The sequence below is a fragment of the Sus scrofa genome, chromosome 2, assembly GCF_054392235.1.
Source record: "Sus scrofa isolate SSC_HxYL_T2T_F1_AM1 chromosome 2, Sscrofa_HxYL_maternal_Yorkshire_Landrace_v2.0, whole genome shotgun sequence".
In the NCBI taxonomy this organism is placed as follows: Eukaryota; Metazoa; Chordata; class Mammalia; order Artiodactyla; family Suidae; genus Sus; species Sus scrofa.
The window spans coordinates 828,192-896,832 of NC_139384.1; the positions used below are offsets into that span (position 1 = coordinate 828,192).

Genomic DNA, 68,641 nt, shown 5'->3' on the forward strand with positions numbered 1-68,641 from the left:
GTTCCCACTGTGGCTCAGTGGGTTAAGAATCCATAGGCTTGGGTCTCTGAAGAGACCCCTCGCATCCAGCCCTGCCCCCACCCCTGTCCAGCTCCTCTTCCTGGTGACTCAGTACCAGCCACGACAATGGGCCACGTCCATCCCAGCCGCAGGGTCTCTGCACCTGCGCTTCCCTCTCTGGTGGAGCTGTTCCCTCATCTGTAGAAGGCTGATTCCTCCCTTTCCCTCTGCTTCACACCCCTGCGCTCCCCGCCCCACCCACTCCCCAGCTTTGGTTCCTTCAAAACCCTCACTGCTCCTTGTGTGGGCAGGTGTGATGTAAGCCACAAGAGAACCTCTGTCCTCCTCGGCCACGCCAAGTCCACAGGGCGCAGACTGTGCCTCTCTGGGCTCCTCAAAACTGGCTGGAACTGAGCTCCCATCACGGCTCAGCAGTTAACGAACCCAACTAGTATCCATGAGATGCAGGTTCGATCCCTGGCCTTGCTCAGTGGGTTAAGGATTCGGCATTGCTGTGGCTGTGGTGTAGGCCAGCGGCTGCAGCTCCGATTCGACCCCTGCCTAGCCTGGGAACTTCCACATGCCGTGGGTGTGGCCCTAAAAAGACCAAAAAAAAAAAAAAAAAGGGAATTTGCCGAAGGCAGAGATGATGGGGGGAGGGGGCAGGGAGGTGAGAGGGTTTGAGTGCAGACCGGGAAGTGGGGGAGAAGGGGCGGGGAGGGGGGGGTTGAGTGCAGACCGGGAAGTGGGGGAGAAGGGGCGGGGAGGGGGGGGTTGAGTGCAGACCGGGAAGTGGGGGGAAGGGGCAGGGAGGGGGAGTTTGAGTGCAGAGCGGGAAGAGGAGGGGGCTGTGGGTTCTGTCACCACACAGGGCAGGGGCTTCCTGGGGGAGGGTCTCCACAATCCTGCAGCCCTGGGCAGGGTCAGGGGAGTGGGCACAGGTCTGGGGACCAGGATGCCCCAGTGGAGCCCTTGCCCACTCTCCCCGGGCACAGGCCAGAGCTGCGAGGAACCGTCCAGGAGCTGAAGGCTTCCCCTCCCCACAGACGCCCTTGCTCTGAGAAGCGGGAAGCAGCAGGTGCAGAGGGCCGGGCTCTGAGCAGGCTGAGAGCCAGCCATGCCTTCGACCCCCCAGGGCCGTGTGCCAGTCCTCCTGGGCGTCCATGGTGTGCAGTGTGGAGCTGGGCAGACAGCCAGCACTCAATCAATGCCTGAGGCTTGCTGCATCCCAGTGGCTGGGCCCTGGCTCTGCCTGGCCATGATGCGCAGAGGGTGGGCGGGGAGGGGTGGACTGAGAGGACCCCAGGCAGCTCCAAGCCCTCCGGGGCACCCGACTGGGCGGAGGGACTGGCGGGGGTCAGCCCTGCTCCGGGCTCTGTGTGGAGGTCTTTTCTGTGGGTGGGGCCCCAGCTGCCTGCAGCTCTGCGTGGCCCGGCGGCCCAGTGAGGGACAGGGCGCGCCCAGGCAGGGCAGGCCGCTGGCACGTCCCTGCGCCCTCCCCGAGCCCCGGGAGGCCTGGCCCCAGCTCCTTCCCAGCAGCCCCGCACCCTGGCTTCCTGCTCCTTCTGTTCTCCGCTCTCTCAACTGTGAAGGGGTAAACTCGTTGAGCAAACAGGCTGGGCTCCCGCGTCCACATCCGGGATGTGTCTCAATCCTGCGACCCCGCGGCCCCCCGGCCAGCTCTGCCCGAGGACAGTGCTCCCCCCGCGGGGGGGGGGGGGCTGCGCCTGGCAGTGGCCACCCTCGCTCCGCCAGTGCCTTTACTGCATGCCTATTGCGTACCAGCCGTGACCAGATGGGCCCGGCTCCTGCCACCCGGAGGGGCCCTTGCGGGGTGGGGTGTGGAGGGCAGGACAGCCTTGAAGCTTGAGGACATAACGTCCCCAGGGGCCAAGGCACCCAGGCCACCCACGTAGGGGTGGGAAGGGATGGCTGGACATGGGGACGGGGGCTGGCGGGGCCCCTCTGAGGCCTGCGGGGTGCTGGCAGCCTGGAAGGTGCCCAGGGACACAGACCGGGAACGGAGCCTGCAGCGCAGGAGAGAGAAGGCCCTGGGCATCGCTCAAGCTGGAGGCCAAGGATCCCCTGCTTTCTCCCGGCAGTGGGCACTCCCCACGCACATGAGGGCCCATGGCGTTATTAAGCACTGGCTGTTTGCCTGGAGTGAGGGCAGGATGGCCAGCCCAGGCACGGGTTGAACAGGGCTGAGGCCTGGGGTTAGGTTCGGTTAGGGGCTTAGGTTAGGGGTAGGCCTGTCCCGAGAAGCCCCCTGCCCGCCCTCCCTGGAGACCCCTCCAGCACGCTCTTCTGCCGGGGGACAACTGGGCTGGCTGTAAAAGAGGCTTTGGAGAACACACGGCCCAGCCCTGGGGACCTTCGACCTTGGAAGTGACAGTGACAGTTCGGCCTGGGCGCCTTCCTGGGGTCCCGGCAGTGGGCAGGGAGTGGGGTCCGAGCCCAGGTCTGCAGACGACCCATGGGCGGTGCCTGTGCTGACGTGCCAGGAACCAAGAGGCAAAGCTGGGCAAAATGCGTCTACGGCTTTCCAGATGGGTTGTCCCTTTGCCCCAGAAACTCCACGTCCACGGACTTATCCTCAGAAAGACAAAGGCGGGGTGGGGGGGCCGGGGGGACCAGGTGCTCCAGGCTGTGACTCACGCAAACCTGGAAACCGCCCAGCAGGCAGTCACAGCCCCGGACCCGGTGTCCCTCCGGCTCCGGGTCCTGTGCTCAGACGCCCTGGGTTTGGGATGAGAAGGAAATTCGAGACGTGCATGTGGGGATGCAGCTGAGCGCGAGGCTGCAGGACGGACATTGTGGGGGCCAGTTCCTGAGGCGGGAAAGGCTACCAGGTGACGCCTAAGTCCTGCCACCACGGCTGGGGCAGTTCTGGGGCTAGGAGTGCCCCCCCAACCCCCAGGCACCCCATCAGACCTGCTGGCGGCCCAGGGGCCCATCTCTGTGGGCATAGCTCCCTGAGCAGACTGCGGACGGCCCGGGACCCCCGGAGGTTGAGGGCTCCCTCCCCGGGGTTAATAAGCCGGCCCTGGGAGAGAGGTGAGGGCCACAGACCAGACACGGGCTGGGAGCCTGGGCCCTGCCTCGACCTGGGTGCCTGTCCCTGGGGCCTCAGTTTCCCCGGGACTTGACCTTGGGGACAGAGTGGGCCCAGAGACCTGGAAGGGTCTGCCGGCACAGCTGGGGGCTCTGGAACCCCCATTGCCCTGCAGACAGGTCCTTCCCACACGTGACGCATTCCCACGCTGAGCAGGAGCCCCGGCCCCACTGGCCACGCTGAGCTATGACCTTGCAGCTCCCTCTCACCCCCAGGGGACCAAGGGAGGACAGCCATCTCCCCCAGAGCCACCTCCTCCCCGGCAGTGCCCCTCACAGCCCAGGCCAGGTTCCCGGGAGGAGCTGCCGGGGGCGGAGCGCAAGCCAGCTTGCAGGCCACCTGTCCCATCCAGTGAGCGGGGCTGCTGCGAGGCAGGAGCACGGGGATGGCTCTTCAGGGGCTTGGCCAGCCGTGCGTTCCTGGCTCCAGGAGGATGAGCCGGTCCACCCTCCCTTCCGATCCTCAGAAGCCGCTGGGGGCAGGGGCGGGGGTCCTGCACCTCTGGGGCCGGGCCACAAATCCTTCCCCCTCCGGAATCTTTGGTGCCACGGCCCCTCCCTGAGAGCAAATACACGTGGCTGTCGTGGGGGGGAAGACCGCGCCCCGCGTGGCCCAGGAGCCGGGCACGGGGCCAAGGCTCCCTGCTATATAAGCCCCAGGGCCCCCGGGGGAGCGAACGCCGGCCCCATTCCTTCCTCGCCAACGGCCCACCCTCGTGCCGGCCGCGGGATGGGCGCCCCAAGTGGGCACCGGGCAATGCTGTGGGCCCTCGTGGCCCTGCTCTTGGCGCAGAAAGCAGGTAAGGCTGAAGCCCTCACCCACCTCCAAGGCAGGGGCTCGCCTGGGTCTCTCTGCCCATAACGCAGTGCGTCCTCCCTGGGGCCCTGTGCATCCTGGACACTCGGCCCCGCATGCTCAGCCTGCACTAGTGGAGCTCAAGTCCCCTGGGGAAACCGAAGGTCTTGGTCTTGGGTGGAGGGCAGACAGGGTGAGGCCCCCTCAGTGGAGCGGGCAGGGCTGGCACAGGTGCCTGACCAGGCGAGGGCTCCATCCTCTGAGGCCGACCTGGGTAACGGCTGCCACCGCAGCCCCATGGCAGCTGGAGATGCCCCCCGGAGGCGGAGCTGGAATGAGGCAGACAGGTACATGCCTGGCAGGAGCAGGGGGCCCAGGGCACACAGGCTCCCAGAGCCTTTCTCGCCCACCTTACCTCGATGGACCAGCCTGGGGCACCAGCATCCAGGGAAGCCCCATGTCAACTCGAAAGTACTGCCCCGGGCACAGGCGATACCCAACCGGGCTGGCCTGGAGACCTGGCCACCGAGGCCACCCACCCCGGTCCCCGGGTCCAGGGCTGCTCCTGCAAGCCCCCCTCCTCCAGCTGGGGCTTGGGCAGGTGGGTGCCGGCTGGGCTCTCTCCAGCTGTGACAGGAGGCGACGGGGAGAGGGTGGCCCACAGAGCCGGGGGCTCTGCTGTCAGGAGGAGACGCACACTGGGGGGGGGTGTCCCTTGGCCAGAGCCCCTTGGGGTGGGTGAGAGTGGGCTTCCCACCGGGGGGATGGGGACACAGACTGCAGCGTGTCTGGCTGAGCGACGGGCCCAGGTTCCCCAGGTTCCCCAAGGTGCCCATGTGACACCCCCCTGGGGCCTGACCGTGGGTGGGCCACTGCCGGCACATGCAGGAGGAGCTGCAGGTCCGGGGTGAGGGTCGGGGTGGACAGAGGGGGCAGCCGAGCTGCTGGGAAGCGCAGGCGAGCAAAGCCCTCAGGAGGAGGCGTGAATGCCCGGCCAGCCCCCATGTTTTCTGTGTCGCCATCCCGGCCCCGCTGGGAACGTCGCACGGGGAGCAGAGCCTGGTGTGGCGGCCGTGCGGTTACCGAGTGCCGGCCCCCCTGGGGACACAGGACCTCTGGGCCTTCACCCTCCCCTCCCCACGAGGGGATGAAGGCATTCTGGGCCCGCGTGGCTGGGGGTCCCAGCCCGAGCCTGGCAGAGAGGGGCCCGGAGGGGGCTGAGCCCTGGCCACCAAGGCTGTGGGGCCCCTGGCCACCAGAGGCGGTGCACACGTAGGTGACCTCGGGGGCCGTGACAGCACCCCAGCCCCCAGGCATCCCGCTGCCGCAGCTGGGGGTTCTCAGGCGGAGCCGGCTCTGGTCTTGGGTTTCTGCTAAGTCACCCTGGGAGCCACCCAACCGTGCACATCCTTCTCCTCGACAAAACCAGGCTTTGTCCTCCAAGGGTGCGTGGGACGGGCCCAACACGCTCCCTGGGGTGGCCTGGGGTCTGTGAGGCCAACACCCTCTCCTGACCCATTCTGCCCGAGCCACAGCGAGAGCAGGGCCGATGGGGAGGCAAGGGTCAGCTCCTGGCCACAGCTTCCGTCTCAGCGTCCAAGTGCTGTTCACGTGGCCACTGTCCGGCAGCCCATGGACACCCTCTGCCACCGGGCGCCCCCTACAGGCCCCCTGGGGGCTGACATCTGGCTCCTCAGAGCCGGGTTCCCGGGGCCGCTGGGCCCGAGCTGTGGCTGTGGACGGTCGGAGGGGGCACGGTGGTCGGAAGTGGCAGGAGGGGCCGGCGCGCAGCCGCGCCGGGTGGGGGGTGGACCGCCTCGCACATGAACTACGTGTCACACTGAGACGCTGGATCCTGTCTGCCCACGGGAGGGAACAGCCGAGGGGCCAAGACAGCAAAGGCACCGGGCAGAGAGGTTCGCACCCGCACACCCCCCCGCGCAGAGTTCACACCCCCACGGGCGTGCTCTTGCGTTTGCCCCTCCTCCCTCACACCCGTGCACGCCCACAGTCGGGCAGCACGCAGGCCCAGTCAGGAGTGTGGCCCAGGCGGACGGGGAGGGGCTTGGAGGTGACAGTGAGGACAGGGGTCCTGGGAAGGGAGGCCTGGCTGGCCCCCGCCTGGCCACCTTCCTGGTGTGACCTGGCCCTCGCTCCGCAGCCCAGCAGCGTGTGACTTTCATCCCACCCCTCACCGTCTCCCCCGCCATCAGTCGTAAGTGGACGCGCCCGTGGCCGTCGGGGCGGGGGCGGCGGGCGTTTGCCATCCCCGGGAGGAGAGCGGGGACAGCGGGGGCAGCGAGGCAGCGGGACGGCCTCGGGCGTGGTGGGAGCCTTCCTTGCGGGTGGTTCTGCGGGAGCCGGGCCATCGGGGCCTCGGGGCCCTGCCGCCACCGCACACTCCCTGCAGCCCTGAACGCGGCGCACAGCGGCCAGGTGTGCAGCACCTGGGGCGACTTCCACTACAAGACCTTCGACGGCGACGTCTTCCGCTTCCCGGGCCTGTGCAACTACGTCTTCTCAGCGCACTGCGGCGCCGCCTACGAGGACTTCAACATCCAGCTCCGCCGCGGCCTGGCGGGCTCCAGGCCCGCCATCACCCACATCGTCCTCAAGACCCAGGGGCTGGTGCTGGAGCTCTCCAACGGCTCCCTGCAGGTGGACGGGCAGAGGTGAGCCGGCGACCCCGGGGCGGGCTCGGGGCTCGGGGCTGGCCCAGAGGGCGCGGGCTCCGTGGCAGCCCTGCAACGTCCCCCCCAGGGAGGAGCTGCCCTACAGCCGCGCGGGCCTCCTGGTGGAGCAGAGCAGCGCCTACACCAAGGTCAACGTCCGCCTGGCACTGACATTTGTGTGGAACGGAGAGGACAGTGCCCTGGTGAGGACGCCGCGCCCCCTCCCCACCAGGGGGGCCCCGCGGGGCCGTGTTGGGGGCGGGGGTGTGGGGGGCCCGCCCAGCTGGCAGAGCCTGGAGCTGCCCCTCCACTGCCCCCAGCTGGAGCTGGACCCCAAGTACGCCAACCAGACGTGCGGCCTGTGCGGGGACTTCAACGGGCTCCCAGCCGTCAACGAGTTCTACATCCACAGTGAGTGTGCCTGGCCCGGGGTGTGCAGGCGGCCAAGCGCGGGAGTTGGCCCCAGGGCTGGACAGTCCCGGGGGCTGGGGCTGCAGAGTGGGGGCCTTGCTGGGGTCCTGGGCAGGGGCCAGTGGGAGTGGAGATGGCTCAGTCCAGCGACGTCCCAGAGGGAGGCTTGGAGTCCTGAGTGTGGGCAAGAGTTCCTGCACTGCCCGAGCCCCTCTTCCCTGCAGATGCCAGGCTGACCCCTCTCCAGTTCGGGAACCTGCAGAAGCTGGATGGGCCCATGGAGCAGTGCCAGGACCCCCCGCCCTCCCCAGCCGACAACTGCACAGATGGGGTGAGGGCCTCCCCAGGGGCCCGGCCTGCCTGCTGCCCCTGCAAACCAAGACTGGGGCTCAGGAAGCCCAGCAGGCCGGGAAGTCCCCACCTCTGGATGGCCCAGAAGCTCTGGGATCCCCGAAAGCAGCAGAATCCATGAGCCTTAAACAAGGACTTGGAGCGGGTCAGGGAGGGGCCCGAAGAAGCGGGGCACTGAACTTGCTGGGGCTGGCCGAGGGCACGGGGCACCTCCGCCTCCCCCTTCTCTGAAGTGCCTCTGGTGGGGGGTCTGCACATTTCCTGGGCCTCATGCCCAGACGGGTGTGTCCTGGAGCCCAGGGTGGGCGTGGGGAGTCCAGGGTCACCAGCCACTCCTCCGGGTCACGCGGAGTCTGCATCCAGCAGTGACAAGGTCACCGTGGTTGACGGGTGGAGGGAGGGAGGCGAGGATAGGCGGATGGACAGACGGGCAGAGGGACGGAAGGGCAGACGGGCGGGCGGACGGGAGGGGGAGAGAAGACGATGGCCATGGACAACGGACGAGCAGGTGGGTGGGCGGAGGGAAGCACCCTTGGGGGCAGAGGGCAGCCCTGGCCCCGGTAAGGCCGCAGGGTCAGGCCCCTGGGTCCTGCAAGGAGGATGGAGGGTGCCCACCTCTCTCCCCAGGAGGGCGTCTGCCGTCGCACCCTGCTGGGCCCAGCCTTCGCTCAGTGCAACAGGCTGGTGGACGCCGAGGTGTACGTGGCAGCCTGCACCCAGGACCTGTGCCGCTGCCCCACCTGCCCGTGCGCCACCTTCGCCGAGTACTCCCGCCAGTGTGCCCATGCCGGGGGGCAGCCTCAGAACTGGAGGGGCCCTGACCTCTGCCGTGAGTGGCCGCTGTGCCCCAGGGCCAGCCCCGGGCCCTGCACCCACAGCGGGTCCCTGGGGAGAGTGTGAGGGAGGCATCCCTGGGCAGGTGGGGCCCCACGGAGAGCCCATGGCAAGAGGAGAGGAAAAGGCCTGGCGGCTGGGGGGCGCCCAGAGGGGAGGACGTGACCTGGGCATGGCAAGCAGGCTCACCCCAGAGCCCGGGTGGGGGTGGGAGGGCTGGGCCCTGCGCTCTGCTCACCTCCAGCCTCACCCGGAAGATGGCCAGATGGGACAAGAGGCGCCCCCTTTGGGGACCCCTGCTGGCACATGGAAGCGGGGGCAAAGGTGGCTTCCTGGGAGCCAAGCGCTGCCTCCCCCCCCCACCCGCAGCCCAGACATGTCCCCAGAACATGCAGTACCACGAGTGCGGCTCGCCCTGCGCGGACACCTGCTCCAACCCTGAGCGCTCCCAGCTCTGCGAGGACCACTGCGTCGACGGCTGCTTCTGCCCCCCAGGCAGGTCCCCGGGCCCGAAGAGACGGTCTCCCACCCGGCCTTTGCCCTCATCCCCGTGCCTGCCCTGGTCGCTGTTTCCAACCCCGGCCCCCCCAGCCTTGGCTGATCTGCTCGTGCCCCCTGCCCCCAGGCACGGTGCTGGACGACGTCACTCACATGGGCTGCCTGCCCCTGCAGCAGTGCTCGTGCACCCACGGCGGCCGCACCTACGCCCCAGGGACCAACTTCAGCACCAGCTGCAGCTCCTGGTAGGTCCCGGCCCCTGCCCACCCCTGCCCGGCCCTGCCTGGGTTGGGGTCACCGCCCCCTCACCATGCCCCTCTGCTATGCTCCCAGCACCTGCTCCGGGGGACTCTGGCAGTGCCAGGACCTTCCGTGCCTGGGCACCTGCTCCGTCCAGGGGGGGTCGCACATCTCCACCTTCGACGAGAAGCTCTATGACGTGCACGGGGACTGCAGCTATGTCCTGACCAAGGTGAGCCCTGCCTGCTGGGACCTCCTGGACCCTTGGCCGCCTCCGCCCAGGAAGGGTCCCCTGAGGGCCAGCGGAGTGAAGTCCCTGGGGTTCCACTCAGAGGGGGACGCCCCCGGGCTCATACTCGAGGGATCGAGGGGCTCCCAGGTCCTGAGACAAGCTGCACAGAGGTAATGGCAGGTGCCAGCCCCCCACCCGGCAAGGCATCCCCTGGCACAGGGCACCGTGCACAGGTGCCAGCCCCCCCACCCCTGCAGGGTGTCCCTGGGTACAGGGCACAGCACACTGGTGCCAGCCCACTCCCCCTTGCAGGGCGTCCCCAGCCACAGGGCACTGCACACAGGTGCCTGCCCTTCCCTGCCTGGCTTGGGGGTTGGCCGACCCCAGCACATGGGTGGGCTTTGCTCTGGCAGAAATGTGCAGACAGTGCCCTCACCGTGCTGGCCGAGCTGCGGAAATGTGGCCTGACCGACAATGAGAACTGCCTCAAAACCGTGACACTGAGCTTGAATGGAGGGGACACGGTGAGGGCCCGGGCTGGGAGGGGGTGGGGCAGCGGCCTGCCAGGTGGCCCCTGGCAAGTGCTCCTTTGATGATGGTTGGGTGGGGCTCCCCCGACCACGGTGCTCCCCCCTGCCCCCGACCACAGCACTTCTCCCACTGACCGCAGCCCCCTCCCCCCACTGACTGCAGCCCCTCCCACTGACCGCAGCCCCCTCCCCCCCACTGACCGCAGTCCCTCCCACTGACCGCAGCCCCCTCCCCACTGACCGCAGCCCCCTCCCCCCCACTGACCGCAGCCCCCCCCTCGCCAGGCCATCCGGATCCAGTCCGGCGGCGGGGTGTTCATGAACTCCATCTACACACAGCTGCCCGTGTCCGTGGGTACGTGGCCCCCGGGAGCTGGGCCCACCAGGTGTCAGCACAGAGCCAGCTGGGTCCCTTGCTAGTTCTGTGTGGCCTCGGGCGGCTCCAGAACGTCCCAGGGCTGGTGTCTCACCTGCAAGGGGGCACCGTCAGGGGCTACGCCTGTGGCCGCCGTGGGGACACGAGTGGAGCACACAGGTGCCCGGCCGCCTGGAGCGTCAGCGGACACGTCCAAGCTCACGTGCACGTTCCTGCCCTGCTCCAGGCCCTGGGGGGTGCTGGGGCCCACCAATGCCCTCCAGCAGGGGCCGCCCTGCGACTCAGGCCCTGGTGGTCGGGGTCATCGGCCTTTGACGGCCCCCGTCCCTCCCCCGCAGCCAACGTCACCATCTTCAGGCCCTCGTCCTTCTTCGTGCTGGTGCAGACAGGCCTCGGGCTGCAGCTGCAGGTGCAGCTCGTGCCCCTCATGCAGGTGTTCCTCAGGCTGGACCCCTCCTACCGCGGCCAGATGTGTGGTAAGGCCGCCTCGGGCTTGGAGGGCAAGGGGAAGGGGCAGAGCGAGGGGCAGTCTGGCAGGAGATGGGCCCGCCCTGCAGTGGGGACCCCGCGCCGGCCCACCTGGGGGCTGGAGAGCAGGGCACCGTGCCCTCACTCGGCCGGCTGGGTCGGGGCTGACCCTACCCCCGCCCCCACCCAGGGCTCATCTGCAGATGGTTCTGGAACCAAAATCCAGGACAGGGCTCTCAGGCTGGTGCACCTTGTGCTGGAGCCTGCAGGACTTCAGCCTGGGCCGCGCCGGGCAGCCGCTGAGGCTCCCACCCCACCCCCACCCCCACCCCCAGGCCTGTGTGGGAATTTCAACCAGAACCAGGCGGACGACTTCTGGACCATCAGCGGCCTGGTGGAGGGCACGGCCGCCGCCTTCGCCAACACCTGGAAGACCCAGGCTGCCTGCCCCAATGCCAAGAACAGCTTCGAGGACCCTTGCTCCCTCAGCGTGGAAAACGGTATCCGCAGGCCTGGGGGCCCTTGGGTCACCCCGGGGGCCAGGTGGGGGCCGGGGGTGAGCAGGGCGGGGACTCCGACAGGCCGTGAGCCCGTCTCCGGGAAGGCACCCCCGTGACACAGCCGCGAGCCCCGAGATCCAGCCCAGGGTCCCCGCCGGAGGCTGGGGCGGGTGGACGGGCCCAGAGGAGGAACGTGTGACTGCTGAGCCGCGCGGTGACGGCCAGCCCGCCGTCCCCTGCAGAGAACTATGCCCAGCATTGGTGCTCCCTGCTGACCGACCCGGCAGGGGCCTTCTCGTCCTGCCACTCCGTTGTCAACCCGGCGCCCTTCCACTCGGTAAGACCCCTGGCTAGCACCCTGCCCGGGAGCCGTCCTTCCCTGGCCCCCTTCGGGCGCCCTCTCTGCACCACTCACACCTCCTGCCCAGGGTCAGGCGCCCAGGCGGGGCTGGAAGCCGGAGCAGTTTACTCGCCCCGTCGCCACCCCCAGGCCTGGAGCCAGAGGCGTAAAACCACGGGGCTGGCGGGATCCCCTCAGAGTCCTCCTGCCTCTCCAGCTGCTGGGCCTAAAGGCGGCCTCACCCACCCCGGGCTCCTCCACGCGAGCCTGAAGCTCTTGGCATCCGGACACCAGGCGTGCTGCCTAATGATCTCCTCTTAGCGCCGACGCGTCTGCGAAGCCCCCATTCCGAGAGGGCCACGTTCACAGGCTCCAGGGGCCCTGACGTGGATGTGTCCTCTGCGGGGGGTCACACGTCAACCCACTGCAGTTGGCCAACAGGCCACTTTTCTGGAAGCCAAAGCCCAGGAGTGTGTGTCCAATGGTGGAAGACCCAGGCCCATCTCTGCGCGACCCCTACCAGCCCGCCTCCAGCCTTCAGCCCCCGCCCCACCGTCCACGCCCCCCACGCACTGCCCAGACAGGGGCAGATCTTAAATTCCAGAGGGCCCCTGTGCTGGTCCCGCCGAGACCCGTCCCTGGACACTGTCCCTAGCCTGGCCTGGCCTCCCCCACCCCTCAGGGCAGCGGGTCCACACCTCGGCCTCATACCAAGCTCAGGGCTGCCTCTGCCTCCTGGCCCAGACGGGGGCCCCAGGAAGCTTGGTCGGGGAAAGAGAGAGGGGCCCTGGTGGGAGGGGTCCCTGACGTGCCTCCCCCCCCTAGAACTGCATGTTCGACACGTGCAACTGTGAGAAGAGCGAGGACTGCATGTGTGCGGCCCTGTCCTCCTACGTGCGGGCCTGCGCCACCCGGGGCGTGCTGCTCAGCGGCTGGCGGGACGGCGTGTGCAGTGAGTGTCCGCTAGCCCAGCCCGCCGGGGGAGGGTGCGGAAACCCCGGGGGCACCCACCCCGTGTCCTCGGCGAGAGCCCTGGGCCTCCACCCATCCAGAGGGGACGATAAGCCTCGGGCCCCTCCAGCCCCAGCTTGGACGTGGCCTGGCAAGGCTGGACGGGTCGCCCCGCCCCTGACCCGAGGGTCACCGGTCCGCCCCCAGCCAAGTACATGAGCGACTGCCCCAAGACCCAGAGCTATGCCTACGTGGTGGACAGCTGCCAGCCCACCTGCCGTGCGCTGAGCCAGGCCGATGTCACCTGCAACGTGGCCTTCGTGCCTGTGGACGGCTGCACCTGCCCCCCGGGCACCTTCCTGGACGACGCCGGCACCTGCGTGACCGCCGAGGCCTGTCCCTGCTACTTCCGTAGCTCCGTGGTGGCCCCAGGGGAGGTCCTGCACGACAACGGCGTGGTGTGGTGAGGGCCCTCCCCGATGTCCCCCTCAGAGCCCCCACCCGCCTGCTCCAAGCAGAGAGCCTGGCGCCTCCTCAGAGGACTTCACAGCCCGGGGCTCCCTGGGGAGGGAGGTGGGCCCCGCGCCCCCCCATCCTTCTGAAGAGGGACCATCCTCTGGCCCAGCAAGTTGTCCTGAGGGTCTGGGGCCCACCCAGTGCACCCCGCCCTGGCCCCCCTCCCCTCCCGCCCTGCGCCCCTGCCCTGGCCTGCTCAGTGCGGTGCAGGAGACGGGCCCTCACCGCGACCCCCAGTCCCTTCCCGACGAGGCCGGGCCCGGCCAGGCGGGAGCAGCGGTGCAGCCCAGCCCAGTCGTCTCTTTCACCTCTCGTAGCTCATGTGCAGGAGGGAAGCTGAGCTGCCTGGGAGCCGAGGGGCAGAGCGCAGGTACGCCCGCCCCAGGATCCCGCGGCCCGCACCCGGCAGAGGGGGAGGTGCTGCTGGCCTGGCCCGGGGCCCCTGGCAACGTGCCCCCCCTCTGCAGGCTGTGTGGCCCCCATGGTATTCCTGGACTGCAGCAACGCCTCCGCGGGCACGCCCGGGGCCGAGTGTCTCCGGAGCTGCCACACGCTGGACGTGGACTGTGTGAGTCGGCTGGGAGGGCACAGCCTGCTGCCCAGGGATCTGCCCCTGAGCCTGGGGCACCCAGGTAGGCGGGGTCCCCGAGTCGAGGCTGACGGCCCGCCTGCCCACAGTTCAGCACTCACTGCGTGTCTGGCTGCGTCTGCCCTGCGGGGCTGGTGTCGGACGGGAGCGGGGGCTGCGTGGCGGAGGAGGACTGCCCCTGCCTGCACAACGAGGCCGCCTACAAGCCCGGGGAGACCATCAGGGTCGACTGCAACACCTGGTGGGTGGAGGGCCGCGGAGGGGGGCATGGGGGTGCCCTTGGCAGGAGGCCAGGCAGGGCCGAGGACTTGGGGAAGCTCCGGGCGGGCCGTCTGCGCTCCGGGAGGTGCCCGGCAGAGAGCAGGGCCGGTTGACATGGTCCCCAGGCGCCAAGGGCTTGGGATCCGGGAGACAGGAGTGCGACTTGGGGGCGGGGGTGTCGGGTCCCAGGGCCTGAGCTCCGCGCTTCACTTAGCTGCCCCCCAAGCCTGGGGAGGGGCAGTACCCGGGCCGGGCTTTGTGGAGGAGGGGCCGGGGCCTGGGCACTGTTGCCCAGGTTGTTGGGGGGAGCGGGGGGTTCGGGGGGTGGGGGGTGGTCTCCTGTCCAGGCCCCCGGAGCAGGGCCTCACCTCCCCTCGGCCCACAGCACCTGCAGGGGCCGCCGGTGGGAATGCAGCCACCAGCCCTGCCTGGGCACCTGTGTGGCCTACGGGGACGGCCACTTCATCACCTTTGATGGAGAGCGCTACAGCTTCGAGGGGAGCTGCGAGTACACGCTGGCCCAGGTACGTGGCCCTGCCCCTCCCGCGGCGGCTGCCGGCTCTGGGGCAGGGGCCCACATCCCTCCGCTCCCCATCCCAGGACCACTGTGGGGTCAACGGCTCTGCCAGCGGGACCTTCCGCATCGTCACTGAGAATGTCCCCTGCGGGACCACGGGCGTTACCTGCTCCAAGGCCATCAAGCTCTTCCTGGAGGTGAGGGCCCTGGGACCGTCTCCCCCTCTCTGCAGCCGAGGGCCCAACCCTGTCAGACACCCAGCAAGGGGTGGAGGGCGGGGGGCTGGCCCTCCAGCCGTGGCCTGGTGTCTCGGGGCTGTGGGAAAAAAGGGCCGCAGCCCTTGGGGACATAGAACAGAAAAAACGTCCCCTCGTGGCTCTGAGGCCAGGCTCCCTCCAGAAGCTCCAGGGGAGGGTCCTCCCGGCCTCGGCCAGCTCCTGGGGCTCCGGGCAAGCGTCCTTGGGCTCCTGGCCGCGTCGCCCAGTCTCTGCTCCGTCCTCGCTCGGCCCCATCTCTTCCCTGAGAGGGACCCTGTCACTGGCGCTCCCAAACCCAGGCTGACCTCGTCTCCAGACCCTTAATCACACCCGCAAAGACCCTTTGCCCACATAGGGTATGTTCGTGGATTCCCGGGGTGCAGAGGTGGACGCACCTCTGGGGCGGACGTGGGGCAGCCCCCCACACCTGGGGGTGTCCACTTCTAGCAGAGGGAGGTCGGAGTTCAGGTGCAGAGGGCAGAGCCGCTGGCTGGGGGCTGTTCCCCCTCACCAAGGTGGGGGAGCGCGCGAGGAAGGCAGCAGCTCTGGGGGCAGGGCGGGGGGTTGGCGGCGTGGCCTCCTGCACCTCCTGTGTGGGCTCTACACGCCCCTCGGCTTGCCTGCAGCCCCCGACCTCCCACACGGCCTTGGCTGGCTCCCAGCGGCTCACCTCAAGTTTGTGACTCATTCCCAGTGGCAGCCACATGCCACAGGCCCCTGAGCCCCACGGAGCCCCCGTTCTGGGCGAGGGCAGGGGCAGGGAGGTGCTCTAGCTGCCGCCTCCCCTGGCCCCCTGCAGAACTACGAGCTGATTCTCCACGAGGGCACCTACAAGGTGGTGCAGAGGGGGCCGGGCGGAGACCTGCCCTATAGGATCCGCTACATGGGCATCTACCTGGCCGTCGAGACCCGCAGCGGCATGGTCGTGTCCTGGGACCGGAAGACCAGCGTGCACATCCAGCTGCATCAGCGTTACAAGGTGGGGGCCGGCAGGCGGCGGGACCCCCTTGGGCCACGTCTGAGAGCTCCTAGACCCGGCCCTGCAGGGCCATCTGGCAGCTGGCGGACTGCTGAGGGCTGGGGGAGGCCGTGCACAATGTCCCATCCCCGAGGAGGGCCACGCCGACCGGTGGGCCTGCCCGTCCTGGCAGGAAAGCGCTCTTGACTCTCCAGTCTCTGCGCTCAACTATTCCATGTCCGCTGGGCTGGAGTTCCACGGGGGAGCAAGTGCCTGCCCACCTACCTGTCTGGCCATGTGCCTGCCCACCTGCCCACCTGCCTATCCATCTGCCCGCCTGCCTGCTTGCCCACCTGCCCACCTGCCATCCATCTGCCCGCCTGCCCGCTTGCCCACCTGCCCACCTGCCTATCCATCTGCCCACCAGCCTTCCTGTCCCCTGCAAGGCCCCCCATGCACCCCTTCTTCGTGAATGTTCACGAGGTGATGCCTGGGAGAACCAGGTGGCCTGCAGCACCCCTCCCAGGCCAGGCTCGGTGCTGCTCCCCTGGGCCGACCCACGCAGCCACAGCCCTCCATGCCCCTGTCTCTGCGTCCAGGGGAGGGTCTGCGGGCTGTGCGGGAACTTCGACGACAACGCCCTCAACGACTTCACCACGCGGAGCCAGTCCGTGGTGGGCGACGTGCTGGAGTTCGGCAACAGCTGGAAATTCTCCCCGTCCTGCCCGGACGCCCGGGCCCCCAAGGACCCCTGCACGGCCAACCCGTACCGCAAGTCCTGGGCCCAGAAGCAGTGCAGCATCATCAACAGCGCCACCTTCAGCGCCTGCCGTTCTCAGGTGGGCTGGGGGGGTGGCTCTGGCTGGGGCCCCGACGTGGGAGGGTGGCTGACTCCTTGCCTCCCAGTGGGACCTGGGTCTGGCCAGCAGTGGGCCTCAGAGGACCGCTGCACGCGGCGCACCAGACCTCCCACCCGGCAGGGGATTGCGTCCCCAGTGCCCTCGGCTTTTCCCGACCACACTCAGCCTCCTCCCTGGAAATGGGACTTTGAGCCACACCAGCCTTCAGTGTCACCTCCCTGTCCTCCCCCACATCCCCTGAGCCACCAGCCCTGGCACAGACGGAACTCTCAGGGGGGCCTCATGGGAGCAGAGGACAGTGACAGCCTCAGACCCGTCCCCAAAGCCTTCCTGCTGCCCAAGGAGGACAGCAGGGCCAAACGCAACTGTGTCACGATCTGGGACTCGGAGGAACGAGGAACAGTCTGCAGCTGAGGGCGGCCGGCCCGTGTGAGGCCCCGAGTTCCGCTCGGCTCGCAGCCCTGCTGGCCCCTCACCCCACCCTCCACCCTGGCTGCCCTGCCCCCGGCACAGCAGCTACCGCAGATGGTGCCACTCACGGTGGCAAACATGAGACATGGGTGCCCTGGGCCCCGTCACCTGGGAGGGTGGAGTCGGGGTGCCCCTCACCCTGAGGAGCCAGCACCGCATTTTTCAGGACAGGTCACAGCACAGTCCTGGGGAGGCTGGCTTGCAGTTAAGTGAGGTGCCAAGCAGAGGCAAGGGACAGGGGCAGGGGTGAAGTCAGAGAGGTGCCGGGGCAGGGACGAAGGACAGGCGCGCCCTGGTGGCTGGGTCTCAGAAGGCCGTGGGGGCGGAAGTGCAAACAGGGTGCTGGCGGCCCGCCCCAGGGGCTGCGGTTGGCTCCTCTCGCTGAGCAACGGCCCCCCCCGCCCCGGCCACCCCCAGGTTGACTCCACCAGGTACTACGAGGCCTGCGTGAGCGACGCGTGCGCCTGCGACACAGGGGGCGACTGCGAGTGTTTCTGCACGGCCGTGGCCGCCTACGCCCGGGCCTGCCACGAAGTGGGCGTGTGCGTGTCCTGGCGGACCCCGGACATCTGCCGTGAGTCAGGCTCTCCGTGGTGGTGGGAGGAGGCGGTGCGCCCGCTCTGGGGCCTGCCGAGCGCACACCCCGGATCACGTGACCTGCATGTGCGCGTGCCCCCCCCAGGGGAAAACCAGACAGGCGGTCCATAAAGGGACAGCTCAGCAGGGACAGGGGTTCCAAGCGCGGGGCTGAGAAATGAAACTGGAATTTGTGGGGGCCCTGAGACCCCTCGGCTCCGGGACCGGCGTGGGGACGCGGCCCAGCAAGTGCCCACAGCCCCTCTCCTCCTCGCTCAGCCCTGTTCTGCGACTACTACAACCCCCACGGGGAGTGTGAGTGGCACTACCAGCCCTGTGGGGCCCCCTGCCTGAGAACTTGCCGGAACCCCAGTGGGCATTGCCTGATGGACGTGCCAGGCCTGGAAGGTGAGGACAGGCTGTTCGAGGGAGGCCTTGCCTCGTCCCCCCAGGACAGAGCGCTGGCACTGGGGCAAGGGGGCTCCTGCCTCTCCCTGCCCACCCTCAGCACAGGGAGGCAGAGACGGGTGGCAGAGGCAGGGCCCACAGCCTGTCCTGAGAGGTGAGTGTTTCCACGTCCTGCACCCACTGCAGGCTGCTACCCCAGGTGCCCACCCAGCAAGCCCCTCTTCAACGAGGACCAGATGAAGTGCGTGACTCAGTGCGGCTGCTACGATGGGGACGGAACCTACTATGATGTTGGCACGAGGGTCCCCACCACAGAGAACTGCCAGAGATGGTGAGTTCTGCGAAGCCCCGCCTCTCTGGGCGGACGGGGCGGGGACTGGGAGGACGCTGGCGGGCGGGGCCGGGCGGGCGGGCGGGCGGGGTCTGGGCTGGGGACCTGCCCGCCCTCAGCTGCTGTCTTTCCTCCTCCTCCCAGCGACTGCACCTCCAAGGGCCTCCAGTGCACATACAGCCCCGAGGGTAAGGGGGCCTGGTTGGTACGGGGGCTGGGGCTGGGGCTGGGGCTCTGCGTGAGCCCAGGACCTTTCGGTCTCCAGCCTGCGCATGCGCCTACGAGGGCAGGACTTACGCCTACGGGGATGTCGTCTACAACACCACGGACGGGCTGGGCGCCTGCTTGATCGCCGTCTGCAGCGACAACGGGACGATCTTCCGGGGGGCCGAGGAGTGTCCCGGAACCCCGTCCACAACCCCCTTCACCTTCACCAGCACCAGCACCGCAGCACCGCCTTCCACCACTGGTAAGCCCGGCAGCCGCACCACTGGGCTGCTTCTCCGGAGCCCCGACCCTGGACTGGGTACGGGGTGGGGGGTGGGGGAAGAACTCGGGGGCAGCCGGTGCAGAGGTCCTGGGCCAGGGGTCGGCCTGGGGCTAACTCGGAGGAAGGGGGACGAGCCACCCCGCGTCTGGCCAAGGCGGCTGATGGGGTCACCTGCTTTCCCCCGCAGGCTCCGTGCCCCCCCCCTCCACAGCATGCCTACGCCAGGTCTGCCTCTGGTCCGACTGGTACGACAGTGGCCGCCCGGAGCCCGGAATGGGGGGAGGAGACTTTGAGACATTCGTGAACCTGAGGCAGAGGGGCTTCCAGGTGTGCCTGGCCCCAGTGGACGTCCAGTGCCGGGCCCAGCGGCTCCCCGACGTGCCCCTGCAGGAGCTGGGCCAGAAGGTGGAGTGTGGCCGGGCCCAGGGGCTGACCTGCCTCAACAGTGAGCAGAACCCCCCACTCTGCCACAACTACGAGCTGAGAGTCCTGTGCTGCAACTACGAGCCGTGTGGCACCAGCCAGCCACCAACGTCCACACCTGCCTGGAACACACCCAGCCCAGTACACACCCTCCCAACCACCGTGGCCACAAGTTCTCAGACACCATCTGCCCAGCCTGCAACGACTGCAACCCTGGGGACCCTGACCTGTCAACCCCGATGCGAGTGGACAGAGTGGTTCGATGAGGACTACCCCAAGTCGAACGTGGCCAGCGGGGACATCGAATCCTACGACAAGATCAGGCGAGCCGGAGGGGTCCTCTGTGCACAGCCTCAGGACATAGAGTGCCAGGCCGAGATCCTGCCTCACAAGAAGCTGGAGGAAGTGGGGCAGCGAGTGCACTGCAACGCCAGCTTCGGGCTCATCTGCAGGAACGAGGAGCAGGAGGGCCTCTTCAAGATGTGCTTCAACTACAGGATCCGCGTGCTCTGCTGTGACGACGTGCGGCACTGTCCCAGCACGGCCAGCCCCGGCCTCTCCTCCTCCACGCTGTCTGCCCACAGCCCCGCCACCCTCACCGGCTCCACGACGACGCGGCCGGGGACCTCCACCTCCGCCACGAGCCCCACCAGACCCACCGCCTCTGAGGCCCTGGCCACGAGCACCAAGCCCGCTTCGACCAGTGTCCCCCCGTCGGCCCCTCTGGTGACCTCCCAAACACACACAACCCCTGGGGTGTTATCCCCCACCGCAGTGACGGGCTCCCCCTCCGCTGGCACCACCCAGAGGGTGTCTACCCCTTCCCCTGTGACAGGCTCCTCCTCCCCAGGGACCACCCACGGGGTCACCACCCCCACCGCTGTGACAGGTGCCCCCTCCCCAGGGACCACCGAATCAGTCTCCACGACCACCGGTGTGACAGGTGCCCCGTCCACGGCGACCTCCCAGAGTGTCACGAGTCCCACCACTGCGACAGGTGCCCCCTCCACTGCGACCACCCAGAGGGTCACGACTCCCACCACTGCGACCGGTGCCCCCTCCACTGCGACCAGCCAGAGTGTCACCACCCCCACCACTGTGACAGGTGCCCCCTCCCCATGGACCACCGAGACGGTCTCCACCCACACGCCCGGGCCCACGGCCTGCCAGCCTCGCTGTGCCTGGACGGACTGGCTGGACCAGAGCTACCCGCTGCCGGGCGCCTCCGGGGGGGACTTCGAGACCTATGCCAATATCCAGGCGGCCGGCGGGGCCATCTGCCAGCGGCCCCAGGACATCGAGTGCCAGGCTAAAAACTTCCCCAACCGGACGCTGGAGGAGCTGGGTCAGCGAGTGCACTGCGACGCCAGCTTCGGCCTCATCTGCAGGAACGAGGAGCAGGACGGCCGGTTCGAGATGTGCTTCAACTACAGAATCCGCGTGCTGTGCTGCAGCTACGGCCACTGTGGGAAGCCCACCTCCCCGCTCACCGCCTCGACCACCACCTCCGCCCCCAGCCCCGGCACCACCACCTCGACCACTGCCTCTTCGGCCCCCAGCGCGGCCACCACGGCCGGGACACCCGTCGCAACAGCCGCAACACAGTCCGGGAGCACAGCGGCCACCGGCTCCCCGGCCGGCTCCGCCACGCCGGCGCCCGCCCTTTCCACGAGCACGACGGCGCGAGTGACGGCCTCCAGCCCCAGCCCCACGGGCTCGGCCCCGACGTCTGCCACGGTGGGGCTCCCGTCCTCTGCAGCCTCCACAGCGCCTGCCAGCCCAGGCACGGCCACGGCAGTCCTCCCGACTCACGGGACCAGCCAGGGCCCGACGCGCTGTCAGCCCAAGTGCCAGTGGACGGAGTGGTTCGACGTGGACTTCCCCACCTCGGGGGTCGGGGACGGAGACGTGGAAACCTATGACAACATCAGGGCGGCCGGTGGCAGCATATGCCCCGAGCCCCGGGAGATCGAGTGCCGGGCAGACGGCTACCCCGACGTGAGCATCGACCAGGTCGGGCAGGTGCTCAGCTGCAGCCTGCAGGACGGCCTCATCTGCAGGAACGAGGAGCAGGAGGGCCTCTTCAAGATGTGCTTCAACTACAGGATCCGCGTGCTCTGCTGCGACGACGTGCGGCACTGTCCCAGCACGGCCAGCCCCGGCCCCTCCTCCCCCACGCTGTCTGCCCACAGCCCCGCCACCCTCACCGGCTCCACGACGACGCGGCCGGGGACCTCCACCTCCGCCACGAGCCCCACCAGACCCACCGCCTCTGAGGCCCTGGCCACGAGCACCAAGCCCGCTTCGACCAGTGTCCCCCCGTCGGCCCCTCTGGTGACCTCCCAAACACACACAACCCCTGGGGTGTTATCCCCCACCGCAGTGACGGGCCCCCCCTCCGCTGGCACCACCCAGAGGGTGTCTACCCCTTCCCCTGTGACAGGCTCCTCCTCCCCAGGGACCACCCACGGGGTCACCACCCCCACCGCTGTGACAGGTGCCCCCTCCCCAGGGACCACCGCGTCGGTCTCCACCCCCACCGGTGTGACAGGTGCCCCCTCCACGGCGACCACCCAGAGGGTCACGACTCCCACCACTGTGACAGGTGCCCCCTCCACAGCGACCACCCAGAGGGTCACGACTCCCACCACTGTGACAGGTGCCCCCTCCCCAGGGACCACCGCGTCGGTCTCCACGCCCACCGGTGTGACAGGTGCCCCCTCCACGGCGACCACCCAGAGGGTCACGACTCCCACCACTGCGACAGGTGTCCCCTCCACGGCGACCTCCCAGAGTGTCACGAGTCCCACCACTGTGACAGGTGCCCCCTCCACTGCGACCACCCAGAGCGTCACGACTCCCACCACTGCGACAGGTGCCCCCTCCACTGCGACCAGCCAGAGTGTCACCACCCCCACCACTGTGACAGGTTCCCCCTCCCCATGGACCACCGAGACGGTCTCCACCCACACGCCCGGGCCCACGGCCTGCCAGCCTCGCTGTGCCTGGACGGACTGGCTGGACCAGAGCTACCCGCTGCCGGGCGCCTCCGGGGGGGACTTCGAGACCTATGCCAATATCCAGGCGGCCGGCGGGGCCATCTGCCAGCGGCCCCAGGACATCGAGTGCCAGGCTAAAAACTTCCCCAACCGGACGCTGGAGGAGCTGGGTCAGCGAGTGCACTGCGACGCCAGCTTCGGCCTCATCTGCAGGAACGAGGAGCAGGACGGCCGGTTCGAGATGTGCTTCAACTACAGAATCCGCGTGCTGTGCTGCAGCTACGGCCACTGTGGGAAGCCCACCTCCCCGCTCACCGCCTCGACCACCACCTCCGCCCCCAGCCCCGGCACCACCACCTCGACCACTGCCTCTTCGGCCCCCAGCGCGGCCACCACGGCCGGGACACCCGTCGCAACAGCCGCAACACAGTCCGGGAGCACAGCGGCCACCGGCTCCCCGGCCGGCTCCGCCACGCCGGCGCCCGCCCTTTCCACGAGCACGACGGCGCGAGTGACGGCCTCCAGCCCCAGCCCCACGGGCTCGGCCCCGACGTCTGCCACGGTGGGGCTCCCGTCCTCTGCAGCCTCCACAGCGCCTGCCAGCCCAGGCACGGCCACGGCAGTCCTCCCGACTCACGGGACCAGCCAGGGCCCGACGCGCTGTCAGCCCAAGTGCCAGTGGACGGAGTGGTTCGACGTGGACTTCCCCACCTCGGGGGTCGGGGACGGAGACGTGGAAACCTATGACAACATCAGGGCGGCCGGTGGCAGCATATGCCCCGAGCCCCGGGAGATCGAGTGCCGGGCAGACGGCTACCCCGACGTGAGCATCGACCAGGTCGGGCAGGTGCTCAGCTGCAGCCTGCAGGACGGCCTCGTCTGCAGGAACGAGGACCAGGAGGGCCTCTTCAAGATGTGCTTCAACTACAGGATCCGCGTGCTCTGCTGCGACGACGTGCGGCACTGTCCCAGCACGGCCAGCCCCGGCCCCTCCTCCCCCACGCTGTCTGCCCACAGCCCCGCCACCCTCACCGGCTCCACGACGACGCGGCCGGGGACCTCCACCTCCGCCACGAGCCCCACCAGACCCACCGCCTCTGAGGCCCTGGCCACGAGCACCAAGCCCGCTTCGACCAGTGTCCCCCCGTCGGCCCCTCTGGTGACCTCCCAAACACACACAACCCCTGGGGTGTTATCCCCCACCGCAGTGACGGGCCCCCCCTCCGCTGGCACCACCCAGAGGGTGTCTACCCCTTCCCCTGTGACAGGCTCCTCCTCCCCAGGGACCACCCACGGGGTCACCACCCCCACCGCTGTGACAGGTGCCCCCTCCCCAGGGACCACCGAATCAGTCTCCACGACCACCGGTGTGACAGGTGCCCCGTCCACGGCGACCACCCAGAGGGTCACGACTCCCACCACTGCGACAGTTGCCCCGTCCACTGCGACCACCCAGAGTGTCACGACTCCCACCACTGCGACAGGTGCCCCCTCCACCGCGACCAGCCAGAGTGTCACCACCCCCAGCACTGTGACAGGTGCCCCCTCCACGGCGACCCCACAAAGTGTAACGAGTCCCACCACTGCGACAGGTGCCCCCTCCACTGCGACCACCCAGAGGGTCACGACTCCCACCACTGCGACCGGTGCCCCCTCCACTGCGACCAGCCAGAGTGTCACCACCCCCACCACTGTGACAGGTGCCCCCTCCCCATGGACCACCGAGACGGTCTCCACCCACACGCCCGGGCCCACGGCCTGCCAGCCTCGCTGTGCCTGGACGGACTGGCTGGACCAGAGCTACCCGCTGCCGGGCGCCTCCGGGGGGGACTTCGAGACCTATGCCAATATCCAGGCGGCCGGCGGGGCCATCTGCCAGCGGCCCCAGGACATCGAGTGCCAGGCTAAAAACTTCCCCAACCGGACGCTGGAGGAGCTGGGTCAGCGAGTGCACTGCGACGCCAGCTTCGGCCTCATCTGCAGGAACGAGGAGCAGGACGGCCGGTTCGAGATGTGCTTCAACTACAGAATCCGCGTGCTGTGCTGCAGCTACGGCCACTGTGGGAAGCCCACCTCCCCGCTCACCGCCTCGACCACCACCTCCGCCCCCAGCCCCGGCACCACCACCTCGACCACTGCCTCTTCGGCCCCCAGCGCGGCCACCACGGCCGGGACACCCGTCGCAACAGCCGCAACACAGTCCGGGAGCACAGCGGCCACCGGCTCCCCGGCCGGCTCCGCCACGCCGGCGCCCGCCCTTTCCACGAGCACGACGGCGCGAGTGACGGCCTCCAGCCCCAGCCCCACGGGCTCGGCCCCGACGTCTGCCACGGTGGGGCTCCCGTCCTCTGCAGCCTCCACAGCGCCTGCCAGCCCAGGCACGGCCACGGCAGTCCTCCCGACTCACGGGACCAGCCAGGGCCCGACGCGCTGTCAGCCCAAGTGCCAGTGGACGGAGTGGTTCGACGTGGACTTCCCCACCTCGGGGGTCGGGGACGGAGACGTGGAAACCTATGACAACATCAGGGCGGCCGGTGGCAGCATATGCCCCGAGCCCCGGGAGATCGAGTGCCGGGCAGACGGCTACCCCGACGTGAGCATCGACCAGGTCGGGCAGGTGCTCAGCTGCAGCCTGCAGGACGGCCTCGTCTGCAGGAACGAGGACCAGGAGGGCCTCTTCAAGATGTGCTTCAACTACAGGATCCGCGTGCTCTGCTGCGACGACGTGCGGCACTGTCCCAGCACGGCCAGCCCCGGCCCCTCCTCCCCCACGCTGTCTGCCCACAGCCCCGCCACCCTCACCGGCTCCACGACGACGCGGCCGGGGACCTCCACCTCCGCCACGAGCCCCACCAGACCCACCGCCTCTGAGGCCCTGGCCACGAGCACCAAGCCCGCTTCGACCAGTGTCCCCCCGTCGGCCCCTCTGGTGACCTCCCAAACACACACAACCCCTGGGGTGTTATCCCCCACCGCAGTGACGGGCCCCCCCTCCGCTGGCACCACCCAGAGGGTGTCTACCCCTTCCCCTGTGACAGGCTCCTCCTCCCCAGGGACCACCCACGGGGTCACCACCCCCACCGCTGTGACAGGTGCCCCCTCCCCAGGGACCACCGCGTCGGTCTCCACCCCCACCGGTGTGACAGGTGCCCCCTCCACGGCGACCACCCAGAGGGTCACGACTCCCACCACTGTGACAGGTGCCCCCTCCCCAGGGACCACCGCGTCGGTCTCCACGCCCACCGGTGTGACAGGTGCCCCCTCCACGGCGACCACCCAGAGGGTCACGACTCCCACCACTATGACAGGTGCCCCCTCCCCAGAGACCACCGAGTCGGTCTCCACGCCCACCGGTGTGACAGGTGCCCCCTCCACGGCGACCACCCAGAGGGTCACGTCTCCCACCACTGTGACAGTTGCCCCCTCCCCAGGGACCACCGAATCGGTCTCCACGACCACCGGCGTGACAGGTGCCCCCTCCACGGTGAGCACCCAGAGGGTCACGACTCCCACCGCTGTGACAGGTGCCCCCTCCACGGCGACCACCCAGAGTGTCACGACTCCCACCACTGTGACAGTTGCCCCGTCCACTGCGACCACCCAGAGGGTCACGACTCCCACCACTGCGACAGGTGTCCCCTCCACTGCGACCACCCAGAGGGTCACGACTCCCAGCACTGCGACAGGTGTCCCCTCCACCGCGACCAGCCAGAGTGTCACCACCACCAGCACTGTGACAGGTGCCCCCTCCACGGCGACCCCGCAAAGTGTCACGACTCCCACCACTGCGACAGGTGCCCCCTCCACTGCGACGACCCAGAGGGTCACGACTCCCACCACTGCGACAGGTGTCCCCTCCACGGCGACCTCCCAGAGTGTCACGAGTCCCACCACTGTGTCAGGTGCCCCCTCCACTGCGACCACCCAGAGGGTCACGACTCCCACCACTGCGACCGGTGCCCCCTCCACTGCGACCAGCCAGAGTGTCACCACCCCCACCACTGTGACAGGTGCCCCCTCCCCATGGACCACCGAGACGGTCTCCACCCACACGCCCGGGCCCACGGCCTGCCAGCCTCGCTGTGCCTGGACGGACTGGCTGGACCAGAGCTACCCGCTGCCGGGCGCCTCCGGGGGGGACTTCGAGACCTATGCCAATATCCAGGCGGCCGGCGGGGCCATCTGCCAGCGGCCCCAGGACATCGAGTGCCAGGCTAAAAACTTCCCCAACCGGACGCTGGAGGAGCTGGGTCAGCGAGTGCACTGCGACGCCAGCTTCGGCCTCATCTGCAGGAACGAGGAGCAGGACGGCCGGTTCGAGATGTGCTTCAACTACAGAATCCGCGTGCTGTGCTGCAGCTACGGCCACTGTGGGAAGCCCACCTCCCCGCTCACCGCCTCGACCACCACCTCCGCCCCCAGCCCCGGCACCACCACCTCGACCACTGCCTCTTCGGCCCCCAGCGCGGCCACCACGGCCGGGACACCCGTCGCAACAGCCGCAACACAGTCCGGGAGCACAGCGGCCACCGGCTCCCCGGCCGGCTCCGCCACGCCGGCGCCCGCCCTTTCCACGAGCACGACGGCGCGAGTGACGGCCTCCAGCCCCAGCCCCACGGGCTCGGCCCCGACGTCTGCCACGGTGGGGCTCCCGTCCTCTGCAGCCTCCACAGCGCCTGCCAGCCCAGGCACGGCCACGGCAGTCCTCCCGACTCACGGGACCAGCCAGGGCCCGACGCGCTGTCAGCCCAAGTGCCAGTGGACGGAGTGGTTCGACGTGGACTTCCCCACCTCGGGGGTCGGGGACGGAGACGTGGAAACCTATGACAACATCAGGGCGGCCGGTGGCAGCATATGCCCCGAGCCCCGGGAGATCGAGTGCCGGGCAGACGGCTACCCCGACGTGAGCATCGACCAGGTCGGGCAGGTGCTCAGCTGCAGCCTGCAGGACGGCCTCGTCTGCAGGAACGAGGACCAGGAGGGCCTCTTCAAGATGTGCTTCAACTACAGGATCCGCGTGCTCTGCTGCGACGACGTGCGGCACTGTCCCAGCACGGCCAGCCCCGGCCCCTCCTCCCCCACGCTGTCTGCCCACAGCCCCGCCACCCTCACCGGCTCCACGACGACGCGGCCGGGGACCTCCACCTCCGCCACGAGCCCCACCAGACCCACCGCCTCTGAGGCCCTGGCCACGAGCACCAAGCCCGCTTCGACCAGTGTCCCCCCGTCGGCCCCTCTGGTGACCTCCCAAACACACACAACCCCTGGGGTGTTATCCCCCACCGCAGTGACGGGCCCCCCCTCCGCTGGCACCACCCAGAGGGTGTCTACCCCTTCCCCTGTGACAGGCTCCTCCTCCCCAGGGACCACCCACGGGGTCACCACCCCCACCGCTGTGACAGGTGCCCCCTCCCCAGGGACCACCGCGTCGGTCTCCACCCCCACCGGTGTGACAGGTGCCCCCTCCACGGCGACCACCCAGAGGGTCACGACTCCCACCACTGTGACAGGTGCCCCCTCCCCAGGGACCACCGCGTCGGTCTCCACGCCCACCGGTGTGACAGGTGCCCCCTCCACGGCGACCACCCAGAGGGTCACGTCTCCCACCACTGTGACAGGTGCCCCCTCCCCAGGGACCACCGAGTCGGTCTCCACCCCCACCGCTGTGACAGGTGCCCCCTCCCCAGGGACCACCGAATCAGTCTCCACGACCACCGGTGTGACAGGTGCCCCGTCCACGGCGACCACCCAGAGGGTCACGACTCCCACCACTGCGACAGTTGCCCCGTCCACTGCGACCACCCAGAGGGTCACGACTCCCACCACTGCGACAGGTGCCCCCTCCACCGCGACCAGCCAGAGTGTCACCACCCCCAGCACTGTGACAGGTGCCCCCTCCACGGCGACCCCACAAAGTGTAACGAGTCCCACCACTGCGACAGGTGCCCCCTCCACTGCGACCACCCAGAGGGTCACGACTCCCACCACTGCGACCGGTGCCCCCTCCACTGCGACCAGCCAGAGTGTCACCACCCCCACCACTGTGACAGGTGCCCCCTCCCCATGGACCACCGAGACGGTCTCCACCCACACGCCCGGGCCCACGGCCTGCCAGCCTCGCTGTGCCTGGACGGACTGGCTGGACCAGAGCTACCCGCTGCCGGGCGCCTCCGGGGGGGACTTCGAGACCTATGCCAATATCCAGGCGGCCGGCGGGGCCATCTGCCAGCGGCCCCAGGACATCGAGTGCCAGGCTAAAAACTTCCCCAACCGGACGCTGGAGGAGCTGGGTCAGCGAGTGCACTGCGACGCCAGCTTCGGCCTCATCTGCAGGAACGAGGAGCAGGACGGCCGGTTCGAGATGTGCTTCAACTACAGAATCCGCGTGCTGTGCTGCAGCTACGGCCACTGTGGGAAGCCCACCTCCCCGCTCACCGCCTCGACCACCACCTCCGCCCCCAGCCCCGGCACCACCACCTCGACCACTGCCTCTTCGGCCCCCAGCGCGGCCACCACGGCCGGGACACCCGTCGCAACAGCCGCAACACAGTCCGGGAGCACAGCGGCCACCGGCTCCCCGGCCGGCTCCGCCACGCCGGCGCCCGCCCTTTCCACGAGCACGACGGCGCGAGTGACGGCCTCCAGCCCCAGCCCCACGGGCTCGGCCCCGACGTCTGCCACGGTGGGGCTCCCGTCCTCTGCAGCCTCCACAGCGCCTGCCAGCCCAGGCACGGCCACGGCAGTCCTCCCGACTCACGGGACCAGCCAGGGCCCGACGCGCTGTCAGCCCAAGTGCCAGTGGACGGAGTGGTTCGACGTGGACTTCCCCACCTCGGGGGTCGGGGACGGAGACGTGGAAACCTATGACAACATCAGGGCGGCCGGTGGCAGCATATGCCCCGAGCCCCGGGAGATCGAGTGCCGGGCAGACGGCTACCCCGACGTGAGCATCGACCAGGTCGGGCAGGTGCTCAGCTGCAGCCTGCAGGACGGCCTCGTCTGCAGGAACGAGGACCAGGAGGGCCTCTTCAAGATGTGCTTCAACTACAGGATCCGCGTGCTCTGCTGCGACGACGTGCGGCACTGTCCCAGCACGGCCAGCCCCGGCCCCTCCTCCCCCACGCTGTCTGCCCACAGCCCCGCCACCCTCACCGGCTCCACGACGACGCGGCCGGGGACCTCCACCTCCGCCACGAGCCCCACCAGACCCACCGCCTCTGAGGCCCTGGCCACGAGCACCAAGCCCGCTTCGACCAGTGTCCCCCCGTCGGCCCCTCTGGTGACCTCCCAAACACACACAACCCCTGGGGTGTTATCCCCCACCGCAGTGACGGGCCCCCCCTCCGCTGGCACCACCCAGAGGGTGTCTACCCCTTCCCCTGTGACAGGCTCCTCCTCCCCAGGGACCACCCACGGGGTCACCACCCCCACCGCTGTGACAGGTGCCCCCTCCCCAGGGACCACCGCGTCGGTCTCCACCCCCACCGGTGTGACAGGTGCCCCCTCCACGGCGACCACCCAGAGGGTCACGACTCCCACCACTGTGACAGGTGCCCCCTCCCCAGGGACCACCGCGTCGGTCTCCACGCCCACCGGTGTGACAGGTGCCCCCTCCACGGCGACCACCCAGAGGGTCACGACTCCCACCACTATGACAGGTGCCCCCTCCCCAGAGACCACCGAGTCGGTCTCCACGCCCACCGGTGTGACAGGTGCCCCCTCCACGGCAACCACCCAGAGGGTCACGTCTCCCACCACTGTGACAGTTGCCCCCTCCCCAGGGACCACCGAATCGGTCTCCACGACCACCGGCGTGACAGGTGCCCCCTCCACGGTGAGCACCCAGAGGGTCACGACTCCCACCGCTGTGACAGGTGCCCCCTCCACGGCGACCACCCAGAGTGTCACGACTCCCACCACTGTGACAGTTGCCCCGTCCACTGCGACCACCCAGAGGGTCACGACTCCCACCACTGCGACAGGTGTCCCCTCCACTGCGACCACCCAGAGGGTCACGACTCCCAGCACTGCGACAGGTGTCCCCTCCACCGCGACCAGCCAGAGTGTCACCACCACCAGCACTGTGACAGGTGCCCCCTCCACGGCGACCCCGCAAAGTGTCACGACTCCTACCACTGCGACAGGTGCCCCCTCCACTGCGACGACCCAGAGGGTCACGACTCCCACCACTGCGACAGGTGTCCCCTCCACGGCGACCTCCCAGAGTGTCACGAGTCCCACCACTGTGTCAGGTGCCCCCTCCACTGCGACCACCCAGAGGGTCACGACTCCCACCACTGCGACCGGTGCCCCCTCCACTGCGACCAGCCAGAGTGTCACCACCCCCACCACTGTGACAGGTGCCCCCTCCCCATGGACCACCGAGACGGTCTCCACCCACACGCCCGGGCCCACGGCCTGCCAGCCTCGCTGTGCCTGGACGGACTGGCTGGACCAGAGCTACCCGCTGCCGGGCGCCTCCGGGGGGGACTTCGAGACCTATGCCAATATCCAGGCGGCCGGCGGGGCCATCTGCCAGCGGCCCCAGGACATCGAGTGCCAGGCTAAAAACTTCCCCAACCGGACGCTGGAGGAGCTGGGTCAGCGAGTGCACTGCGACGCCAGCTTCGGCCTCATCTGCAGGAACGAGGAGCAGGACGGCCGGTTCGAGATGTGCTTCAACTACAGAATCCGCGTGCTGTGCTGCAGCTACGGCCACTGTGGGAAGCCCACCTCCCCGCTCACCGCCTCGACCACCACCTCCGCCCCCAGCCCCGGCACCACCACCTCGACCACTGCCTCTTCGGCCCCCAGCGCGGCCACCACGGCCGGGACACCCGTCGCAACAGCCGCAACACAGTCCGGGAGCACAGCGGCCACCGGCTCCCCGGCCGGCTCCGCCACGCCGGCGCCCGCCCTTTCCACGAGCACGACGGCGCGAGTGACGGCCTCCAGCCCCAGCCCCACGGGCTCGGCCCCGACGTCTGCCACGGTGGGGCTCCCGTCCTCTGCAGCCTCCACAGCGCCTGCCAGCCCAGGCACGGCCACGGCAGTCCTCCCGACTCACGGGACCAGCCAGGGCCCGACGCGCTGTCAGCCCAAGTGCCAGTGGACGGAGTGGTTCGACGTGGACTTCCCCACCTCGGGGGTCGGGGACGGAGACGTGGAAACCTATGACAACATCAGGGCGGCCGGTGGCAGCATATGCCCCGAGCCCCGGGAGATCGAGTGCCGGGCAGACGGCTACCCCGACGTGAGCATCGACCAGGTCGGGCAGGTGCTCAGCTGCAGCCTGCAGGACGGCCTCATCTGCAGGAACGAGGAGCAGGAGGGCCTCTTCAAGATGTGCTTCAACTACAGGATCCGCGTGCTCTGCTGCGACGACGTGCGGCACTGTCCCAGCACGGCCAGCCCCGGCCCCTCCTCCCCCACGCTGTCTGCCCACAGCCCCGCCACCCTCACCGGCTCCACGACGACGCGGCCGGGGACCTCCACCTCCGCCACGAGCCCCACCAGACCCACCGCCTCTGAGGCCCTGGCCACGAGCACCAAGCCCGCTTCGACCAGTGTCCCCCCGTCGGCCCCTCTGGTGACCTCCCAAACACACACAACCCCTGGGGTGTTATCCCCCACCGCAGTGACGGGCTCCCCCTCCGCTGGCACCACCCAGAGGGTGTCTACCCCTTCCCCTGTGACAGGCTCCTCCTCCCCAGGGACCACCCACGGGGTCACCACCCCCACCGCTGTGACAGGTGCCCCCTCCCCAGGGACCACCGAATCAGTCTCCACGACCACCGGTGTGACAGGTGCCCCGTCCACGGCGACCTCCCAGAGTGTCACGAGTCCCACCACTGCGACAGGTGCCCCCTCCACTGCGACCACCCAGAGGGTCACGACTCCCACCACTGTGACAGGTGCCCCCTCCACGGCGACCAACCAGAGGGTCACGACTCCCAGCACTGTGACAGGTGTCCCCTCAACGGCGATCCCCCAGAGTGTCACGACTCCCAGCACTGTGACAGGTGTCCCCTCCACGGCGACCACCCAGAGGGTCACGACTCCCACTACTGCGACAGGTGCCCCCTCCACTGAGACCACCCAGAGGGTCACGACTCCCAGCACTGCGACAGGTGTCCCCTCAACGGCGATCCCCCAGAGTGTCACGACTCCCACCATTGTGACTGGTGCCCCCTCCCCAGGGACCACCGAGTCGGTCTCCACCCCCACCGGTGTGACAGGTGCCCCCTCCACTGTGACCACCCAGAGGGTCACGACTCCCACCACTGCGACAGGTGTCCCCTCCACGGCGACCTCCCAGAGTGTCACGAGTCCCACCACTGTGACAGGTGCCCCCTCCACTGCGACCACCCAGAGCGTCACGACTCCCACCACTGCGACAGGTGCCCCCTCCACTGCGACCAGCCAGAGTGTCACCACCCCCACCACTGTGACAGGTTCCCCCTCCCCATGGACCACCGAGACGGTCTCCACCCACACGCCCGGGCCCACGGCCTGCCAGCCTCGCTGTGCCTGGACGGACTGGCTGGACCAGAGCTACCCGCTGCCGGGCGCCTCCGGGGGGGACTTCGAGACCTATGCCAATATCCAGGCGGCCGGCGGGGCCATCTGCCAGCGGCCCCAGGACATCGAGTGCCAGGCTAAAAACTTCCCCAACCGGACGCTGGAGGAGCTGGGTCAGCGAGTGCACTGCGACGCCAGCTTCGGCCTCATCTGCAGGAACGAGGAGCAGGACGGCCGGTTCGAGATGTGCTTCAACTACAGAATCCGCGTGCTGTGCTGCAGCTACGGCCACTGTGGGAAGCCCACCTCCCCGCTCACCGCCTCGACCACCACCTCCGCCCCCAGCCCCGGCACCACCACCTCGACCACTGCCTCTTCGGCCCCCAGCGCGGCCACCACGGCCGGGACACCCGTCGCAACAGCCGCAACACAGTCCGGGAGCACAGCGGCCACCGGCTCCCCGGCCGGCTCCGCCACGCCGGCGCCCGCCCTTTCCACGAGCACGACGGCGCGAGTGACGGCCTCCAGCCCCAGCCCCACGGGCTCGGCCCCGACGTCTGCCACGGTGGGGCTCCCGTCCTCTGCAGCCTCCACAGCGCCTGCCAGCCCAGGCACGGCCACGGCAGTCCTCCCGACTCACGGGACCAGCCAGGGCCCGACGCGCTGTCAGCCCAAGTGCCAGTGGACGGAGTGGTTCGACGTGGACTTCCCCACCTCGGGGGTCGGGGACGGAGACGTGGAAACCTATGACAACATCAGGGCGGCCGGTGGCAGCATATGCCCCGAGCCCCGGGAGATCGAGTGCCGGGCAGAGAGCTACCCCGAAGTGAGCATCGACCAGGTCGGGCAGGTGCTCAGCTGCAGCCTGCAGGACGGCCTCATCTGCAGGAACGAGGACCAAACTGGGGACTTCCCAATGTGCTTCAACTACAATATTCGATTGCTCTGCTGCGACGACGTGCGGCACTGTCCCAGCACGGCCAGCCCCGGCCCCTCCTCCCCCACGCTGTCTGCCCACAGCCCCACCACCCTCACCGGCTCCACGACGACGCGGCCGGGGACCTCCACCTCCGCCACGAGCCCCACCAGACCCACCGCCTCTGAGGCCCTGGCCACGAGCACCAAGCCCGCTTCGACCAGTGTCCCCCCGTCGGCCCCTCTGGTGACCTCCCAAACACACACAACCCCTGGGGTGTTATCCCCCACCGCAGTGACGGGCCCCCCCTCCGCTGGCACCACCCAGAGGGTGTCTACCCCTTCCCCTGTGACAGGCTCCTCCTCCCCAGGGACCACCCACGGGGTCTCCACTCCCACCACTGTGACAGGTGCCCCCTCCCCAGGGACCACCGAGTCGGTCTCCACCCCCACCGGTGTGACAGGTGCCCCCTCCACGGCGACCACCCAGAGGGTCACGTCTCCCACCACTGTGACAGGTGCCCCCTCCCCAGGGACCACCGAATCAGTCTCCACGACCACCGGTGTGACAGGTGCCCCGTCCACGGCGACCTCCCAGAGTGTCACGAGTCCCACCACTGCGACAGGTGCCCCCTCCACTGCGACCACCCAGAGGGTCACGACTCCCACCACTGTGACAGGTGCCCCCTCCACGGCGACCAACCAGAGGGTCACGACTCCCAGCACTGTGACAGGTGTCCCCTCAACGGCGATCCCCCAGAGTGTCACGACTCCCAGCACTGTGACAGGTGTCCCCTCCACGGCGACCACCCAGAGGGTCACGACTCCCACTACTGCGACAGGTGCCCCCTCCACTGAGACCACCCAGAGGGTCACGACTCCCAGCACTGCGACAGGTGTCCCCTCAACGGCGATCCCCCAGAGTGTCACGACTCCCACCATTGTGACTGGTGCCCCCTCCCCAGGGACCACCGAGTCGGTCTCCACCCCCACCGGTGTGACAGGTGCCCCCTCCACTGTGACCACCCAGAGGGTCACGACTCCCACCACTGCGACAGGTGTCCCCTCCACGGCGACCTCCCAGAGTGTCACGAGTCCCACCACTGTGACAGGTGCCCCCTCCACTGCGACCACCCAGAGCGTCACGACTCCCACCACTGCGACAGGTGCCCCCTCCACTGCGACCAGCCAGAGTGTCACCACCCCCACCACTGTGACAGGTTCCCCCTCCCCATGGACCACCGAGACGGTCTCCACCCACACGCCCGGGCCCACGGCCTGCCAGCCTCGCTGTGCCTGGACGGACTGGCTGGACCAGAGCTACCCGCTGCCGGGCGCCTCCGGGGGGGACTTCGAGACCTATGCCAATATCCAGGCGGCCGGCGGGGCCATCTGCCAGCGGCCCCAGGACATCGAGTGCCAGGCTAAAAACTTCCCCAACCGGACGCTGGAGGAGCTGGGTCAGCGAGTGCACTGCGACGCCAGCTTCGGCCTCATCTGCAGGAACGAGGAGCAGGACGGCCGGTTCGAGATGTGCTTCAACTACAGAATCCGCGTGCTGTGCTGCAGCTACGGCCACTGTGGGAAGCCCACCTCCCCGCTCACCGCCTCGACCACCACCTCCGCCCCCAGCCCCGGCACCACCACCTCGACCACTGCCTCTTCGGCCCCCAGCGCGGCCACCACGGCCGGGACACCCGTCGCAACAGCCGCAACACAGTCCGGGAGCACAGCGGCCACCGGCTCCCCGGCCGGCTCCGCCACGCCGGCGCCCGCCCTTTCCACGAGCACGACGGCGCGAGTGACGGCCTCCAGCCCCAGCCCCACGGGCTCGGCCCCGACGTCTGCCACGGTGGGGCTCCCGTCCTCTGCAGCCTCCACAGCGCCTGCCAGCCCAGGCACGGCCACGGCAGTCCTCCCGACTCACGGGACCAGCCAGGGCCCGACGCGCTGTCAGCCCAAGTGCCAGTGGACGGAGTGGTTCGACGTGGACTTCCCCACCTCGGGGGTCGGGGACGGAGACGTGGAAACCTATGACAACATCAGGGCGGCCGGTGGCAGCATATGCCCCGAGCCCCGGGAGATCGAGTGCCGGGCAGAGAGCTACCCCGAAGTGAGCATCGACCAGGTCGGGCAGGTGCTCAGCTGCAGCCTGCAGGACGGCCTCATCTGCAGGAACGAGGACCAAACTGGGGACTTCCCAATGTGCTTCAACTACAATATTCGATTGCTCTGCTGCGACGACGTGCGGCACTGTCCCAGCACGGCCAGCCCCGGCCCCTCCTCCCCCACGCTGTCTGCCCACAGCCCCACCACCCTCACCGGCTCCACGACGACGCGGCCGGGGACCTCCACCTCCGCCACGAGCCCCACCAGACCCACCGCCTCTGAGGCCCTGGCCACGAGCACCAAGCCCGCTTCGACCAGTGTCCCCCCGTCGGCCCCTCTGGTGACCTCCCAAACACACACAACCCCTGGGGTGTTATCCCCCACCGCAGTGACGGGCCCCCCCTCCGCTGGCACCACCCAGAGGGTGTCTACCCCTTCCCCTGTGACAGGCTCCTCCTCCCCAGGGACCACCCACGGGGTCTCCACTCCCACCACTGTGACAGGTGCCCCCTCCCCAGGGACCACCGAGTCGGTCTCCACCCCCACCGGTGTGACAGGTGCCCCCTCCACGGCGACCACCCAGAGGGTCACGTCTCCCACCACTGTGACAGGTGCCCCCTCCCCAGGGACCACCGAATCGGTCTCCACGACCACCGGCGTGACAGGTGCCCCCTCCACGGCGACCACCCAGAGGGTCACGACTCCCACCGCTGCGACAGGTGCCCCCTCCACTGCGACCACCCAGAGGGTCACGACTCCCACCACTGTGACAGGTGCCCCCTCAACGGCGACCACCCAGAGGGTCACGACTCCCACCACTGTGACAGGTGCCCCCTCCACGGCGACCACCCAGAGGGTCACGACTCCCACCACTGCGACAGGTGCCCCCTCCACGGCGACCACCCAGAGGGTCACGACTCCCACCACTGTGACAGGTGCCCCCTCCACTGCGACCACCCAGAGGGTCACGACTCCCACCACTGTGACAGGTGCCCCCTCCACTGCGACCACCCAGAGGGTCACGACTCCCACCGCTGCGACAGGTGCCCCCTCCACGGCGACCACCCAGAGGGTCACGACTCCCACCACTGTGATGGGTGCCCCCTCCACTGCGACCCCCCAGAGTGTCACCACCCCCACCACTGTGACAGGTCCCTCCTCTCCAGGGTCCACCGAGTCGGTCTCCACCCCCACCACTGTGACAGGTCCCCCCTCCCCTGGTACCACACGGAGCGTCACCACCCCCAGCAGTGTGACCCGTCTCCTGTCCACTGGGACCACCCGGACATTTGCTGTTCTCATTCCCTCCACCTTCCCAGGGTCCCTGTCCACGACCCTCAAACCAGGCTTGCCCAGTGTATCGCCCACTAGTTTGCTCTCGACCCCCTCCCTGCGGACCCGTCCTGCCTCCCCAGGCACTGTGCCCTCCTCTTCTCCGGAGACTGCCAGCAGCCTGACCCCCTTCTCGGTGCCCACCGTCTCCCCCGGATCGCCTGGCCCCACCACGCCCTCCTGCCTCTGCCGCGCCTACGGAGAGTTCTTCCGACCCGGTGCGTGAGCAGCCTGGCCCCTCCTCCACACCCAGCCCCGACACTGGATTCCGGCGGGCAGTGTCCCGGGGCCAGGGTCCTTGCCCTGCGCTGGTTTGCCCTCCTGGCCCCCTGCCCCGCTGACCTGTGTGTCTCTGGCTTTGTAGGCGACGTCGTGTACAACAAGACCGACGGCGCGGGCTGCCAGTTCTTAGCTGTCTGCAACGAGCACTGTGACATCGACCGCCTCCAGGGCACCTGCCCCACCTCCGCACCCCCCGAGTCCTCGCCCCCCGCTCCCCTCACCACCCGGACCCCTGGCTGCGATCGCACGACCCCTCCACGACAGGTGTGCCCCCCTCCTTCATGCCTCCACCGGGTGGGACCCCCCAGCCCCTCGGTGACCACTCCACGGGCAACACCAGCTGGACAAAGACCTGTGGGGCCTGGGCCGGGCCAGCACCAGATCGACCAGGGTGTGGTGGCAGGAGGGTCTGGCCAGCCCAGTTGGTGAACGGGACGCTGGCCTCTCCCAGGTGAACGAGTCCTGGATCCTGGAGGACTGCACAGTGGCCCAGTGTGAGGGCGACAACCACGTCGTCCTGCTGGGGCCAAAGCCGACAGCCAACATCACCTGCGTGAACGGGCGCCTGCCCGTCAAAGTGCAGAGTGCGGAGCAGCCCTGCAACTACAACTACGAGTGTGAATGTGAGAGCCGCGTGCCCCGGTCGCAGCGCTCATCCCGCCAGGCTTTGTGGTTTGACGGGAACTCGGGGGCTCCCGAGACTGCGGAGGACGGGGCTGCAGGGCGCCCGCGCAGGACAGGACCCCGAAGGGCCTGGAGCCGCCCTCCCCCCAGGGCTGCGCCAGGACTCCCGTGCGAGTGCCGCAGGGCCCCAGGAGGGCGAGCCATTCTCGCAGCCCGCGGTCAGGGTCCTGGGGCGGCCGAAACAGAAGACCACAAACTGGGGGGTTCCAAACAGCGGAAAGTGACTGTCCCAGTCCTAGAGACCAGAAGCCGGGGACCGGGGTGTGGGCAGGACGGGCTCACTCCAGAGGCCCTGGGGAGGGTCCCGCCTGCCCCTTCCAGCTCTGCCCCTGGTGTTCCTGGGCTGTGGCCCGGTCCCCCGCAGCCTCTGCCCCAGTCATCCCGTGGCCTCTTCCCTCCCTTCTGTCCCCTAGAAGGACGCCTGCACTGGGTGTAGGGCCACCCTGGCGATCCCGGAGGGCCATCTCGTGACCCTTGTCTCAGCCGCAGCTGCAAAGATCCTCTTCCCACCAGAGGTCACAGTCACAGGCTCTGGGTGGACCTGCCACGCCCACTTCCAAAAGGAGGGGGCTAAGGCCCAGGAGGCTGAGTGACCCGGGGCGGGGGGGGGCGCAGGGGGGGGCAGCTCGGGTGGCACTGGGTGAGGGCCTGTCCGTGCCCCGCAGGCTCCTGCAGCGGCTGGGGCGACGCCCACTACGAGACCTTCGACGGCACTGCCTATTCTTTCCGGGACAACTGCACCCACGTCCTCGTGCAGGAGATCCGGCCTCGCTATGGCAACCTCAGCATCCTCATGCACAACCGCTACTGCCAGGTCGACGCCAGCTGCCCCCGCGCCCTCAGTGTCCGCTACGAGGCCGTGGAGATCATTCTCACCACCACCAGAGGGGCCAGCGGGCAGCAGGAAAGCCTGGTGAGTGTGGGCAGCCAAGCGGGCGCCCGCCTGGCCCGACCTGGTCAGGGAGGCCCAGGGCCCCGGTCCAGAGGGCCCAAGCACGGTGACTGGAGGGCAGGGATAGGCCATGGGGGGGCACCCGGGACCCAAACACGCCGACTAGGACCCCAGGCCCTGGGGGGCATCTGTGCTTTGGGAAGGATGCCGAGGGGGGGCCCCGGCGCCTGGGAGGCAGGACCCTGAAGGCCGGCCCTCTGCCCTCGGCCCCGGTCCCGCCCCCAGATCCTGTTCGACCAAACGCGGGTGAGGCAGGGCTTCGGCAAGGACAGCGTGACCGTGACCATGACGGGGGCCACCGAGATGGGCATCAGTATCCCCTCCGTTGGCGCGAGCATCACCTTCAACGGACGCGTCTTCCAGGTGCGGCTGTCCTACAGCCGCTTCAGCTACAACACCGAGGGCCAGTGCGGTGAGCAGGGACCTGCCGGACGCCAGCGGGGAGAGCAAAGGGCCGGGCACCAGGGCCGTGGGGCACACAGCCGATCCTCCTCGGGACAGCCTCCCCCATGTCCGCCTGACCCCCCTGCCCCCGCCCAGGCCAGAGCTGCCTCAGGGGACCGTGTCTCCGAGCCGAGTGGCTGCCATGGAGGTGGGGGGACAGGGAGGGATGGCCTGGCAGCCCCGTCCAGCAGTGACCCGCCCGCCCTCCCCAGGCACCTGCACCAATGACCGCAGTGATGACTGCCGCAAGCCCGACGGCACCCTGGCCCCCACCTGCTGGGACATGGCCAGAGACTGGCTGGTCCCCGAGAGCAGTGAGGAGGGCTGCTGGGCGCCAACCGGCCTGCCCCCCACTGCCAGCCCCAGATCCCCGGTGCCCAGCCTGCCCTCCACCACCCCGTGCACCCCCGCACCTCTCTGCCAGCTCTTGCTGACCCAGTGAGTCCTCTGCGTGGGCTGGCGGTCCTGGGCGGCCATCCCACCAGGGCCTCTGCTCCAGCCTTTGACCACCCTGCCCACAGGGTCTTCGCCAAATGCCATCACCTCATCCCGCCCAGCCTGTTCTTCAGCACCTGTGTCAGCGACAGCTGCCAGCCCGGCCAGCCCGAGGTGTCCTGCCAGAGCCTGGAGGCCTACGCGGCGCTCTGCCGCGCCCGGGGCGTGTGCCTGGACTGGCGCCATGCCACCAGCGGGCTGTGTGGTGAGTCGAGGGTGGCGGCTGGGGGCCCTGGCCTCCTTGGCCCAGCTGACACCTGTCTGTGTGCCCCTAGAGCTCACCTGCCCGCCCACCAAAGTGTATAAGCCGTGTGGCCCTCTGCAGCCCAAATCCTGTAACTCCAGGTGAGCACGGTGGGGACGCCGGGGACGCCGGGGACAGAGGGCCTCCTGGGCGGGCCTGAAGGGTCTGGGGGGAGCCGGGAGAGGACCCACAGCCCAAGATTGGGGGTGCCCCTCCCCCACCCCCACCCTGGGACGACCCCAGGCCTCCCCCAAGCCCCCCGCCCTCCTCTTCAGACGCCTCTCTCATCTTGCAGGAGCGAGAGCCCAGAGAGCATGGGGCTGGCAGAGGGCTGCTTCTGTCCCGACGGCCACATCCTGTTCAACTCCCACACGGACATCTGCGTGCCCAAGGAGTGCCGTAAGCCGGGCCCCTATGTGGGAGGGGCAGGGCCACAGGGCAGGGAGCTCTGGCCTGGGCCGCCCTTCCTGGGCCGGTCCCGCCTGGACTGCTCCCACCTAGTCCCGCCTGCAGCGCCATGTGGCCTTGAGCCCAGCTGAGCCCCTCCTTTGTGACCCCTCGAGTTCCCGGGGGCTTGTCCCCACCAGGAAGGAGAGGCCCAGTTGGGGGTGGCCCCAAGCCCAGCACTCCCAGTGAGCCTGTTTCCTGTTCTTGCCTCCCAGCCTGCGTGGGACCAGACGGGCTTCCCAAATACGTGAGTGTTCTGCACCCCCGGGCTCTGCCAGGGGAGCTGGTGGGGGCACCCGGGTGTGAGGTGCAGCGTGTCATGCCGCTGCCCCAGGTGGGGCAGCCGAGGGCTGAGGCTTGGGGCCTGACCTGCCGCTGGACCAGCCCCAGAAGCCAGGGCACCACCCAGGAGCCCTGGGGAACCCTGACCTGTTCTCTTCCAGCCTGGAGATCAGTGGGTCAGCAACTGCCAGGCCTGCGTGTGTGACCCGGGCTCCATGTCTGTGCGGTGCTCTCCTGTTCAGTGCAAGGCCCAGGACAGGCCCCCGGAATGCAGCCAGGCCGGCTTCGTGGCTGTGACCAGGCCCCTGGCCAACGAGCCGTGCTGCCTGGAGACTCTGTGTGGTGAGGCCTGCACCCCACTGGGCCAGGGGTGGTGTGGACAGCAGAGGGTGGTGTTGGCACAGGCCACCCAGCTGGCAGGGCCCGCGGGGCAGAGGGGCGCTGCAGGGGCCCGGCTTGTTGGTGGCTGGACCACTAGGTGGGGAGGCCTCTCGGCCCTTCCTTTTTCCACCTACGAATGAGGCTGGCGACCCCTGGTCTGCTCCAGTCCCTTCAGGGCCTGGGGGAGGAGCAGGGAGGTGACGAGGTGTGGGAACCCAGAAGAGCCACCGGCTCCCAGGGGAATGACCTCTGCGGCCCAGCGTGGTGAGGTGCTACTAGGACCCAGGACAACTGGGGGGGGCAGGGGCACCCCAGAAAGCCCCCCGACTCTCCTGCAGTCTGCAACGCGAGCACGTGCCCCCAGAGCCCACCCACATGTCGGCCGGGAGAGAAGCTGGTCCAGGCCCTGGGAGCGGGCGGCTGCTGCCCCACATTCCGCTGCGGTGAGTCTCTGGGGAGGGGCCAGGGGGTCCTGGCCCTTTCTCCCACTGCCCACGTAGCTCCTCACCCGCCCTTTCCTTCCAGAACCCTGGCTGTGCACCTACAACGGCACCGTCTACGGGGTGAGGCTCAGCGCGGGAGCTCAGGGTGGGTGGAGGGTGGGGCCGAAGGGCGCCTGGGGCCCCTCGTTGTCTCCACACGTCCGGCCCTGCCCAGGCTCTCTGGCCACAGCAGCAGGTGAGGCAAGGCTCTGGGCCCTTCCGAGGCCCTTGGCCAGAACCTGGGAAGCCTCGGGCCCTGCGCCAGCCGCCTCTGGGAGCTTCCCCTCAGGCTCTCCCGGCAAGAGCGCGGGGCAGGGGGCACGGGGGGCGGGGGGGGAACCACGCCCTCCCGGCCCTGCCAGCCTGGGTCCCCACCTGCCCTGGTCTGTGCTCAGCCAGGCGGCACAGCCTTAATTCCACAGGGAAAAGAAAGAGACCGCCCTGTGGGCCTCAAGACACGGGGAGGGGCCTGCTCTGTGCCCCCTTAGTGTCACCCCTGACCCTGTCTGCCGCAGGTCGGAGCCACCTTCCCAGCAGTCATTCCCTGCCACACGTGCACCTGCCTGTCCACGGACACCCAGGACCCGACCGTGCAGTGTGAGAAGAACAGCTGCAGCACCGCCTGCCCCCAGGTGAGGCCGCCCTCCTGAGCGGACCCCAGCCCCGCCAGCCCTCAGTCACCACCCCCTGGGCCCCAGGAAGGGTCTCTAGCTCAGCTCCCTGGGTTCTTGATTCTTCCCAAAGGGAGAGAAGCAGGAGGATGGGGGAGGGGGCCCTGGGCAAGGGACAGAAGAGTGGAAGTGGAGAAGGTGCTGGAAGCAGGGTGAGACTAAGAGGGACACGGGGGTGGGGGGGGCAGAGACTTAGCCCCACAGAGGACAGGGGCTGCTAAGGAGGCCCTGGGCCCCTGGCCTGCAGGTGGGACAGCAGGAGGGCTGGGGAGCCAGGGTGGGCACGCGACCATCCCCCTCCCCCAGGGCTTCGAGTATTCCAGCGTGGAGGGCAAGTGCTGTGGGGACTGCGTGCAGACGGCTTGCATCTCGCCGGATGGCCAGCTGGTCCAGGTAACAAACCCTCCCCTTCAGCTCCTCCGCCGACCCCATGACCCCCAACCTGGCCTCCACTCTCCCCTTGTGATTTCAGCTCAACGAGACGTGGCTCCACAGCCTCGTGGACAACTGCACGGAGTACCGCTGCCAGGTCAAGAAAGGGCTCCCTGTGCTGACGCCCACACCCACCGTCTGTCCAGACGTGCCCAGCTGCAGGGTGTGTGTCTGGGGACCGGCTAGCTCGGCCGCACGCCCCGCCCCGGAGGCCCCGCCCACCCCCACCCACCCCGGAGGCCCCGCCCACCCCGGAGCCCAGATTCGCCCACCGGGAAGGCCCCCTCCCCTGCCCACACCCGGCCGGCCGAGGCCCCACCGGTTCAGCTTTCCCTCTGACCCCTTCCCCAGGGCATCCTCCGGAAAAAGGGCTGCTGCTACTCCTGTGAGGAAGTGGGTAAGGCCGCCTTCCTGCCCCTGCGCCCCGCCCAGTCTCCGCCCACGGACCCGCCCCCAGGGTGCCCCGCCCCCCGAGCCCCGCCCTGAGCCCTTCCTCTGCTCAGACTCCTGCCAGGTCCGCGTGAACACCATGGTCCTGCGGGACCGCGGCTGCACCACCCAGGCCGCTGTCAACGTCTCCTTCTGCGAGGGCTTCTGTCCGGAACCGGAAGTGCCCAGGTGAAAGGCCTGCGCCCTCCCACCCTGGGTGCCACGTGGCCCTGTCCCTGGCCGGTACCCCCGCCCCCCCTGCCCCCCTCCCCCACGCGCGCTGGGGCCCTCTTCTCCAGGCACAAAGCCTGGGCCTCCCCGCCCCAGAGTCAGGCCTGGGAGAGCTGGGCTGGGCCACACCACCCTGGGCACCACGGGGTGTCCTCCTGCGGCCGGGCCAGCAGAATCGGGGCTTCCCGGGGACCAGACTGTGAGGGCGGAGCTGCAGGCATACCCCAACCCCCCAGCCTGGCCAGAGGGCCCGGGCAGCTTCCCCGAGCAGGGTTCTGCAGGGACAGGACGTCTGAGGAGCCGGTTCGCGGGACAGAAGGGGTCAGGCTGCGGAGGGTCGGGGTTCAAAGTGACCCAGAGCACCTCCTGTCCAGTCTAGAGAGCCCTGTGCGCCCAGAGGACGGGCACGGGCCGCTGTCTCCAGACCCCAGAGAAACCAGGAGCCGGGCGGCTGGGGCTGGACGGGCAGGTCCTGAGGGCTGTGCACCTGTAGGTTCTCCTTGGAGGCCCCGGCCGTGCAGTGCCGCTGCACCTGCTGCCAGGAGACCAGGACCCACCAGGAGGTGGTGACCATGCAGTGTCCCGACGGGACGGCCATCCAGCACACCTACACCCAGGTGGACGAGTGCAGCTGCGGCCCGGCCTGCGTCCCCTCCCCCCAGGCTCCCGGGGACAGCAGTCCTCCTGCTCTAGGGGCCGCGACTGTCTGACGCTCTGCCCTGCCCCACACGGCCTCCTCATCTGGCACCAGAACACGCCCCGCCCAACCACGGGCACCTCCGGAGCCCACTCTACGCCTGCCCCAGTGAAACCCAGGCCCGGCGGGTGACCGCGCAGTGAGGGTCTGCTTGGGGGTCCTCAGGCGGGGCCCCGCCCTCAGCCCCTCCTGCCTCTTTTGGCCACCTGTCTGGCCCTCGGAGCCCACCCCTCATCTGAAACACGCGCACCCACTCTGTCCAGCCTCACACCCTCCGCCCCGGGGAGATAACTGGACACCCACTGCCATGTGCTCCCACCGCGGGCCTGTGCGCCCCCACAGCCCCGGGGGGCATGGATTCCCACTGGCTACCTCCTGCAGCCACGCAGGCTGAGGCATGTCCAGGGAAGGCTGGTGGCCTCCAGGGAGCTGCAGCCGGCCGGCTGGCTGCCCAGGTCTGGACCCGGGCTGAGGCTATGGCGACCGAGGGGTGGGCCAGGGCGGGGTCCCCACGGCACGCCCTCTGTTGCCCCAGCCCCGCTCTTGCAAATAAAGCTGAGCATCTCGTGCACCTCGTGGTCCCTGTCTCTTCCCTCCAAGGGCGCCCCTGGGCCCTCCCCTTTTTGGTGGGCGGGGCTGCCCAGGACCTGCTGGGGGACCAGACAGGGTGGGGCAAGGGGGCACCCAGGGTCAGTTTTGGGCGCGGGGAGTACTGACCGAGTCGGGTCTCGCAGGCTCAGAAACGCCCTCACCGTTATTTAAACAAAAAAAAAGGTGGTTCACAGAAGCAGAAAGATTGGTCGAGCCCACGGGGCACGTGGAGCCAGGCAGCACACAGTACCGGACGAGATGCCCGGCTCAGGGTGCCAGGCCCGCCTGTGCTGCCCGCCCCTTGGTGGTGATTTTCCTTCAGGCACTCGTCGTCGTGGGCACCTGCCTCACACGTGACCTCATTTCCCCGGCCACCAAGGGAGGGGATTTCTGCCTTTCTTTCCCGTGGCTCCATCCAGAACGAGGACACCGCCTGCCCGGGGTCTGCGGGAGGGCCTGGGTGCAGCAGCAGGAAAATGGGCCGCCCAAGACGATTCGCATGGCCCCAGCCTGACTGCAGTCAGGGCGAGAAAGGACCTCCGGGGCAGCTACGAGCAGGGCACCACTGCCACCCGGGAGGCAAAGGCCGTGCTGGCCACAGCCAAGGCAGCTGAGCGGGCAGGGCCTTCCTGGGCCTCCCATGTCACAGGACCCGCCCCTGCGCTCTGCCCAGCTGGGGACTGGCAGCCGCGGGGACTGACATCCATGACGCCTGTGCCCCCACGGGCCAGGGCTCTCCGCCTCAGGGAAGGCGCAGCCTGGGGGCTCTCGGTGGCCTTCCCAACACCCCCTGAGGTCCGGCCAGGGCGGGTCACCCTGGGGCTGGGCCAGAGGTGGTCCGAAGGGCTGACGAGGTTACAGACGCACTGCAGGAGGGGCCCCCCCTCTGTCACCACCGGGCTCCACCGCCGCAGGCTCACCCGGTATCTCCCACCCATTTCCTGGGGGCTGCAGCCGGGCCCCACCCCAAGGGAAGCCCTTGCCAACCCACGTGTAGGACCGCAGCAGCCTCTCCCAAACCGCCGTCATCCCAGGGCACACGGGTCCCTTGAACCTGTCCGTGTACCTCTCGCAGAACTAAATGCATTCCCACGGTACCTGGAGCACGTGCGTCACTCGCAGCAGACCAGCGCTCTCGCGTGGGAGTGTTCCGTGTGCCAGGGCACCTCTGTCCACCCTGGCAACCCCCCTGCAGTAAGTGCCACCAGCTCCCCCGGTTTACAGGTGGGGAAACGGAGGCACAAGGAGATGAAAGACTCGTGTCCCAAGGGCATGGGCCAGGCTCGCCAGAGTCCCCTTGGCAACGTGGGCCCCAAGAGTCACTACAAGACGCAACACGGCGAGTAACAGCGAGACACTAACACGTCGCCTTGAAACGCTTCTTAAAAGGGATGTCTGGTTTCCAGCTTCTCCCAGAGACACAAAAACTAGGACAGAAAAGAATGAAAATGTTTCTGGCCACGCCTGAGGCACGTGGGCCAGGGACGGACCTCACGCCAGAGCAGTGACCCAAGCTGCTGCAGGGACCGCACCAGGTCCTTCACCCACTATGCCACCAGGGACGCCCCCAAAGAAAGAAATTTTAAAGTGGCATCCATCGAAAACAAGACAGTGAATTATCTGTAAACCAACAGATGATCCGTAAGAAGGAGGGCTGTGGGGAAGCCCACGGTGAAGGGGCGGTGGCCCCAGGGCGGCATCTGAATTGACAATAGCTGCGACCTTCACAAGGGGACAGGGGCTCGGAGACCCAAAGCCCTTCGGAGCACCGAGAGTGAGGAAAGGAATGAGGTTTGTTAGTTTTGCTGCATGTGTTTTGATCGCCCGTCGCGAGGTGCGCACATGTTCACAACTGCATCTTCAGCAGAGGGAAAGACAGGGGCCCTTGTGAACACCGGTGTTACCGTAACAGTGGCTTGAATCTGGTTTTTGTTTTCTGTATGATTTAAGAGACATATGCGTTTAAAGAAGAAACCACACGTATTAGAAGCTCGTATTACAGTGCTTTGGCTTGTGATTCCAAGTCTTAATAAATGGCCTTAGTTTCTTGTAAATCTTTGTCTTTTTAGGGCCACACCTGCAGCATGTGGAGGCTCCCAGGGGTCAAATGGGAGCTGCAGCTGCCGGTCTACACCACAGCCACAGCAACGCAGGGTCCATAACCCACTGAACAAGGCCAGGGATCAAACCCACATCCTCATGGATACTAGTTGGGTTCGTTACCACTGAGCCACGAAAGGAACACCACCAGTCAGGTTCTTAACCCGCTGAGCCATGACGGGAACTCCTCTTGTAAATTTTTAAGATTTAGAGTTTATTTCATCCGATATTAGCAGAGCCAACCTGCTTTCTTTTGGTTACAATTTGCGTAGAAGAATGGTTTGCATGCTTTCGCTTTCCACTTGATTCTGCTTTGGGGTCTCAAGCGTGTTTCTCACAGACAGCACAGAGCTGGATCGCGGCTCTTACCCATTCCAGCAACATCTCCGCCTCGGGACTGGGGCATCTCACCGGTTACCTCGACTGCAACCGCTGACGCAGAGCGATGCAGCTCCGTCACTGCGCTGCGTTCCCTCTTCCGTGGAGCTCGCCCCTCGTTTCCTACAGTTCTGCCTCTCGGCGTTCAGGCGATTCTTTGCAGTGCAGCCTGTATTCCCTTTTCTCGCCCTCATCTGGGTACATCCTACAGTTGCCTTCCTCGTGGTGACGGTGGGGATTAAACTTAACATTCCGACGTTATAAGGCTCCGCTCTGGATCTACAGCAGCTTAACGTCAACAATGTACAAAAACCAGCTCTGCCCCTCACGGCGCGTCTCTACCCTCGTGGTTGCTGATGTCTCAGTTACATCTTTACATACTGTTTACAGAAACGACCACAAAGCGTTAGTCTCTTAAATGATGCAGAAAACCAGGGACTTCCCCTTGTGGTGCAGTGGTTAATGAATCCGACTAGGAACCATGAGGTTGCGGGTTCGATCCCTGCCTTTGCTCAGTGGGTTAAGGATCCAGCGTTGCTGTGAGCTGTGGTGTAGGTTACAGACGCGGCTCGGATCCCGCGTTGCTGTGGCTGTGGTGTGGGTTGCAGATATGGCTCAGATCCCGCGTTGCTGTGGCTCTGGCGTAGGCCTGGGGCTACAGCTCCAATTGGACCCCTAGCCTGGGAACCTCCCTATGCCGCGGGAGCGGCCCAAGAAATGGCAAAAAGACCAAAAAACAAAACAAAAAAAACTACGCAGAAAACCAGACTCGGATGTACGAGCCAAAGCAGAGTGATACCAGCTTCTAACTGGTACGTGTGGTTTCCTCTTCAAATGCACGTCTCTTAAATCACACCAAAAACAAAGCCTGTCGTTTCCAAACGCCGTTACAGTAACACCAGCTTTTCCAACGGCCCCTGTGTTTACCTTCGCTTAAGTCTTCCTTGTCCACGTGGCTTCAAGTGACTGTCCAGTGCCCTTTGCTGTCACCGTGTGGTCCCGAGCGCCTCTCAAGACCTACCAGCCCCAGAGGAGCGACCAGTCTGTGCCCCCGCAGCCACCTGCTGTGACTGCGATCCGGGCTCTGAGGGCTCAGCCACGAGCCCGACCAGGAGCCACCACGGACTCCCCCTGCGATCTGGGCGGCTCCGTGGCGGTGCTGGGGCCACCTGCACCGTTCCCGGCCCGCAGCTGACCCGACAGGCTGTCCTGGAAGAGGCGCTGGGACCCCCGGCAAGTGTCTGCAGGGGAAGGAACGGCCACCCCGCCAGGCAGACGAAGGGCGTTCCCTCCACATGGTGGCTCCGGCATCAAGCCCAGACGGGCTCCTTGCAGGCGCAGGGCCCCAGTGGAACGGAGGAGACTCAGCCGAGGCTGGAGCGAAGCGGGCCCGCAACGGAGAGCTCCCCCAACCAGCCTCAAACCCTGCACCTCCCACAGGAGGGCTCTACCCACCACCCAGTGGGACGAAGGAAGCCTCTGCCCCCCACCCCCAATAGCCCAGCTGACCTGACCCAGGGCTGCAGCGGCCCAGCCCCTGGGAGGCCTCGGACTCGGGACCGCCAGCTCCTCGGTGGCCTCCGGTGGCCACAGCCCCTCCGGCCCCCCTTCCCTCTGAAAGCACGTTCCCTCCTCCTTCTCTGGACCTGCCTGGCATCCACCACGGCACGTCCCGAACTGCAGCCCTCCTCTACTGGTGAAATAGCTAGCCATGTCATCCCTGAAGCCGATGCTGGGCAAACTGCCCACCTGGCTCCAGAGCCGCGCGCCTCCACGACCCTGGGTCACTGAAGGGCCGACAGGAGCCACCCCTCAGCCTCCGGGTGCACCCGGGCAAGTCCCACCACTGGTCAGCCAGGTCCGGCCCTGAGTTCAGAGGCCTGATGGCCCCCCTGGGGACCCTGATCCCCCAGAGAGGCCCCCAGGCACCCTTGTCATCTGCCTGGTGGACCCCCAGGGCTCCACCAGCTTCTAACTGGCTCTACCACCAGGCCCGTCAGAGGCAGGGGCTCAGGGCAGGGGGCGTGGGCCGGGGTCACGCAGGGTTCTAGGGCTTGTCAGTGCTCCTCACGTCGCAACTTGTCCCCAGCCTGTCCTAGGACGGGGTGGACGCCCCGTCGCCCCGGGGCCACCCTCCCCCACCCGCCGGTCTGCGTCCACTCCCTCGCTGAACCCAGGCCGCTTCGGTCTGCGACACACACGTCCCCACCCGTGTGGGCCCTGGAGCCCTCCCCACAATCAATCCTGGGGCGCAGCCCCGCCCAAGCAGTCTGTCACAGCTGGCAGGCCCCCGCCTCTGGACGCCCCTCGGCCAGCCCTGGATGCGTCCCCTGGACTGGCGTGAAGGCTACAGGCCCTGGCCACTTCCGCCCAGGCCCACAGGGTAACGTTGGGCCAGCTGTGCATGCCAGCAGGAGGGCGCCTCTGCGCCGAGCCGGGGACTCCGGGACTGCCCTCTCTCCCTTCGCTCTTTCGTCCCAAGTCCGGCTCACGGCTTCACTTTTGGGGAGAACTTCTGGGGAGCAGGCACTGAGGGTGATTCTCAGTTTGGTGCCCGTTGGGTCTGACGTGTCCCAGGGTGACGCCTGCAGCCGGGCGCTGAGTGCAGGCCCACCGGGAACCTCCCTTAAAACCGCCTCCGACACGCTGTCCCAGCAGGGCCACACGCAGGCTGGCCTGGCGCGGCCTCACAGCGCTGGGTGACACCACCCGTCCAGGGCTCGGCCTCCGCATTACAGAACTTCCAAGGCCAGCGGGGCCGTGCTCTCTGCCTCCACAGGCTCCTTTTCAGAAATCAGCAGTCCGGGAGTTCCCGTCGTGGCGCAGTGGTTAACGAATCCGACTAGGAACCATGAGGTTGCGGGTTCGGTCCCTGCCCTTGCTCAGTGGGTTAACGATCCGGCGTTGCTGTGAGCTGTGGTGTAGGTTGCAGACGCGGCTCAGATCCTGCGTTGCTGTGGCTCTGGTGTAGGCCGGTGGCTACAGCTCTGATTCAACCCCTAGCCTGGGAACCTCCATGTGCCGCGGGAGCGGCCCAAAGAAATAGCAAAAAGACAAAAAAAAAAAAGAAAAAAGAAAAAAGAAATCAGCAGTCCGAGCCGGGGCCAGATAAGGGCGGAAGAGGCGGCGATGAGCCGTCAGCAGGAGGGGCCTGCCCAGGGCTCCCCTGACCACGCGGCGACGGGGGGGCGCAGCTGCAACCCCTCCCGCATCCAGGCTGCCCGCTGACCAGGACCCGCCTCAGCGGACGCCTGTGGGCAGGGCAGTGAGCACAAGGGGGGCCAGTGCGTCTGGGGGATCCTCACGAGGGGCCGGGTGTGGGGGCGGCAGGCGGAGGCCAGGGCCTCCCGCCAGGTGAGGTGGGGCTGAGGCACCTCGATCGCAGAGCGACGTGAGCCCCCGCCTCACCCCGCAGCAACCCTGCCTCCTGCACCCTGGGGTCTCCCCTCCGCGGGCTCAGTGAGGATGCAGGCGAGGGTCCGGGGCCCCCAGGAGGTGAGCGGAAACCAAGACGGAAGGAGCAGAGCTGCCGCTGCAGCGCCTGGCCCGCGCGAGCCTCTAGGCATCTGGGCGGACGCGCGCTCACCCTGTGGCCCAGGGCAGGGGTGGCACGCTGGGCCCCAGCCTCACTGCCAAGTGTCTACAGCGGCCACCCCAGGAAGCCCCTCTGCCGATGCCAGGCCCGCAGGAGGGGGCCCTGCCTGCCCACTCCTCACTGCCCAGGACGTGGTGTCAGCGTGGAGGCCGGGGTGCGTGGCTGCAGGAACGAGCCAGCATCTCTGGGGCCTGACACCCCCGCACCCGGCGGGGGCTGGACAGGGAACCTGGTGCGGCCAGGCTGTTCTCGGAAGGTGGAACCAGCGGGGTCCCCACGCGCGAGAGCCCAGAAGGGCTGGCAAGGTTCAGCCTCCTCGGCAGGCCCGGGACGCCCCAGGCGAAGGCTGAGAACCGCAGGCAAGCGGCTGCTGTGGAGTCGGCCCCCCAGACAGCCGTGGCAGAGCTGGGGTGAGGTTCCGCAGGAGCAGAGGGGTCGGAGGCAACCAGACAGCGTGAGCGGCAGCTAGTGGGAGCCAGCTGGATGGGCAGCCAACCCGACATGTACTCAGAGCAGAACCGGCCAGCAGCACAGACGGCAGTCAGCCTCCTCGGGGGGCCACGGCCCCACCCCCGTGTCCAGGGCTGCACGGTCCTCAGACCAAGACCACCGGCCGAGTGGGGGCTGGGCTCCCTGGGGAGGCCCCATGGCACCAGGGCAAGTGCCCGGGCGGTGGTCCATTCCCCAGCCCTCCCCACGGGGCTTACGTCACTCACCCCGGGACAGAACGGCCACCACTGACCCAAACGCAAAGGCTCCTTTAACACTTGGGCTCACAGGGCCACGCAGCCACCCCTGCTCATTTCCCAGGCCCTGGAACGAGTGACTGAGCTGGACAGGCTTGGTCGCCAGCAGAACTGCCCACTGAGTCCTTGGCCGCCCAGTGGCAGCTGGTGTGATAGGAGGGACCGTGCCAACCCCCAACTCAGGCCCAATACCCCCCAAAACCACACTGGGGCCGGGCGGCCAGCAGCAGGGCCGCCTCTGATCTGCCACACAAAGGATGGAAGTGCGGCACCGCCGTGGCCCGTGTCAGCCATCCGCCCGGCGCCTGTGCACCCAGACTGTGCCTGGCCCTGGGCAGACATCCCGCGCCAGAATGGGCAGGGCCTTGGGCACTGTGCGGCACCCTGAGGCGGTAGCGGGACTGTCCACCCTGCAGCTCCCCCGCCCCAGGCTGAGCCTGCCCCTGACGCTCAGGCGCATTCTTCCCGTTCCTTGGGGTTCTCGGGGTTCCGGCCCATGGGCGCCACGGGTCCTGTGTACACTGGGTTTCTTCAGCCCCGTCGGGTCGCTAGCCCTCAGCAAGGTCCAATCTGCTGGCAGCCTGTCCATCAGGGGTTCGCTCCAGTGACGTCACTGTCACCCCCAGCAGTCTCCACAGGGCTACGTCCACCACCCTGGCCGTGCTGGCCCACTAGGCCGCAGCAGGGCCGCCAGGGTCTGAGTGTCCGAGTGGGAGGCCTGGGGCCAACACAGGCTCCTCCACAAAGAACGGGCTTCTGCATCTACCAAGCGTGTTTCTCACCAGGTGCTCCCGGGGCCGCAGGTGCTGTAGAGAGGAGCCCCAGCAGGGGGCGCTGCACGCCACCCCCTCCTCGCCAGCAGGCCCACAGGCCCTGGGGGGGCCCACCCCCGCCTCGTGGCCTCTGCCTCATGTCTGACCGCGTGTACATGGCTCCCCTGGCTGCTGGGCGGAAGCTCCGCCGTGACACAGACGAGGGGTAGGAAGGTCACCCGAGGGGCCTCTAGGGGACTGGAGGTGGGGGTGTAACCGAGGGCAGCAGGGACCCCCAACCCCCGGCTGTGCCACCTTCACAGTGGGGCCAGCGCTGCTGCTGCAGAAACGCCCGCGGACTCCGGTCCAGACACACGGGCCGCGGGCACCTCCCGCTTACCGTGCGGGGAGCCGCCCAAGGGCTGCAGGGCCCAGTGCCCGGCACCTGAGCTCTGAGAGGGGGTTCACGAACGGGAAACACTCTGTGGCCCATGTTGTCCTCCTACGGCAGGTCTGATCGGCCTGGAGAAGAATTACAAACAGGACAAGAGAACCGAGGGGACGGCGCTTCAAGGCCGGGAGCTGCGGCACAGCCCCCGTCTCGGCCAGAGCGCGGCGCCGGCTGCCTGTCCTCCGGGACCCACCTGGAGAACAAAAGTCAGACTCGGGGCAGAACTCGGGCTCCTGCTGAATCAAGCCTTTGCCCTGAGCCCGACCCCCGAGCCCTGTCACCGGTCCGCGGGCGACTGGACTCCGACGGCCGCGCTGACCTCTTAGCACAGCCAAGCACACACTCAGGACCAAAGCCGTGCTCCCTGGACGACTCGACACCGGCTTCGCACAGACCGTTTGTTGCGTCAGAAGGCCGAAAAGTAAAACCGCAGCTTACAATCAAACAGCAGCCTGGGCCTGGACCCGCAGAGGATGCCCGGAGACGCAGAGCTCTGCAGACTGTCCCCACCAACGCGGCAGAGCCGGCCGCACAGGCGCCCGTCGCGGGAGGGGCGGGAGGGGCACGGGGGTGCCCCTCCTCACCGGCACAGAGCCCACCTGCGAGGGGCCCCAGCCCCCAGCCCAGCAGCTGCGGGCGCCCAAGCCGGTGGCCTCCCCCAGGGGCTGTAACGCCCATGACCAGGAGCTGCCCCCACGCTGGGCACCGAACAAGAACAGCGGGAGGGAGCCTGGTTTGCAGGACGTGGTCTCTCTCTGACCTAGTGAAGTGGCAGAGTGTCCACGAGCTGCGCAGGTCCGGGCCACGCTGAAGCCACTGCTCCCTCCATGGGGCCCCAGTGCCAAGCTGAGCGTGCCAACGTCACCACCCACAGTCCAGGGTTGCAGCTCGTGACCACCGCTCTCCCGCATCTGAGGAGTCGTCTGCGGCCAAAGCACGAGAGGTCCTCACCACCCACCATGCAGCGCCACCCCCTCGGGCCACCACTGCGGGCACCCAGAACGGCCTCCCGGACCGAGGCCTGGAGGAGGCGGCAGCATCTTCCGGGCGGTATCGCGCTTGACCCACGTGTCAGGAAAGGCCCAAGTTCAACGCCGACTTGCCCAGGCTGACCCTGCTCCGACGCCCACCCTGGCGGGCTCTACCCCCGTGTCCAAGGGCAGAGCAGTGACCGCCTCGCTCTGGGGACAGTCTCAGGCTGCCACCTTTCACTGGGTGTCCCCCTCCTGCCCGTCCCTTGGCCACGGCCCGAGCAGGCCCAGCAGGCCGTCCACAGGGCCTGGGGACCTTCTGCCTTGCAGGAGAATGTCACAGACTGGCCCCCGGAACTGGGGCCCAAGACGTCCTCAAATTCACGTCAGTAGCGAGCCGACAGTTCCTAAAGACCCTTTAATAAACCAATACAAAGACGCCCCAGTCACAGGGAGGGCCCCTCGAACAGCATGGCGCGGAGCTGGCGAGACAGCAGGACAGACGCAGGGGCCCAGGGGCTGAGCACAGACAGGGCCCCAGACCCGGCCCCAGACCCGGCCCGCGTGCACGCGTGCCAGCCCGCGGGCCGAGGCTGGCCCGGGACACTGGCGAGCGGCCCGCAGAGCCCACGTGGGGCAGGAGGTGGGTTTTCAGTGTGGGCGTCCTAAAGGAACCCAAACCAGCTGCTCCTGGGTTCTAGGCGCCTGGAGTTACGGGTTACCCCAAAGGGCGCCCCTGCAGCCCGCAGTAAGACCTGGAGGCTCAGCACGAGCGCCCTGGGACCCTCTGGGGACAGCGAGGAGGGGACGTGCGCCCTGGGCGGTGGGACGGTGGGCGTGTGCACACAGGACACAGCCGCGTGCGGCTCTTCTCTGACGGGAGCGGGAGGAAGAAAGGACCCCACCGCCCCGACCACATCGAGCGCGGCTGCAGGGACCAAAACCACATGCATCCCGAGCAAGGGTGTGCACTGGGGGCTACACAGACGGCCGAGGGGCGGGGGCGCGTTCACGGGCATCTGCTGGGACGGGGCTCCCGGGGAGGGTGGCCAGCGGCCAGGCCGGAGGCAACAGGGCGCCAGGCGTGCCTAGGACTCCTCGCCCATCTGGAGCAGGGAGTTGATGGCGGCGTCCTTGCTCCCCCGCTGGGCCTCCAGCACGGAGCGGATCACCTCGCGGTCCACGTTGGGGAACATGTCCTGCATGGCCTTCAGGTCCTCTTCGCTGCAGCGGGGCTGCGCGCTGACGGCCGGGGGCAGGGCCACGGGCACCACGCCGGGGCCGCACACGGCGGGCACCCCTGCAAGCAGAGGGCACATTCAGGGAAGGGCTGCGGCTGGCGGGCGGCACGGCCAGGGGAGGGCCCCGCGCCCACTGGCCTCCCGGGAGCCGCCCCAGGCCTCACCGCCCGGCGCAACGCCCGGCGCAACCCAGAGCCGGCCAGAGGCGCAGGGGAGCCGGGGTGAGTGCCCAGCGTCTCAGGCGGGGACGGCAGGGCCCAAGACAAGCCCTCTCGCGCCCTGGACCCTGAGACACGGCACTGAGACCCGCGCTCACTTTCCAGCACCAGTGGCCGCAGGACCGCCCTCTCCACAGAGAAGACACAGCTGCCGGCCCTCGGCTGCAGGCCAACCCCGGGCTCAGCTCCCCCAGTGTGGCCCCCGCCTCCCAGGGGACACGGACGAGGACAGAAGACCTCAGTGGGCCCGGCGCCCCGGCAAGGCTGCCCGCCCAGCGCCCGCCACATCCAGGTGACAGCGGAGCGCCTGGCACTCTCTGCCGCGGGCCCTGGAGGCCAGCCCGCCGGGTACGCGCGGGGCTCCTGGCATCGACCGTGGGTGAAAACTAAGAAGCTCACGGCGTCTGAACCGCTGGGAGAGCTGCTCAGAGCGCCCGCGCCACTCGGCCCAAGTCTAAGCTCCAGCTCGCTGCCCTGAAACCGTCTCCAGCGAGAACCCAGACGGATGTGAGGCAATAAGGCCCCTCAACAGCCGACAGCGCAGACTCTCAGTTAAACACGTCTCAGAAAGAAGAAACGGGGTTAAAACCCTTAGTTCTTGCAGACTCAAAAGCACAACCAAGAGTTTCCATTGCGGCTCCATGGTGATGAACCCAACTAGCATCCATGAGGACGCAGGTTCGACCCCTGGCCTCGCTCAGTGGGTTGAGGACCCAGGGTTGCTGCGAGCTGTGGTGTAGGTCGCAGAGGTGGCTCCGATTTGATCCCAAGCCCAGGAACGGCCATGTGCCACAGGTACAGCCCTAAAAAGACCCCCAAAAAGATGAAAAAAATCCACTGCCAGTCAGGGACCCAGCATTGCTGCAGCTGCAGCACAGGTGCCCTTTGACCCCCAGCCCAGGAATGTCCACGTGCCTACCAACCACTCCAACCTGTCGATGAAAACGTCCCCTGAGAAAACTCTGAACCAAACACCCTCGGACCACAAGCATCGGCTGACAGCTCCACCCAGGGGCTCCCGCCTGGCCAGGTTCGCGTGCGGGACACAAGCTGGGATGCTGCCAGGTGGTCCCACTCCTGCACCTGCATCCCCTGGGCTTCCGGGAACAGGGAGAGGGCCTTAGGACTTGAGGACGCCCCCACCCTCTGCAGGCGGTCCCCTTCCAGCAGGAGGGGCCGGGGCACCCACCCGGAGGCGGGCGGTCCCGGAGCACCGCCCTCGGGGCCGCCCGGTCTTCTGCCCCCTCTGTTCAGGGGCTCTGGGACGCACCCACACCGTGAGCTCGGCAAGCTGGGCCTTGCTCGGGCTCTCCTGTGCCTGCCCAAGTCCAGCTGGTTTTAAACTGGTCAGCGTGGGCGGCGGAGCCAGCTGCCACTGTAGACAGAGTGGAGCTGACCAAGGCGACCGTTAAGGCTTGCAAGTCCTCCGGCAGAAAGGTTGCGGTCCAGCCCCGGAGCCCAGCGGGATAGAAGCAGGCCCCTCGCAGGGGTAAACGTGACAGGAACGGGGCCCTGGAGCTCGTGGCTCCTTCGCCCGAGAGGAGGACCGCCTGGCGCTGCGGTGTCCGACTCGCTCTCAAAGCTCAGGAATCACACGTCCACACCCCCCCCGGCCCATCTGTGCCAACACGCAGGGAAACACAGACCCCTAACACGCGGGAACATCTCCAAGGCAACAGCCGGCCTCCAGCCCACGCGCCAGTGCCCTGGCACCCCCCTCCATGCCCGCTGCCCGGGGAGGAGCACACACCTGCGAGGGGCACGTAGCCGACCCCCTGCTGGTACACTGTGGGCATCAGGACCACAGGCTGAGGCGGCATCACCACGGCGGCCGGCAGCGACTGCAACACACCGAGGGCGAGAGGCTCGCGGAGAACGTGGCACGCCCAGCCCTGCCCTCCAGCCTCGCCCACCCCCTGGGAGCCCAGGCGCCCGGCCCACCGGGCCCCGAGGCGACGCCCGGCGGGCAGGAGGGGCCTGCGCGCGGCCAAGGGAGCCTCACCGTGTAGGACATGACCAGGTTGACCATGCCCTCCTTGTCGTCGCCCTGCCGCCCGCTCAGGCTGTACCACTCGTCCTCCACCTTGCCCTGCTTCAGCGACTCGGGGATGGTGACATGCGTCCAGGCGATGCGGTCGTCCATGGAGAAGGCGCGCTGGGGCCAGGAGACGCGCGGCCGTGACCCCGAGGCCTGCTGACCCCCGCCGCCCCCCCCAGCGTGTCCTCGGCGGTGGGGCCGCCCTCCTCCCCGCCTGCCACAGGCCACAGGGGCGGGAGGCTCCAGCGGGTCACGGCCGTCAGGCCTCCACACCCACTCTCCACTCCTGCCCTGCACCCCCAGGCCGCAGAGGCCGCGGGGAGGAGGGCAGAGTCCACCTCCCAGCCCTGTGGCCTAGCCCCGTCCTCCTGGCCTGGCAGGGCCACAGCCACTGGGGGCACCCCGGGCAGCCTCAGGAGAGGTGGGGCGCTCCCAGAGGGCACTCCGAGCCCCAGGCTGGGAAGGACACGCAGGAGGCCCCTACAGGGCACACACCAGAGGCCCATTTGCACCCACACCAGCCCCCTCCCACGCCGTGCCCACCCAAGCAGACAGCTGCCACGGGAGCCGCCTGGTCGAGGCGACACACCCACACCCTGGACCCGGGGTCCTGGACCCCTGCCCCGGTGGGGACGGATCTCAACACGAGTCCTACAGGCCCCACGGAGGACATGTGCTGCCGGGGCACCAGCACACCTGTCCCAAGGACACAAACCGGCGCACGTGCACACACAGGCCTCGAGCTCTGGAGCAGCCAAGAGGCCGGAGGAGCTGGAACCGCGCGGCTCGCGCAGGCGGCCGCCCTCACCTCATCAAAGATCTCCAGGTAGAAGGAGTCCACGCCCGGCGGCACCGTGCACTGGATCACCTTATTCCAGCGCGGGTTCTTGGCGCCGTTGTGGGCCGTGGGCGTCTCGTACACGGCGTAGCCCAGGCGCAGTCGGCAGTACGGGTCCATGCGGGTCACGCCGTAGTTCTTCGCCAACTTGGCCTGAAACAGCCCGTGGGGGGCGCCGTCAGAGCGAAAGCCCAGGCCGCCCTGGTGTCGCCCAGCCCCCACGCCGGGGCGTACCGGCTGCCCACCCCCGGAACTCAGCTGCCCCTGCACAGTTAGCACTCCCCACCCGCAGGGTCAACCAACCTCACATCCAAGGCGTTACGGAAAAAACATTTCCGGAAAGTTCCAAACAGGAAAAGCAGAATTTGCTGCACACCAGCAATGCCTCCCACGGCACATCCGTGGTACCAGACGCCAGGAGTCAAAGCCAGAGGAGCGACGGGAGGGAGCTGCGCGCGCAGGCTGCACGCGAGGCTGCACCATCCTGTCCTTAGGTTTTGGCTGCCCAGGGCACTTGGAAGGTGTCAGGCCAGGGATGGAACCCACGCCACAACAGGGACACCACTGGACCCTCATGAGCCCGAGCCACCAGGGAACCCCCAGGCGGCGCCATTTTACACTCGCAACTTGAGCAGCCGTGGACCATGGCATCGCGGGGTTCGGGGACCAGTCCTGAGCAGGACCACATTCTGGGCCCAGGAGGGAGAAGCAAGTCTGGGCTGGCATCTCTGCCATGAGGCGCCTGGCACTGTGCCCGATGCTCAGGACCACAGATGGCTGCTGAGCAGAGGGCACCATCTCCACGACCCCTCCCAGAGGAGCTCGAAACACGTGCAAAGGGTCAGGGCGTTCCCTGTGCCCCGACAGTGACCACACCGGCTCCAGCCTCCCCTCCCAGGCGGGAGAGCCTCGGCAATGACCCGGCCCCATCCAGCACCGCCCGGGGCCTGGGGCGCAGGCGACCCGTCCTGGGTCAGGGCCCCCGAATGCCGAGGGCCCACCCACAGCTCACGCCAGGCATGGACCCAACTCAAGCGAGACGGGCTGCTCGGGACAGTGAGTGAGACCAGCCCGGCCACGGCATCAGGCGCAAGCATAAAACACACTCATCGGCCGGAGTCTACAGTTCTGAAACGGGCTTGATCTTCCCACGGCTCCGAGGTAGCCGTTCTTCCCTCGTGAAGCCGAGATGCTAAGACTCTTCTATCTCACAATCCAGCACGCTCGCTCTGAGCGAGGCCGGCGCCCGTGAGCGCAGGGCTTTCCTTCACCCAAACCCAGACGGGCCCGAGGCGGACGCCCCGCTCGCTGCGGCTCCCCTCCCGCTTCCGAGGCCCATGCACCCTCTGCGCCAAGGGCCTCCACCCCACCACAGCCTCCTGCCGCCTCCTCCCACGGCCCTGGCACCAGACGGTACACACAGGCCTGTCCTGCTGGTTTCCAGGCGGCTCTCTGTGACGCTGACGGGACGGTGCCGCCTTCACAGAAACCCACCCTCGCTCTGACACTCGCTGCGAACAACGACCTGCCAGGCGCGGCTCAGGCGCTGCTGGGGACGGGAGGGCTCTGTCTCTCCCGCAGCCGCCAGAGTAACAGCCGCGATCTGGTTCTCACTGGGACCAGGGCGGGCTGAGGGGAGGGGGCAGTGCCTCCCCCACTGTCCCGAGGGTCGGTGAGTCTGTCCAGGGGGAAGCACCCCTCACCGGGGTGCTGGCCAGCAGCTAAGGGTTTCAGGGAGAAACAGCATCCAGAAAGCTCCCTCCCCCGGGGAAAGCCACACCCACCTGCACCACGGTGATGCTGAGACGGCCCACGGTGCCCAGCGTCCCCCCGAACTGCAGCTGCTGTGCCGCCTGCGCGTCCAGCTGGATCTGCTGTTGCTGTTGCGTGGGCGTGATGCGCAGAAAGTCCTGCGGGAGCTCCCCGAGGTACACCTGCACGGGAGCAGAGCATGCGCCTCAGGAGCAGGGCAGCGGGAGCTCCACCCCCGGGGGTCCGGGACCCCAGGCGCCCCACCCACAGGACTGGGTTCCACGTGTTACACAGGAAGTCCTGCGGGAGCTCCCCGAGGTACACCTGCGCGGGAGCCTACAGTACCCAGGGGTGGGGTGGGGGCCCGGGACCCCCAGGCTCCTCGTCCACAGGACAGGGGTCTGCACCCAGGGTCTCCACCCGGCGGGCCCCTCCCAGGATCTGCACTCTTGAGAGCAAGACACAGCACACAGCCAGGCCCGTGCAGGCCGCAAACGTCTCTGCCCTAGACGCCGGCCCTGCGCCCCAGCCAGGCTTGTGGCAGTTCTCGAGCTTCAGGGCTCTCTCGGTGTCTCCCTGAGCCCTTCCCGGTACCGGGGCAGCTGCAAGCAGGGGCCTGTCCACCGCAAGCACCGTTCAAACGAATGAACCGGGGAAACCTGGAGCCCGGCTGTGCGGCAACTCGGAAAAGCCTCCGGGCGGACACGCCTGCAACGTCCCCACGAGAGAAAACACAAACGTAGAAACACCCCCGACAAAGAAGCCAAGAGATCGGCAACAAGCCCCCAAGACCTGGCCCTGGAGAGCTGGCCTGGGGAAGTGCCAAATCCTGGGGACAGGCCCGAACTGAGGGCTTGGGACAGCGCAAAGTCCCCAAAGAAAACTGCAGGAGACGAAACAAGAGTGGGTCAAGAGCCAGCCGGACTCCACTGGCAGAGGTGAGCAGACCAGGCCGGCCTGGGCCCACCTGGTGTCCACCCAGTGGACAATGGTGACTCTGCTGTCCCCTGGGCCGGGTAGGTGCAGGCTGGGGGGGGCCAGGGTGTAAGCACAGCCCAGGAACCAAGATGGGAGGCCTGGCTACTGGGGGAAAACAAGGGCCAGAGCCCACAGTCCCAGGGCTGGGCATTGCCTGCAGTGGCCTAGTGGGCGCCCCTCAGCCACCTGGGGAGCCCTGGACCCGGCCGAGGGTCCTAGAGGACTGGACAGTCTCAGGAAACACAGAAAGGAAGGCTCCCGCGTGTCACCAAGCTCACGGCGCCCCTGGAGAACGTGTGTGTGTGCGTGTGCGTGTGCAAGAGATTCCCTCCCCCCCGCCCCCACGCTCTCAGCGCCTTTCAAGGCCCTCAAAGACCCTCGGCTCTGCTCCCGATGACGCTGCGACGGAAGCCTCACATCCGGGGCTCCCCTGCCCCCACAGCCTGGGCTCCCGCTGCTTCTCTAAGAGCCAGACGTGCGCCCGGCTGACCTGTCCGGGAGCCAGCTCTGCACCGTGAGAGGGGACCCGGTGGAGCCAGCCCAGGGCCTGGGCCCGCCCGTGGTCGCCAGGTGAGGAACACAGGGCTCCCCCTGGAGGCCGTGTGTCCCCAGGAGTGTGGCGCTGCCAAGCAGGTGAGGGCACAGCCGGGAAGGAGGCCCGAGGTGACACCCTGTGGGCTGTGCCCCCTCCAGGAGGGCTGAGATGCCCAGGACACGCCAGTCGCCAGTCTCTGCCACACCAGGCCTGTGCCCCGCCCCCCGAAACCCCTGGGACCCCCAGCGGGGGTGGGCACACACAGACCGAGCCCTCACTTGTCATTCCGAGGGTGGCCGACACCCGCGGCACCCGGCACAGACGCCGCAGACGCGGGCAGTGAGCGCGAAGGCCCTTCTCTGCTCCTCGGGCTACTTCTGTCCTGTTGGGATGGACCCTCCCGGGCCGCTTCCTAGTCATCGTCCTCGTCTCGGTCTCCACTGGAGACAACCACCCGCGCCCCCACTGCCCCTCGGAGCGCGGGTCCAGCAGCGTCCACGCAGGAGCCACGTGGGGAAAGCGGGCCAGGCTGACGCCTCGAGGGCTGGGGACACAGCGCAGGCAACCAAATCCCACGGGCCAAAGCCAGGAGCCGGGGAAGGGGCTGGCCCGCAGGACTGCACCTGACCCCTGGGGACAGCAGCATGTGGCTCGCCCACCAGACACGGGGGGAGCCAGGGAGCCCAGGGCAGTGGCGGATCAGGGCGCCTCACAGGGGGCTCACGGCTCGGCTCTGGTGCCGCCTTTCCGGCCAAGAGAGCGGAGAGGCCACAGGATGCGTCTCTGCAGCCTAAGAGGAGCCCACGGAGGCAAAGCACCACCCCCCCCACTTGCTCATGCTCTCCTATGAATTCGGCGTCCTTTTTAAAGAGGAAAATCCCAATTGCCCGCAGCCCTGCGGCCCCAGGGACAGGGCACCACCGTCTCCATGTGACCTGAGTGACGCCAGCGGCTAAGCAGCCCATTACTGCCCACTACCCCCCCTCCTGCCTGCCCTCGGGCTACTGGGCGCCCCCTGCCCCCTCTTTGAGGGCTTCCTGCAACGACCCCGGCCCCTCCCAGGTGTCAGCTCGCCTCCGCCACCCCCATCACCCACCCCTTCCCCAACTCTCCACACCACCCCAACCAGGACAGGCCGTTCAGGCCCAACCAGCCGCACAGGCCAGCTCTGCCAGAGTCCAGAGTCTGCACGAGGGAGCCGAGCCAATGGCACTGACTGAGCTGAAAACAATCCCTGTGCCCGGGGCCCGTGTCCTGACGGAAGACGACAAATAATCAGCAAGGGTCACAGCCCTGGAAATAAAACACCGAGAGGCACGAGGGGTGGCTGGCTGAGGCAGGGGCGGGCGGCGCGGCCCTCCCAGCAGAGACCTGAGCGCCCTGAAGGCATCAGTCCCCAAGAACCGTGCCAGGCGCCCTGCACAGGGCCGAGTGGGAGCCCGCCTGGCAGTGGGGATGGCGGGGAGGTGGCTGGAGAGCAAGCGAGGGAGGGAGAGCAGGGCAAAGGGAGGACAGGCTGCCAGAGTGGCGGCCAAGGCCACCGGGGGCTCTGGCTCTGCCCCGAGGGGGAGGGGGCCAAGGCGCGGGGCAGGGGCAGGTGGGGAGGGGCCTGGGGAGCCTCCCGGCTGCGCCGCATGTCTGGCTGCATGTCTGGCTCTGCGTGGCACCTGACTGGGGCGTGACAGCAGGAGGACCAGTCTGGCGAGGGTGGCAGGTGTGGGGCCGCAGGCGCTCCAGGGGATGCAGAAGAAGCAAGGCCACCCCAGGGTGGGACTGCCGCCCAAGGGAGCAGGGAGAAACCTTCGGGGGGTCAGAGGAAGGAAGGGGCCGGTCCATGCACGCCTGGAACATTCTCAGGGGATGCACGAGCCACGGAAGGCGGGGACGTGAAGCTCGGGAGGAAAGCCTGGGAGGAGAGTCCCCGCCACATGGGCGAGGGGAGGGGTCAGGAGGGAGGAGGGGAGCCATGGAAGGAGCCCCCAGTGAGGGGGTGGGGGGGTCCTGTGCCTGCTGCGGGCCGTTTTCAGAAGTCCCAGACCACCCCCCACCACCACCTGTGCGGCCTCCTCCTGGGGTCCCCACAATCAACACCCCCTCCCAGCTCCACCATCCAGCTGGTAGTGAAGCAAAAATAAACAGCAGGAGGCGGGCATGGCCGTGGAGTCGCCCAGGCCTCTGAGACGTGAGGGTAACTCCCAGAGACCTCCCTGCAGGGGGCTCAGAATCCAGGGAGAGACGCCAGGGGAGGGGACGGAGAGGGAGCCGCACAGACGCCACGAGACAGTCTCGTTCTGAGAGCGGGCAGCCGACAGCAAGCAGCAAACCGAAGCCTCATCTGAGGCGGCGCCGGCTTTTAAGACAACGCCTCTCCCGTAGGAGGGTCCCCGCGGGCAGCCCAGCTGGGAGAGGACGCCTGGGGGGGCGGGGGCGGGTATTTATAATGATTCACCTTAGATCTGCATCAAGTAAGTCCGCCTGTTAAAATTTCCAGGATAACCACAAAGCGAACAAAATTCCACTGTGTTTTCCAAAGCAGCAGAGAATAAAAAATGGAACTTCAAAAGCTCTATTTAATCAAACCAAAAGAAAGCAAAACAAGAAAAAGGAGCAAAAATGGTCAAAACACAAGAAAACACGTCAGGGAAAAAAGGCACGTGTGCACAACCACCCACGTACGACTCGCTCGCACGTGCCAGTTAAAAGCGAAAACAGGGCAGCCAGGTCCGAGCCCACCCCCGGTGCCGCGGCTGCCCAGGCCGATGCCCGCGTCCAGAAAGACGGAGTCCAAGACCGGAAAGAGCCCCATCGCCACGCAGCCAGGCCCCGCCCGGCCACGTGCGGGAACACGGCCCCGAGGCTGCGGGCCAGCGGGCAGGGCTCGGCCAGCAAGAAGGGCGCGGGTGCCAGGCTTGCGGCGTGGGAAGACCCCGCCAGTGACAAAGAGGAAGCCAAGCGCGGGCCTGTGCTCTGTGGCACTGGTGGCGACCTGACAGCGTCATTGTCACACGCGGTCCCAGAGCGAGTGACAAACTCCACACGTCACCCTCTGCCATCCCAGTGATGGCACAGACTCAGCAACAATTATCCGCACATCACGGGCCACGGGGCTCAGCCCGGCGCCTCACGTGGCAGACGTGACAGAGGAGGAGCCCGCGGATCAACCGGCCTCTCCCAGCGCGGGACCGGCCGGCCTGACTCAGTGGGACCCACCACGCGTCTCAGCGTCAGAGCGGCCCTGGCCCCCTCCCCTGGGGCACAGGCAGCAGGGGGTCTGAAGCGCAGTCTGCAGACCGCCCCCCCACCGAAGGCAGTGGCCCCTCTCGGGTACTCCCGGCCGACAGGCTGCGGAGCAGACAGAATGGCCAGCAGGGCTCGCAGCGGCCCAGGGGCCCAGGGTTGGGCCCCTGCAGTGGCCTTTCGGGGAAACACCCCCCCGAAGACATGACCTCCATCCCCGTCTCCTGGAATTGCAGCACGTTCCCAGCCCTCCAGCTCCCCAGTTCCAGGGCAAGCGGGAGCTCCCCAGACCCGCTGGACCCGTCCACACGCCCAGGGACTCTGCCCGTCCCTCCCTCCCCACGAGTGCTCCCGCAGACACGAGTCCAGGCCCTGGGGGCCCCAGCAGGGTGGCCCTGGGCCGTGGCCGAACCCCGCCGCCCTCTGGCAGAGGGTGGCGTTCTGGAGGGCTGCCCAGCCGGGGCTCAGGATGGGCACCGTCCGCCCAACGCCCCCTTCGCCAGCGCCAGCTGGATTCCCAGCTCTGCCCGCAAGCCACACAGGCAGCAGCGGGGAGGGCCCAGTCACCGTCCAGCCGTGCTCCTGGCAAAGGAAGAGGCCTCCGCCAGCCTCCAGCGACCGCAGAAGGAAGAAGCCTACCACGTTAGTAACTGCCGGAAGGTCTTTAACCCAGAGCGGCCGGCCGGACAGACGAGGGGGCGCGTGCCAGCAAAAACGTTTCAGAAAACCAGCAGAAGTACACTGTAGCAACCAGATCAGCCCCAAGGCTGCCGCACCTGCCAGCCTGCTCGGGCACAGGCGCCACCCCTGCGGACCCTTCCGGGCCTTGCAGAAGCCCTCACCCCCACCCCCGTCTAGCTCTGACGCTCCTCCTCCGGTCACCCCACAGCCCCTGCTCCTTTCTCAAGTTTGAGGTCGCAGGTCACTTCCTCCAAGACCCTCGCCCAGGGAGGCCCCTGTTCACCTCCAGGCCTCGCCGTGTGGCTCCTGTGAGACGCCGGTGGTGGGCATCACTGCCCCGTGTGCTGGGAGAGGCCCAGGGACTCCAGGGCACTCAGGACCCGGGAGCCCTGGCAGCTCGGGGACCTGGCCTCACCGCGTGAGCGCAGGCCGCGGAGGGCACGACACACGGACAGAAAGACCGCGAGCGCACTGCGAGAGACCAGCCAGGAAGCACCACGCTGGCTGGTCAGACGGCTCAGGAGCGCAGGCCCACATCCCAGCACCCGCAGCTCCGTCCTCACCCACCACAGGGCCTGCCACCAGCCCCTCGCCTCCATGTGAGGTTCCAGAGGCACCACGTTCACAGGAAGCTGAGGACAGGCGACAGGCCAGGAAGGGGGCCGGGCGGCCTGACCATTATGTGTTATGTCACTGCTCCCGGGGGGGAGGGGGGACCGCTAATTTTGTCCCTTTGCTTCTCTGGTGAGCCACTTGCCTAGAAATGAGAAACCGTGGACACGCAACCTGCTGTAGCTCCCTGTGTGCGGTGAGGACGGGGACGTGGAAACATCGGAAATCAAGCTCCAGAAGCCTCTCTACTGACCCTGGGGCGTTTCCACACCCGAGTCTGCTAGGAAGTGCCGTCAGGCTCCCGCCAACCACTGGGAAAGAGCAGCTGTGCCCAGGGGCTTCTGGCAAAACCTTCCCGCTCCTGGGCAAACTCAGGAGAGCCTTCTGGGGAACTCGTTCCTGTCCCGCCAGGAGCAGCACAGACAAGACCTGCCAAGCCCGGTTCAAGGGTGAGGAGCTGGGCGGCCGTGGACGCAGCCTCCGCCGTGGCCTTGCCAGGCGAAGGCACCAGCGTCAGGTCGGAGAGACGGAGGCGCCGGCCCGCTGCACGCGTGAAGCCGCTGTGATAAAAACCTCAGGACCCACGAGCACCACCCGGTCTCAACACCGCCAGGACCCGCTCCCCCGCAGTGGCAGTCAGCTGCGCCAGGACACAGAAGAGAAGGAGGGCGGCCCGGGAGCAGAGGGCACTCCCAGCTCCCAACCCCTCGGGTGTCACTGGAGAAAACGAGGGCTTGAGAAGCGGGGACACGGCCGGGCCTGGGAGTCTCGGCCTCCAGGGTGCTCGTCCACAGAGAGACACTCCGGGCACGGGATGCCTCCTCCGTCCGGGGAACCCACCGGATTAGGGGCCAGCTCCCTTCTGCGGACCCTCCGGGTGCCAGGCCTCCTCCCTCGGGGACCCACTGGGCGCCGGGACTCGCCAGATGCGGGGCCTCCCCCACCGGGAACCCGCCGGGTGCCAGGCCTCCCCGCTCAGGGACCCGCCAAGTGCGGGGACCCCCCCCCCCACCGCTCGCCCCGAGCCCGGCGTCGGGCCCTCGCCTGTGCCCGGAGGCCGCGGAGCCCGCCTCCCAGCCGAAGCCTACCGGGCCGCGCTGCGTGCTGACGGTGGTCGCCATGGTGTGGCCGGCCCCGCGCCTCGCCTCCCGAGAGCTGACGCGCGGGCGACCCTCCGCGCAGAGCCGCGATCCGACGGTGGTCCCGCGACGCCGCCGCCGCCGCCACAGTCAGCTGACGGCCGGCCCCGCCCCCGCACTGCCCACTGCGCAGGCGCGGGCCGCCCCGCCCCTTCCGGCGCCGCGCTCCCGCGCGCGCGCTCTCCCGCCGGGCGCCTGCGCAGTCGCTCCCCCCGCGCCGCAGCCCCGCGAAATGGCTCCCGAGCCGGCCGTGTGCGCATGCTCGCGGGCCGCCGCGCGCCGGGCGGGGTGGAGCCGCGGGCGGGGCGCAGACGGCGGGCGCGGCGCAGAGAGGCTCGGGTCCGTCGGCGGCGCCGCGCGTGGTGGACGCGCCTCCCGCCACCGCCTGTTGCCCGTGCCGCAGCGGGACCTGCCAGGAGGCTTCGGGAGGAGGGCTGTCCGTGCGGTCCCCACGGGGCTTTGCTGTTGTCCCTCCGAGAAGGACGTGGAGGGGTCGGCTTCGGCCAGGCCTGCTGCTCTGCGGTGGACATAAGCATTTTCTCAGGCACCGACGTCACACAGGGCCACGGACCTCTCCCGTCACGTGTGGACACGGAAGAAACATGCGCACTCTCAGCCAGCCTCCCCACCGGAGCTGGTTCACGGCCGCCACGTCCCACTTAGAGCTTTAACCTCCCTGCAGTCGGCTCTTCTAGATAGGAGTTTTTAAGAAGCTTCTAAACAGCATCCAATCCACAGCACAGCCCTGCAGAATCACCTAGGAAAGGCCAAACCCTACGAGGTGTCCTTTCTGATGCCCTCCTAGTTCCCCGTGCATCCCCACGGAGTGCTCGGCTGCAACAAACCCATCTTGTCGAATTACATGTGTGTTCCCACCTGTCTGACTGGAGAGCCCTGACACCTCCAGGCTAGAAGTGTCCTTTTCCTTCGTGCATACTTTCCAGGGCCTTCAGGAGTAGCCAGCCCCCTGCGTAATCTGTAATCTCTCCCCCCATTTACTGTAACAACTAAGCATCTCCCTCCTGGACCACCTATCTCTTTGCCCACCACGCACCACATATCCACACCGCCACCACTGCTGATAACTGGAGGGACTGGGGTGCCCTGCATGGCACAGAATCCCAGGGCTGGGTTTCCCCACACGCATCAAGTGTATGGGCAGCCCAATTCTGCAATCCCATGTCGAGTCTGTTTTCTGGGGCCCTTGCCTCTGATGGCAATTGCTCTCTCCGTCAGGGGCCCAACAAGGAGCAGAGGGCAGGCGCAGAAAGATCGTTGGAGGGCTTTTCGTGAGTGAAGGGCAGACTTAAGTGAATAAGCAAGCCTTGGTGATGCACGGAGGGGCTCTTAGCCTCAGGAAGCTGACACCCCTCCTGATCTTGACAGGGCAGCGGGAGGGAGCGGGAATCAGAGAAAGAGATTTCCTTGGCAGAGGAACGAGGCCACTGCCAAACCACAGGCCTGTCTGTGTCGAGAGGGGCCTGGGGGAACAGGCCCTCTGACGCGCTCTCTTCCCAGCTCTGGTCTGTGCAGACGCTCCCGGTGACCTAACCTGGCAGTGCAGTCTGCAGACAAGTGCTGCCCGGGGCACAGAGGAAGGCAGGGGAAGCTGGCGAGCCTCTGGGAGACACATGGAAACTCTTGTGCACATGCCTCTAGAGACCAGCGATACCAGCGGAGACGGTCTTGTAACACACCATTGAAGAGAGCAACAAAAGAAAAGATGTAAACATATAACTTTTTTAAAAAGTGTTATGAAAAAATGTAAAATGTCATTGAAAGGCAGTAA

General features: G+C 68.0%; 2 protein-coding genes across 3 annotated transcripts; one reads left to right on the forward strand and one right to left on the reverse strand.

Annotated features, from left to right (window-relative positions):
- The first annotated feature begins 3,795 nt into the window (after nucleotides 1–3,795).
- LOC110259164 (mucin-5B) lies at nucleotides 3,796–44,570 on the forward strand. The gene is given in 55 exon segments (XM_085010287.1): nucleotides 3,796–3,914; nucleotides 6,072–6,125; nucleotides 6,321–6,582; nucleotides 6,671–6,785; nucleotides 6,903–6,993; nucleotides 7,218–7,324; nucleotides 7,972–8,173; nucleotides 8,548–8,673; nucleotides 8,804–8,921; nucleotides 9,010–9,148; nucleotides 9,562–9,672; nucleotides 9,964–10,033; nucleotides 10,393–10,530; nucleotides 10,858–11,022; nucleotides 11,265–11,359; nucleotides 12,188–12,314; nucleotides 12,521–12,776; nucleotides 13,147–13,199; nucleotides 13,297–13,397; nucleotides 13,508–13,659; nucleotides 14,065–14,203; nucleotides 14,280–14,393; nucleotides 15,253–15,432; nucleotides 16,011–16,250; nucleotides 17,160–17,316; nucleotides 17,598–17,726; nucleotides 17,913–18,057; nucleotides 18,202–18,245; nucleotides 18,323–18,526; nucleotides 18,735–29,465; nucleotides 29,520–29,627; nucleotides 29,682–30,005; nucleotides 30,168–35,951; nucleotides 35,954–36,084; nucleotides 36,086–36,275; nucleotides 36,278–36,407; nucleotides 36,409–37,064; nucleotides 37,211–37,392; nucleotides 37,580–37,751; nucleotides 38,478–38,725; nucleotides 38,990–39,176; nucleotides 39,421–39,646; nucleotides 39,730–39,908; nucleotides 39,979–40,048; nucleotides 40,243–40,346; nucleotides 40,610–40,641; nucleotides 40,838–41,018; nucleotides 41,396–41,500; nucleotides 41,583–41,620; nucleotides 42,055–42,171; nucleotides 42,517–42,603; nucleotides 42,683–42,805; nucleotides 42,994–43,039; nucleotides 43,146–43,260; nucleotides 43,796–44,570. Coding segments are annotated over 55 exon segments (24,387 nt in total). The 5' UTR covers nucleotides 3,796–3,844; the 3' UTR covers nucleotides 44,013–44,570.
- An 8,426-nt stretch (nucleotides 44,571–52,996) lies between these two features.
- Nucleotides 52,997–66,940, reverse strand: TOLLIP (toll interacting protein). Of its 2 annotated transcripts, XR_014836389.1 has the most exons (7): nucleotides 66,802–66,940; nucleotides 59,703–59,852; nucleotides 57,889–58,071; nucleotides 57,045–57,197; nucleotides 56,793–56,883; nucleotides 54,327–54,883; nucleotides 52,997–54,288 (listed from the first exon to the last, which is right to left on the reverse strand). XR_014836389.1 is itself a non-coding variant. In NM_001315800.1 (6 exon segments), coding segments are annotated over 6 exon segments (822 nt in total).
- Nucleotides 66,941–68,641: the final 1,701 nt, after the last annotated feature.